Source organism: Anopheles marshallii, chromosome 3, assembly GCF_943734725.1.
Source record: "Anopheles marshallii chromosome 3, idAnoMarsDA_429_01, whole genome shotgun sequence".
Classification (NCBI taxonomy): Eukaryota; Metazoa; Arthropoda; class Insecta; order Diptera; family Culicidae; genus Anopheles; species Anopheles marshallii.
This window is the reverse complement of record NC_071327.1, coordinates 7210390-7279833: the sequence shown is the minus strand read 5'-3', so window position 1 is coordinate 7279833 and position 69444 is coordinate 7210390. Positions and strand designations below refer to the sequence as shown.

Sequence of the window (69444 nt, the reverse complement as noted above, 5' to 3'; positions counted from 1 at the left end):
TGCACAATAGCGAACTGCCATCAATTTAACCACCGAGCATCACATTTGTTTCGCTCGATCGATTGGCGATCATTAAATAAATAACGCTTCGAAATTTACGATCCGTCGGCTTCCATTCCGTCACGCCAAACCCAACCATCCTGGGAAGCTGTAACTCCCTCGTCGACATGACGGGAGATGTCACTACGGTTTAATCTACCGGGTTGATGGATCCATCTCGGTTGATAGTAAGTAAACAAACGTAGTAAATGTATTGTTTTTTTTTTGTTTCTCTTCCAATGTGTGTGTGTGTGTGTGGTTCAATTGAAGTTCAAGAATACTGCGCACCGCCTAATGTGTGGCTTTGCATCCGCTCAGGGTTATGTGGGTGAGCGAAAAATGAAACGCTAATCATAATTCTCCCTTTTTCGGTTTTGGTCTAAACCCTCGCAAAAGGGCAAAAGAGTAGTTTGCTTTGCGCGATGATGGAACGATCGTACGCTGATTTAGTTATGGAAATGAAGCCACGCAGCTGCATTGTGTCGTCGATATTGTTTCGAGTGCAGTGCGGTAACAATTCACCCCTTCGAGGACACGTTGATCCTTGGCGGGCGATAAGCAAAGATGATCGTTAGACATTTGCCAAGACCGTCAAGCGCATGGAAAAGGTATCAATGAAAGGGAAAGAAAAAGGGCATCTCGAATGCACCTGAGTGAGGAATTAAATGGCGATGGGAATTAAACAGAAGCTGAAGGAAAACCGTTTCTTTCTACCGTAGTGAATGTATTTTTTTAGCAAATTTATTTTTCTTTTCAAGAAAAAGAAAATGCATTAAAAGCACAATTTAAGTTCTGAAGAACGGTAAGTCACCCAACTGTAACGCTTCTTCTCAAGCAAAGAAACACACAATCATGTAATGCGCAACGACTCGCGATACGTACTGCCAGCAGATGCCATTGATCGTCTTGTCGATTTCCTGCCGATATTGGTTCAATTTTGGTGTTGAAATGTGTTCGCCTATGTTTGCTCCAATTTTCCATGCTACCCAACAGCAAGTGCCACTGGAGACGTCGCATCCTCTTCGGCAAACCCCACCATTGGGGCTCGATTCGAAACCGATATGCAAAACCGAATCGCAAAACCGCTTTTCCGACCCAAGTTGCCCAATCGTACACGTTTTCATTCTCGCGCGGTCGCAGCTTTTCGGTGCAAGCTTGTTGCAACCGGGGCCGCTTATTGGAACCAAATTGTGTGTGAAATGGAGCAGAGGGAGTGCGCGATCGAGCGTGCACTATGCAGTTCGCGCGGTGCATCACGAATCACGGCGCTGCCAGCAAGCCGATTGCGCAGCCTGTCCAAAATTTATCGCCCCCGGTTGTCGTATCAGGTGGCGCTACCTAATCCCGCCGCAGATCGTTATCAACCGCGATTATCGTCGATCTCTTGCCACCTTAGACTTTTCCAACCCGGGGAGGATTGCAACCGTGTCGCACCCACTGCTTGCTGGGGGGTTGTATTTTTTTTTCGCTGCTCAACTCTTCTTAAAGCCCCTCACTATTATCGATTCATCGACGCTTGATTCGCTGCACGTGATTTGAAGAACATTCGTGTACCGTCGCCTTTGTTCCGATTGATCCGCGCGGGCTCGCAATGTGTCGATGATGACCTACATTTTTTGTCGCTGGCGCACAGTCATCAGGCGCTGCATTCCGAAAACTGCAAACCAAGCAGCGTGCGGGCATGTGGATGCGAAAATTAGGAACCGTTTCAAGGAAGGTGCAAGCGCGCAGCCGGAGCGCACATGCCGAACAGCTTTTGACATTTGCACCCAGGCGCACGGAGCCGAGCTGCGAAAGGTTGCGATGGGTTGATGCAATAATTACTCCCCGGCTGTTGATGCCGTTGGGCCGAGGCGGTGGGCGATGGTTGGATTTGATAGGATAATGATTTAATTGATTTCCAATCAGGATCAGTGAGCGTCGCGAGCAAGTCAAGGAAGGCGGCCGCATTGCCAACGGGCTGATGGTACCGTCTGACATTCGAAGCTCTGTTTCCGTCAGGTTTGTGCACTAGCCATAACCATATTGGGCCGGTTCTTGTGTGAGTAGGGAAATAAATGAGCATGGATTGGACGGATATCCTTGTGCGTGTGGTCAAAGTTGATCCCTGATTGAAGCGCCCGTAGGGGATGTATTAGTGAGTACACAGAGCATCATTAGCCGCATGATCTAAAGTACCGGAAGAATATTTTATTACTGAAGGTAGCTTAGGCAAAGATCCTAAGAAAATTACTATTTTATCAAATGCAATTATGTTAGTATGTAATATCATGCAAAATTATATTATACATTATTTAAACTGTCTCAAAAAATGGAATTCCGAACTATGTTGCAATAAAAATCAAACAGTTTCCGCTACCTTATACAAATATGTTCTCAAATTCTAAAAACTTACTTGTAAACTCATCGGTTTAAAGCCAACAAACAGACCATCAAATTGAGTACATTAATGCGGGTTCATCACAACTTCACCACATGATTTAGAACTCGCCGTGAAGTTACTTCTTGAACACTTCATTTACATCGCCTCAAGAATGAAACCTAAACCCATTATTTCGCTTGCAGGAAGCAAGCATCAAACACACATTTAATGGTGCTCATTTTAAGAAACGATCATCGGACTAGGTGAAGGTCGTGGGTAAGGAAGTTCCGTTTTTGGTTTTGTATTTCTTTGCGTCACAATTTATGCACGACCGTACGTTCCGAGACGGTATGATTAAACAGCATATGTGTGAGCACCCCCACCAGCACATGCGGATATATTTGGGTAATATTTTCTCGAAAAACTCAAGCTCAAGCTTCTGATTCATGCATTCAGAATGCAAAACTGACCACTGCTGTGTGTGTTGGGCACTTGCCAGGAGCAAGCAAATCAATTCATCAACTCATCAAACTCATTTACTAATTAAAGTCACATCAAACAGACTATTAACTCTGTCCGCTGCGGTTGTGCGAGAGAATAAAAACATGCACAGAAATATAATTTCCACAATTAAAAGATTCCACCGTGAAGCGGTACGCATACGTGCGACGGTGCACGGTGTGTGGATGTGTTAAACAGCCAATGCCATCCGCACCAAGCACCGGACCCCGAACCGTACTGGCTGTTGGAATGAATGGCAGCGTAAAGTACCATCGAGCGATCATTAGATTTGACGTTACACGATCGCTACCGATCATGCGCATCATGATCATGATGACCGGTATCGTTTAGCTCGCTTAATCACGATCGCGATTCGCTCATCCGGTCCCGTTGGTTCGCAATAAGTGCACTGGATGCACTATCTCGTAGCGATCCCATCAAGGATGCGCTCGCGGAGTCGGCCCTTGCCATGGCGGGAAAGGATCATCCGATCGGTGGTTTAGTGACGGCACGATGATACAGACACCTCTCACCCGATCCCAAGGCTCGTACGCATGCAAACATGCCAATCTGCTTTGTGTGCCTTCGCACGTTTCAGCTACCTTGAGTTGCCGATCGGGTGTTTTAGCACTCACAGGAAGAGAGTGCTCATCCCTTTTACCGATAAATAAAGCGTGCAGAGCGTTAAACTGTCGACCAAGGCGGCTGGGTATTAGAACGGAAATTGCCGTACGCTACTAACTTGGACGGTTCGATTTCAGTAATCCGTTCGGTAAATGCGATCTTGCGAGCTCCCAAATGCGATGCCAAGTGACTGCCCTTGGAGATGCGTTCCGTTGGCAAACAAATCGAGCCGGTCGGTTCGCGGCCCGCCATTCTGCGGTCTAGCATTTTGCACAGCGTCAACATCCTCTTCCTCCAGTGCCCACAATCCTGGTAGTTGGTGGCTCTTCAAAGAGCATCTCCCCCTCCCCACACATACACACATCACTCACCTTGCGTTCCGTGCGTAGAAACCTTCACCCGCTAAGGGATGTTTTGTTTCGTGCGATTTTGTTCGACTAGCATTAATAAGATCACCTTGGCGATCTCGGTGTCAGCATGTGCGCACGTTATTATTACAAAATCCGGCCACCACTAGGGGGAGGGTTGCCCTAGTAAAATAGGGATCCGGCTCCAGGTGCACTACTGTCACTTTAGCACAACGGCATGGCCTACCCGGCGCAAGCTGGTAAGGTGCTTGAGTCCGGACGCAACAAAACATACGGCGCGTATGACCTTGGCTCTGAAAAACACAGCAAGACTAAAGGTTGGTGAGATTATAGGGTTGCCCCCGTTGGTACCGGAGGGTACGGACGGAGCTAAGGGGGTGTTTTGCTGCTGCTTCCAAACCTGCAGCATGCACTAATATAGCCGCGGTTAGGTTCACCCAAAGTTCAGTGCTAGAATCGACAAGGGAAAGGGAGCAATGAATGGATGCGCTAAACAGCGTCAACCGACAAACTGCAGCATGCGCAACGTTGCTCATCTGCTGTTCGGGCCGGAACTGGAGCACCGCGGCTGGAGATAGAACTAATTTTAGCAAATTGAAGCAAATCAGTTTCATGCTTTAGCGCATCATCAAAATGAATGATTTGACATTTGGGACTGGCTTTTCGAAGCATTTTTGTTTTTGGTTTTGGTTTTGTTTTTGCGAAAAGAGGCGATGGAGTCGGAGGTGACTCCTTTGGATTTGGCTGTCAGCGCGTATTACCGTAGTGTGTGTGTGTGTGATTGGATTGTTGGATGCTCAGCATAAAAGGTCGACATTTGATTGATCTGTAGCTGTCGTGGATGCGTTGCGTGGTATGCTGAATGCTCTCGCACGCTGTGATTTGTGGTATGCACTTGAGCAAACAGTTCAATCGCACACGATCTACCTTTTGGAATTGGATGTGCAAATCGATTATTTTTCCACTGTACGAGCAAAATACTGGTTAAGTACCCGTTACATATTTGTGATACATTCAATGCACTAAACTCCGTACATATTGTAAATTACTCTTTAAAAAATAATTTTAAAGATATTTTTAAAATTCAATAACCGTAATTCTACACACTATTTTACTAACAATTAAAGAAAACTTTTAAAAAATTACATTTCATAACTTGTCATAGAATTATCTGCTTTTTAGCCGTCGAAATATTTTTTATTTTTGTTTGGGTGCAAAGGTTCGTTGTCTCCATTAACGTTGAAGTCTTCAGTTTTGAACCAAATTTTGCTTATGGCATTTTAAAAATCGGTCAAAATATTGAGTTGGTTTGGGTTTAGAATATTATAATTATTTATTTAAGTTATTGATAATAATGTTTTGGATATTTTTTTTGGACCAAGTACACCCGGCATTCAATCCAATTTGACCTTTCACTGTTTGGAGAAGGAAATGTCTTCAAACGAATGTGAATTGAATCTTAGATTAAGTTACCTTTAGTTATAAGCAATACGGCCTGGCTGTTGTTCTTAAATAAACAAAAAATATATTTATGTTTTCGTGATAGATATGCCCTTCTTTCTGCTGACATATCCGTTTATTTTTTTAGATCTTTTACCATTCAAAATCATCTTGGGGTCCTAGAATAAGCTCATAATTGATAAATTTGATTTCAAAAGAATCATAAGAATGGTTAGAGAAAAGAGGACCAAAATTATGTTCTAAATTGCAGTTATTATTATTAGCTATACTTTAACTAGATTTAAATTTGTTGTAAGCTTATCAAATTCTACATCAGCAATCTCTTAACTAATTTCCATCTTCGTCATCTTCGTTTTGCATTCTCGAACCCGGTGACATGACGCGCTCCATTCATATTTCATCAAAATAATGCTCCCTTTCCAATAGAAAGATAAAATGTCAATTAAACCAACCCGAAACGCTTCCCAACCTGCATGCCCCCGCTAAATTTTGGGTGATTGAGCAACAAGAAGCGGGCGAAACACAAAGCTTTCGCCTTTGAGTTTTTTTTAAATACTATCTCTTTTTATTTCACAGCGCCGATTGATGCGTTGCCATTTGCCGGCTTGCGATTGTCGTTGGCGCATAAAGTGATTTCATAGCGGCGAAACAAATTAAGCAAGCACCTTCTTTGCGAGCACCGAACTGCGTTCACCACCGTCCGGCTGAAGCTATCTTCCCAGTAATTACTTCATCGCTGACTAAAATGGTTCGACGAATGAAAGCGAAAAATTCTTGACCAGACTTGACCGAAACCGTTGCCTCTCTCGTTTGCGTGTGGATATATTTAGCACTGCTCGTGTACCTCGCCCTGTAATAAAAGTGATGGTACTGCATCCCAGAGGTGACAGCATGTAACGTGAGCTGGCGTACGAATCATCTTTACGGATTGCCTTCGTCAACTGGGAGAAGTGATCATCTCGTTACCGTGCGCCCATGTGTGACAAAATGGCAATTTGCAACATCTGTTTTGGATGATCTGCCGTACCCGTGCCAGACTGGGACAACCTTGCGCATGTGCTTATCGTAAGTAGTGAAGGGATGCTGATAGCTAAACGATTACGATCGGAGCGCATCATGAGCACAAGAAAGGCTAATAAATGTTGACCAAAAGTGTCACGCCGTACAGCTAGCCTCAGACAATTCTTCTACCGTTGGCTCCACATTCTGCCAACCCGTCACTTGCATTGTAAATTTGTAATCTTCCAATCGAAATGACTACCAGAGATAAATCCAAATCCCATCCCTTTTCCAGCACCCAGCATCGGGAGGGAGCGATGATCGTGTTCTTGCACGGTTCTCTTGCAACGAGCCACTTTACTGAGCGAACGACACGATCTCCACCAGCTGTGGCACACTCGTGATGATGATTGTCCCGGCTCCGGTTGATTAGTGCCGATGCCGGTGCGCGAAACGATTTTTCCACATTACAACAATGTTTCCTCGCTAATGTGTGATGATGTGAGGTGAGGATGGGATTGCAAAGCGAATTAAAGTCGGAACGCGACATTAAGAATCGGATCTCGTGTTTGTCGCACGTTTTGTCCGCTGACTCATCGATTCCAGCTCGTTACGGTCCTGGGAAGCAGGTGCTTGAACCGTAAAGGGCAAACCGGAACTGTTTATGCTGCACAATTTATGGTTGCTTAAAACAGGGCTAGCGTAATTGAGCATCCGATGGCATAGGAATGGACGGGGGTTTGCAGGGGAACGTTCTTTACACGTGGCAAACGAGATGTATACGGGTCGTTACAGGCTTGTTTAAAATCGTGTCGATTATGGCACTTATTCCACATTAAACAGCATCTGATTGTGTTTCTTTGATAGGTTGAAGGAACCTAATTTTTTTCTCAATGTATCATCAAGTCGAATTTTTCTGCGTGATCGATACTTCTATAATAAAGAACATGAATAAAATTTTAGTTTTGTATTTCAGAAATCTAATTCTTCATCACGTTGTTTTAAATAACGCTGTTTCCCTTTGTTCGAAAGAAATGAAAATCTAAAGAATACATTGAAGGGTTAATATTACATGAAAGGATGTACAGCTGAGGGATATATTTTCATTTTAAAATTATATTAAGCAAAGTTGTGGTTGATAAATTTAATATCTGTGCGTTATTTTATTTAAGCATTCGAATACATGCACATATTTGAAAATCCATTTTAAATGAGATATTATTTATATAGCACAAGGTTTTGAGAAAACTAGAAAACTTTCCTAAAAATTAAGTAAATTTCTTTTGAAAGTTTGACTAATTCATGGATTCGTCGCACAGTGCATGATTGCGCCGGCAAGTATGCAATCCGCATACACAATCACAGTGGAAAAGCTGATGGCCATTTCTGTTTCACAAATGTAGTGCATAGTAATCTCGAACAGCAAACCGCTTTATTATATCAAATTGTTTTTTAGTATTTAAGGTATATTTGCGTAAGAAGTGCCATTTATACTACATCTAATATTTTTTTTTATTTAGGATACAGCATATGAAAAAAGTAAAATGAAATTTGAATGACTAAACTATTAATGTAACTATTAGTATAACAAATAAAATAACAATACAACTTAACTGAAATTTTGACTTTATCAGTTTAAAAATAATTTAATTTAAATTTATTGTATTCCATCTGTTGAACTATTAAAAGTTAGTTACATCCTTCATGTATGTGAGGACAAGGAGCATTCGCATGTCCAAAACCAAATTTAATAAGTCATTATGAAAAGAAATGATGTTTATGATTATGATGGTAAATAATTAATTGCATGTTTCGGGGTCTTCAAAAGGAAATTATTATTTATTTGTATTTCTTCTTGCACGCTTCTTGATTACGAAGCATTGAAATTCTTTGATTATTAGGGAAATATGGCAAAAAACGTACATGCACATAAGATTATACATATTTCATAAAATTATTTAATTACTTTACAAATTTTAATTAAATACATTAATTAACTATTTATAAAAATAAATGATCGAACCAACAAACAACATAATTGTAAGAAGCATTGTTCTTTATTTGCAATCGATACAACAATCTACAATCTATGTACAAACAAGATTTAAAAAAACGATGAGTTAGTTCCGGAAGGCTTAGCAGCAATCAAGCAGAATCACCGATGAAACTGGAAGATCGCTGAGCTAGTTGTACTAATTGTTATTTTCCCTGCGGCCATTCCCGTCCATTCAAGCTGATGAAAGGTTGATCCAAAATGCGTTTAATTTCTAAAAAGAAAAAAAAATGGAAAGAATGCAGCAAAAGTTATCGTTAGACACAAAAAAATGGCGATGAAGAGATCGATCAGTCAGCATCTGGCGACGTTGCACCATCGGATAGTAATGTGAGGAACGACAATTACAACGTGTCAAACATGCTTATCGTGCGGTATGGAAGTAACATAAGCCCGGGCGCATAAGCGCTCTCCGTTACGATCGCCATCAATTTATCTGTGCGCAAGCCGATGGCGACGATGAAAGGAGGGGAAGGTATGTTTGAGACAAACAAACAAACCATTTACATTGTTTCTTAATCAATCGACGCTGAGGAGGTTTATATTTCTGTTTGCAACGCCACATCGATGGGAGTACGCGCGGTGTGTTTTACTCTCTGTTTCGGAAACGAGCCCGAAATCAATTTGCATATTAATTGCGCATTTTAGCGAAACCGATGCCATTCGCAAACGTTCGCGCACGGCGAGATGCGGACGACAAGTGGAAAGAGATTTACAACCGTACGTACGGTTGGCGTATCGCATCGAATGCATCGTGTAGTTTACGACTGAATGGACAGATTGCATCCCTCCAGTCGTGAGGGATCGGTGGGACGATGCTCGGGAGGAGCGGTGCGTTGCGTTGTGGGAAGATGAGAACGGATGTGCAACTATGTGTTGTACGTGAGGTTTGTTGCGGTGCTGATCGGAACAAGCACGTCGCTATGCGTGGAATCTCCATTGTTGTGGCAATGACGCCACGAGGGGATCCAGCCGAACGTCTTCCGGTGGAAGGGGGGGTATGAATTTGATGGAGTCGAAGAGAGCATTTAACTTATGCTGCAACAGCACATATGTCGTACCTGTCCATGCTGAGTACGATCGACGGCCGCACCAAGGATACTGGGTCAGTCAGTGGGGAAAGTTGCGTTGCATTGCTTGTCGAATTCCGGCTCGGTACTTTTAACCGTACCGATTGTAGTTGTGTCCGCTCGCCGACGGCACGTGGCCGGTCTGGTGGAAACGGGGCTGGTTGTAGGCGGCGTTAAACTGTGCCGAAACCGGTTGCGTCTGCGCAATCAGGGCGAGCGATTTCTGGATCGCCTCCGGGATGGGGGGCGGTGTGGGAAGATGGGCACCCTCGGCACGGAAACCTAGCAGTGGCAGAAGAGGGACGGGAAGTGTTTCGTAGCATTAGCCATCAAATCGGGATGGGTATGGCCTTCGCGCAAGAGTGTGTGCACGCATTGCGTAATGATCGTACCGTTCTCATCCGCAATGTAGGTCACCGTAATCAGCTGGCCCTCGGGTGACGTGTACGAGTACGAACCCTGCACGGACTGGGCCTCGAGATCCTTCAGGCCGGCATTCTTCAGGTATCCCTGGGCCTGCTGCTGCTGTCCATCGCCAGTCGTGTACGCGTACGAATAGCTGCCATCGTACGAAACGTCATTACTGTACGAGGTGATCGGCACGAAAGGACGGTTCGGGAAGGGTTGCTACAGAAGGAAGATAATCGACGCATTTAAAGGTCAAATTATTAAATTAGACTAAGGTTTCTTTTGGACCAAAATTGCTCAATTTATTCCTTTTCAACTGGATTGAATTAGGATCCTCAGGGAGGGAGGATTAATGTCAGCATGTATGGAAAAATCGGAAGTTGTGTTCTATTTTGAATACTCTTTTATTTTTCCTCTCAATTTGAAATAAATTTCTAATAATTAATTCTTTAAAAAGAGTCTCACTCAACTTCCAAAATTTACATAAAATCAAAGAAAAATGTACATAAAATTACGCCAATTACATACCTGCAACCGTTGACTGAACTGAGCAGGATTGTGCGGTGGTAATAATGGCGCCCGCAAAGCTTGCGGCTGACGCTGGTGTGCAAAATGTTGCTGCGACTGATGTTGTTGCTGATGTTGGTGCTGCTGCTGCTGATGCTGCTGCTGCTGCTGTTGGTGCTGATGCTGGTAGTGCTGGTGCTGATTAGTCAGCCGGTGTCCTACCGATGTGTTGCGCACACCCGTATTCTTGTTGTAGCTATTGTGCGCATACTGATTCTGGGGTTTGGCCGTAGCACCACACGCCACGATCACAAGCACCAGTGCAAACTGCTAGAATGAAAGCGAATGACGAATGCGCTGATAAACACTTTCCTTTCCGATCCGCTTCTATCACATTTACCGTCAAACTGAAGCTAGTCATTTTGGAGTACAAATTTGTCAAACGCGACGTTTGTTCAATAATTAAACAACAGCTACCCTTTAGTCCCTAAATACCACTAAAACGCTCCAAACTACTTCTTCGACACCGTTTCCCACCATTCACCGGAACGAGCTAATCTGCACAGAGCGAACCGATCGATAATCTTCACTATCCAAACACCAACGACAAACTATCAACGGTGTTGCCGTTGGCAATTTTATTTATACAACCTATGCTGCCTCCCAGCTGCAAACCTTTTTTGTCCGAAGCTCGGAAAGGAAGGTGTGCGGTGACCACCCCAAAAAAAACCCCACGGAGTCAAATAAATAAAGAAGAAAAAATCGGCAACATTACACCGAAATGCGGTCCACTAATCACAATACCATCGCGAACGGAACGCACAGGTGCGCTGGAAGCCCAGTAGAACGGTCAATAGATGAGATGCACGGTCGGAGGAGAAGTGAGACCTTATAGCCCAACGAGAACAATCACAGAATGATAGCGTAAGATCGCGAGAGGGCGATAGTGGGCGATCGTGAAAGGAAAAGCGAGATCCCCAAAAATGGGGAGCAAAAAAGAAGAGATAGACAAACATCCATCCGTCCCTTCCAATCGGACATAGAACGCATTGCTGTTGGGCTGGCACCAGCGGCACCCATCGCTTTAGGACGGTAAGGGCGGTAAGTTTGAATGTCATTACGTTCGGTCCGTCACTTAGCAAAGCCTGTTCCATTCATGTTGAGATTAATGAATTTGCACCTCGCACAAACGGATGGGATGGGTAAGGTGCAGCAAAAACGAACCACACAAAACAAAACACAGTGTGGTACGAGATTGCCGAGCATTTCTTTTGTGTTTTTTATTCTAATCATTGCATAGTTATCCTACGTGACCCACAGTTCTAGAAATCGTAGCAATGTATGACGTAAATGTAATGACGCTATGTCTGATTATGTTAAATCTACATTATATTTAATTTATTTATTAAGTTGAAGAGTATAACAGTTTAAGGAAAACTAAGTATTTCTAACCCTAACCAATGAATACAAACAAACAAGCATACCTTCACAACAACGAACTGGATCATTGCTAAACGCCCAAAAGTATGCAAATAATGTTAAAGGACTACAATTCTTATTGTACTTAATGCATTTTTTACATTTTTTGCATAAATTTGTTAACAATTTCAGACCATTGTCATCTTGTTTCATTTCACGAAAGAAAGGCGAAAGACCTATTTGAATTATTATCCTAAAGTTGTTTGGTGGATAAACATGCAATACATGATTGCATACATTTAGGCGTGTGCTCTCATTAAGGCTGAAACAGAATTGATTATTAAATATTATTTTAAATCATTTAGTTCTATAAAAACTTTTAAAGGTTTACATATTAGAAAAAAAAGAACCAATAAACTTAAAACATTTTTAAAACCCAATTTCATACAACACATGCACATCTTGCAACCACCACTGTAACCCAAAGCATGAATGATGGCGTTACTATGTTGGAAGAGAAAAAAAATCACACTGGTGCAAAAAAAAATAATAAACCCTACTCCCAAGAGAGGAAAACATCAACCTCATCCCCCAAAACGATATGAAAAAAAAAACCCAACGGCAACGAACTGCAATGTTCTTGAGACGGATTTGAACGCACCCACACGACTGCAATAAAGCATGTTAACACATCTGCGTAGTGGCTCTGTGCACCGATCCGGCAAAGCGGGCAAGTCCACAGGGAATACCTTCCACGCCGAAAGGAATCACACAATAAACCAACAAAGCCCACACCGTTCGTCTTCACCGGTCGATTGCATTTGCATTTGTCCGCGGCCGAGTGGACCGGTGTGCCGCGCCGACCCAGTCCCAAGGTATAGAGGTTCGCACCAGTGGACGTCAAAAAAGACGGACTTCCATCACTCATCATCTCGATCCGTACCGTGGCATCAGTAGCATCATCAGATGCTGCACGGCGCCGGCGCTTGGTGGATTGCGTGATGAAGACGGTCTACGAGTCCCTCGTGGATATGGTATGCATTGTTTCAGCCACCCAGACCATACGAAAGGGATGCAGTGGGGCTCCGTTCTGTCAAAAGTGGCCCCACCAAAAACGCGAACCGTATTGATTTCAGGTGTTCAAAAAGGCCACACCGTGAACTGTATTTGGTGGACAGAGAAGATAGAAAAAAAAAACACTCCGACCCGAACGCTCACAAACCACAAACGACGGCCATAGATCGGGTTCGTGTCTTATGCGGCGTTGAAGTCACTTTGTTCTTTGACCGATAAAAACACCCAAGCAGCAACGCAAAAAGGTGCTAAGGGATGCACTGGCCTAGTTTCTTTTTTTGGGAGGTAAACCAAAGGGATTGGTTTAACATAAAACAAGCATGTTGCTACAAATTGTAGCCGCGTGCGAAAGGCTAAGGTGTGTTGAAAATTAGTTTGATTATGCCCTTTTTCGGTAAAGGTGAGCAATATCTTGAAAACTATTCACATCATCTCACATGACGGTAATGTTTAGCAACTATGAGCGAGTGTTTGTTTTTGATATTAGGATAAGATCTTTCAAAATGATGCTGATGATGCTGGGTTTTCCAACCAAAGACTCTTTTGTTCACCCATCTCCATCTCATTCCAGTCATTAATAATAATCTACAAATTGGGATAAATACACATCATCTTTCTTTCTCGACACAACTTTGTAAACCTCAACCGGCAATCGATGCTTGAACAACTGACAGCACGACGGAGCATGGTGGAAAATGTTAGAATTTTAAACAAACAATCAAAAAGGCAGCTTCTGAAGACAGCAAACGCGGCACAAAGCTATGCACCATAATGACCCTCTATTATATCTTCACCGCGCGCACGGTAATCAGCACCCTGATAGCGGGGGTACTGAGTTATTGCTCTTCAAAGCGATATGATTTAAAAGACACGAAACGCCGTTGGCCATTTCTTTGGCCATCGCGCAAGATCGTGTAGATCCCGCGCACTTGTGCGATCGATACGGCCAATGTGCACGGGGAAGCCTTTGGTTGGTGGCAGGGCCGGATTCGCGAACTGCGAACGTTTCGAAAGATACGAAGGTTCAATGTCAGGAAATGGTGACGGTATTACAACAGTTGTTCTTCTTCGATTCGTTTCGGCATGTGCAAGAAGCGAGTGAAAAAGGTCAGTGGCCCGCGGGCGACTGAAGTTTGTGTACCGATGTGGTTGAGGATGGGGACCTAAATTTGGTGTTGACCGATTGTCGCTTTATTAGAGTTGCACACATGTCAAATTCGGACACCGTAATGGAGCACATGGGAAGATGAACGATGGACAGCTTTATCAGGCAGGCTGAATGGTGTGAGAACACACGCTTGGAATCGTCGCAATAATGCTTCATTTTCTTGGACTCCTCTTGCTGGTTGTAGATAAGTTACTATGAATAATGTTTCTAATGAAGGCTAGTTTTTGAATACTATTTGAAAGGTTACATTTCAAAACGTTAAAGCGTTGCACAGTAAACATGCAAGAAACACATTTGTTTGCCAGACACTGTCTTGTCAACGTTATTATGATTGATTAATTCAATTTCTGACGGATCGGTGCGGAATGTTAAAATCGTCTAGCTACATCGCTTGACATTCCAATACGATTCAAGGCTATAACAAACAGGACATTGTATACGAGTTTAAATTATCCAGAAACTTTAAAAAATAGCTTCCTAATAACATAAAGAAACTCTTAATTAAATAAGTTGTCATTTTTTTTTATAAAAAATGGAAGACAATAGTTTAAGAAATTAGTAAAACAAAGGTATAATGTATAGAGCATTTGTAACATACGACGGTACAGTACGTACTACAGTATGACTATGATACGAAATTGAATCTGTTTATGACACCAACGACAATTGTGTAAACGTTTACATAAAAAGCATTAACTTCCTGAGCAGTTTACTCCCCAACCGGGTCTTGATTCCAAAACGCCTGAATGTATGCCACATTATTTTTATTTGATTTAATGGGAGTTAAACGTTTGAAGTCGGATAACTCTACTTGGACTCCAAAATACCATTTATCAACATATTTACATATACGAACTATCCTATAATAATAATATTTTTGCCAATCCTTCTGAAGAACTCACAAAATAAAATTCTATTTTTATCGATTCAAATAAAATCGGACTGAATTTAACCCTGGCTCTAATGCCATGACCATTCGATGCAATTTAACATAAGATTTTCTTTAGAAGGCACTCAGACGAAAAAACCGATAAATTTAATTGAAAACTAACTTTCATGAACATAAATTTCCAGAGGTCATTCAAAAGATTCTTCGGTCTTGTTCAGCCAAAGCTCTCACAGTCATAAACTGGTTGACATTTCAATTTCTGCATCTCGCGTGCTCGTTCAAACACTTGGATATTTATCCATATCAGGTGTTCTATTAATTATCCACATTTATACTTTTGCACTTAATTGGCTTCTAAATCGAAAGGAATAAATTATCCACATAAACATTATAAAATAGGATAATTAAGTAAACTTATTTTTCTAAGTTAACAATTTATTTTAGCATATTTACCCTCCATTGAGCTTTTCAAGGGTGATTTCCGCACTGAACAATGTTTGCATCATGTAAGACAGTTGAATGAATATATTTCCTACCAATCACGACCTAATGTGGGTTTGTGTGATCACACCCTTTTCGTATCGCGACACCGATGGCATTTGATCGATAAAGTGCGAAAATTAATTTGTCATCGAGCCGTACTTGAACCGATGCGGGGGTCGAACACCAGCCACACCAGTCCCTGAAGATCTTCCCTTCGCTCTTACACGTTGGCACATTAATAAAGAGCCGTGTCGTGTCTTAATATATCATCTTCAGCTTCGTGCCAGTTCGCGTGGAATGTACACAATTTTGTCGAAAAGCAATTATCCACCGCACACAATGAAACCACAACAAATTCGGCGTAATGTTTCATCGGTTTAATAGGTCAACCTTAAAGTACATTCTTGACATCGTTCGTGCCCATTCTGGGGGGTTAGAATATCACACTCAAATATCATGCCCCGAGGAAATGCAAAGATCCCGAAGATAGTGAACCACATAAATTTTCTCTCCCCATCGTCCGGGGAGTCTGGGGTGTGCGTTTTCATTGTGCCGCCGCCGTGTACCGACATTCGAAACATGATGTACAGGGCTACAAACGAAATAAAAAGTAATCGGCGCGTTTTATTTTTTCGCAAACACTAGCACCCCGCATTTTGCCCTCACGGTCTGTTTGGCAAATGGGGAAAAGAGTTTTTCATTTCTCACGCTTCTTCACGAATGTGACGGATATTTTTTTAGTTTGTTGTGTAGCTTTGTGGCGGGAATCGAAATGATAGGTAGGCGACTCTTCTTTCGTGGTTTGTGTCATAAGTAAGGGTGTGAATGGATGGTGCATGAAAGGGATGATTTGTTTGGCGGTTGTAAAAGGGCTAACAGGGATGCGCTAAATTATGTTTGTTCGAATGCGAACATTAATTTACCTCAAATTCTATTGCAAAATAGATGTGTAGAGAAACACTAAAAAAAGGCCAAATATTTCGTAAATCCATGCTTATATTTTATAGCGAATCATTTATTTCTACTCACCATTATCACACCAATCCGTTCGTAGTTATCGTGGGAGTAGAATCGTGCCACCAATTCTTAAGATTATTTGAAAAGCACAAAAATTCTCTCGCCAACCACCGTCGACGGGGCTTTTGAATAGCTCGCAATAGATGCTAATAACAAGCCGTAGCTAATGTTTCGATGCCCAGCACAGTGGCCATTTGCAAACGGTGCATCGTAATGCAACAGTATCACATTACAGTCTGCACCCTATCAAATCCGCACCGCTCGTTTGACACGCTTTAATGCAGCTAATGGCTGTACATTATCGTCTTTTGTGCAGTTAAACAGAGTTTTTTTTGTTGTGTTGGAAAATAATGCCCTAATGCTTCCACGATCTTTTACCGTGCGAACATTAGTGATAACATAGCTGCCCTACAATGTTGCCTTGATTATGGTCGCTAGTTTGTGCATTATTAAACGTCTCATTATCAACCAACCGATCGGTTTGGTTGCAACCGAAAAAAATGTTGTTTAAAGGAAACCTGAAGAGTATAAGTAAGTACTTCTTGAGGCAGTCATTTTTGACATACATCGTTTCGTACCGATTCAAAAAATTGCAATGAATGTTCAAAGGCACCAGCAGAGGCGGTCGTGCATCGTTTGCCTTTCGAAGTCACCGAGGTTAAGTGTTACGATCCAGTTGCGCGAGCAGATAAATGTTACGTAGAATCCCAGCCATTCGACCCTTTTTTTTGCCTTCCCAGTAAGCATCCTAACAGAGCCACGAGTGGACGACCGTCTTGGTGCCCTTTTTCAAACGAGATGTAGTGGTTCTCCACTGACCCACCCGCACGGGTGTGGGTACAAATGGGCCAGAAACCGCCGAAGTCCGTGCAGCTCGCGCCGAGCTGATAATCTTAGAAAGTCCCGGATAGACTTCTGGGATCATAAAATTACTCTATCGTTCGATGTAGGTGTAAATTATTCCACCACAAATCCAATCGCCTTGAGCCGTGAGGAAGTTAAGCCGTGATTCATCAATGGACTCCGTTTGGGGTGTACAATTTTTCTCAGCAGTTCAACTTTCAAGCAGCACCAAATAACAATATTGCGATTGTAAAGTATGCACCTGTAAGAATTCCTGTTGAAAACAAAAAGACGAGTACAGAGAACTCCAGTAAAAAGGTGTGATAAAGCTGTGGCCCATCATCAATCATCGCAGGGTGTATTGCTTCCAGCACTGTTCGTACCATTCACCCGTCCGGAGGTGAAGATATCTCACCACGGAGAGGAGCTGTAAAGGTAGCTCGAATGTTTTAATGATGGCAATTAATTTTCGATTACGGAGACACGCAAGTAGAATATTTATTTCCCAGGAAAAATCACCGCTGGTATGAAAGTGAAAAATGGCATAAAACCGAGAAGCCGAACGATCGTGACCTTGAAGGAAACACCCACGACAAAGTTCTTCTATTTGCCGTCTATTTATTTTGCTAGAGAACGGAAATAATAGCTTAGCTTTCGTACCGTCACCAATGGCTTTTAAATGATGTCACATTATAGTGCTATTGTGCGATGATCATTTAATGTATGAACTACATGTTGGTCTAATACGAATATAGGACATTTATAGGATATTCTATTACAAACTCTACAGAATTCAGTTAATTCTGAAACTTTTTTATTAAGCACTATGGAGAGATAATTGATTTTACTCAGATAAGCTAATGCCTATTAATTTGAACCTTGTCCCAACTGAGCATAGATATTCGAATGATGTTTTTTTTATAAAAATGAATTAAATTTAATTATTTAAGATGACCCAAAATCCAAATATTTTCAATTCTAAATTCCTACTAATTCTTATCTTAAAATATCTCAAGACTCTCGTATTATCAACAAAAACTCCAGAATCCACAAATAGGACATGAGCTCTCCACGATAGGTGAAATAAGGTCCTCGTGAAATAAAAATTACACCTGGAAACTGAAGCGCGCATGCATCAGTGGACATACCACACCAGCAATCCTAAACATCAACTTTTGCACAGCGGTAACTTCAAAGTATGATGCAAACGAACATTCCTTACGATCAAATAAATTTATATTAAGAATAGCAAGATTAATGATCTAACCATACACACATCAGTCCACTGTTCGAGAAAGTATAACAATAAACCTTTCCCGCTTTCTTTATGGGACGCTTTTGAAAATATTCACCACATTAGCTGTGCAGCGTGTGCAAATTGATTTCGATCGCCATGAGTATGGTTTCCCACCTTCCCAATAAAACCCCACGCACAAAACTTATGCAATACTGCACCAGTTTCTCCGAGCCGGCTGATGATTACTACTGCCGCAAATTGCATTGCTCCAAACCGTTCCAAACGGTTGATTTATGGGATCACACTGGCCATAACGGTAAGGCATTCAGGAATGATCCCAAAGCGATCGTAGCAGTGCTAGGCATAGAGAAAAACATCCTGCTCCCAAGAATTGCTGCTCCAGAATGGTTGGCACCGAGGAAACGCAGTGTGGTAAAGGCAAAGCTAGAAATTGAAGCATTACACTCCGGAGATTCTCACTGCCCCTTAACGTTGCGACAGTGACGGTCATAAATCATAGGTATTGTAATGACGTTTCTGAACTTTTTGAACAGGCTCGCTCGGACTCCTCGAAGCTCGCGGGAGTTTTGAGTGACAGATGCACACTCGGCTCGGGCTCGAGCACCAAACAAACATATGATATAATGGCTGGGTTTTGATTCGGCTTGGGTACAGTACTGTATCATTTCCCCGTTTGTCAAACAAGCGTCCCAGCGAGATCAAGTCTTTTCCGAGAAGTTGGTGAATTAAAATTCCCCAAAATAAATCATGCAAGCAGAGCTCCAACAAGGATGCGCTGGTATGCGGGGTAAAGATCACCGCGAGAAGAACAGTACACTTACTATTCTACTTCTGCAGGCAAAACACGTCAAACCCGGACAAGTTGCTTCACTTGACATTTCAATCGATGGAGACGATCTTCGAACGATGCGGACTGGTAAGCGCGAACAGATGGACAAATGGACCTGATGGGAAGCCACCCTTCCCGGCTACAATTAGTCACTACCATCCATCGCTGGGTGGTGGTGATGTCTTGCGGTGCACTTTGTTGAAGTTTATGGAAATTGTTGCTCTAATGTCGCCCGCTGCTCCTTACGGTGAAGGTGAGAAGGTTTCTTGCAAGGTCACTGTGTGGCCAAACCGGAGCTAGCGTTCGCTCTTTGGGTGATCTTTCGATGCGTTGTCCGGCGTTCGTGCGCTACGTTGCGCATCCGACAGTTGGCGATATGGTTCTAATGAGAATTTAATAGGTTCCTGAAATCTGAGGCGGTACGACTTGCCGATTTATCTCGGAGGATGTTCACCGTGTTTTTTTTCCCACCCCCCGAAGATAGGACCCCAAATTGGTGGAAGATTCACTTGCTGGTCAATCGGTTGTTAATTCGCCTCACCTTTGATATGGCCAGTAGCTAATTCGTCTTCATCCGAGGCACGATTTTACGACGCCGTGCTTATGGCTGACATTTGACGTGAACCCATCCGTCACCTCGGACAGACGCCGCTGGCTGGTGAAGATGTTGGGGCAACAAAACGATCCAATCGTCCATTAATCTTCACCCAACTACTACTCAAGCGCAAACGCCTTTAACCGCTCATACCGCCCGTAATATACGAGCTGCGAACTGCACGAAGGTGACGACGACCGGGCACGCTTAATTAAAACAGTTTTCAGGTAAATTTATTAACCAGACGCGGCACAGTTTTATGGCACTCGGTGTACTTACGCCACCGTACTGCACGAGAGCGGATAGGTGCTCTTTCGTGTTGCTTTCTCTTCCCACTTTGCTGCAGTCGGTAAAGTCAACCGGTCGGGTGTCGAAATTTCATGTTCACACGCTTAAACGTTGTGTCGGTCAGCATCGTTTATGTCAGCTACCGGATCGTAAAGATCTAGTGTCTAGCATGCAATTTGTCCAAACACAACAAGATCAAGTTCGATCGCTTCACCATGCGAGCGGCGCTGGCCGGTGCTTATCGATGAAGATCGCAGAATCATTACACCTGAAGGTATTGGTTCAGCCTAATCGTTGCACTTAATCCCGATCGTCTAGAATCGTGTAAAAATCGTTTAGAGCATTGCAACATGGCATGGGGTAAGGGGGGCGATTTTTATGCAAAATTGCTCTATCCAACCAAATCGGACGCACCGGTCCGGTCGGACTCCGGTCCGTAGACCGTATTTGCGCGAAGAAGCTCGGATGATGCGGCTGCTGTCGATGGTGATGCAATGTACAATATTTTCAGTACGGCTTGGGAGGATCCTCCTCCGTTCGCTGTAAAACCGGCGCCATTTGGAGCTTTGGCACGCGGCCGATCCTAGATTCGTATGGCCGGAGCGTGCAGCACACCACCTTGGATGCGAGTGCGGACGGGCGCGTAAAATTGACTGACATTTAACGGTTGGCAGCGGAATAATAAACTAATAATTTGTAATCTTACAAACCAGCGTCATTGTACCATTCATGAGGTACCGATCAGCGCAACGGTACGACATCATTAGCAACAGGCAAATTATTCTAAATGCGGTGCACAGCATGAGTAAAAGCCTAACCGTGTGTTGTGACCGCTATGCCGCTGTTAAAATCATCATTTAACAGTTTCATTTCATGCCCTGCAGACGGTGCTTTTATTCGCATCCACAAACAAAATAAAGAACACAAAACAATCTTTCCGCGAAACTGCTTCCAATCAGTGCAACTATGCACAATTAAAAGCATCGCGGTTTGTGGCCTTTCCATCAATCATATCGGATTGTGGGTTTGATCGGACTGCGAAAAATTAAAAAGTCAACGTTAAGTTTATTTTAAGCCAGTTGGTTTCACACCTGCCCGATAAGCCGTATGGCACGACTGGTTGTTATGCTACCAAGCACGGGTTGCACCACCATTAAGGGACGAGGGGCAACCTGCTTGCATTAGTTTGAGTGACCAGTGTAAGGGTTGTCACTTTACTTATACCAAATCATACCAGTTAAAAGCGGTTAATGATTTTTACACTGTTAATAATGCGATGATTTGATCCTCCTAGCGGTGAAAAAAAATTAGAAAAGAGACAAAAACGGCTTAATGTATGAGTCTCCTTAAGCCTAGTCTGGTTGTATTTATAATTGTTAGTATATAAAATTAGTAGTAGTATTAAAATGTAATAATAAGTTAGTAGTATATAAAATTACTACAATATTTTTGAAACATATGACGTAAGTTGCCAATTTTGAGCTCATTTGAGGTTTTGATGCGTAAGCCCAATACAGTGGATTAGTAGGGGAGGGTTCAAGAGACTGGATTACCCTACACCACTCTGAATGCCTAACAGACTGCAGAAGAAGAAAGTATTTATGTTTTAAACTAAATGAATTTATGCCGTTTGAAAAACCTAGAACCTTCAGTATAAAAAAAATATGGATTCAGGCGATCATCCAGATAATGAAGAAGTACTAGAAATACAAGATACTCTTCAGTTCGGATTCGTCAACGTCAAGATGACGAAGAGATACCAAATATTTGCGATAACTATTAATTTATTGCTATTTTATTACAATAAACGAAACGACATTGAAAATATATTTGAATAGTGTTCCTGGAATAGAATTGTATAACTATATAATTTAAAAGACTTTAGAAGGAAGTGAAAAGATTTCATTATTATGTGCGCCATTGACGAACTCCATTTTACGAATATTTTATTGGAGTTGCAAAATAAAAATGAATAAAATTTACGATTAAACAATAGTTTTCTTCAGCTCCCAACAAGGACAAAATTCCATCTAAACGTAATTGAGTGCCTTCTGCCTCGCTCAAATACACCGTTCGGTTTGCGATGAGGATGCACACACTTAAACCCCTTCCAGTGCCGAGTCGGCATCGGTGCGACCTAGAAGGGAAGCTTAACAGTTTACGCCCCCTTGAGTTTCGCTTGAATGTAACACGCCAAACCCATCCCAGCAAACCAGGGTCCTCCAGACGCCGTTAAGCCGTTCTAATAAAATGTAGAAAAATGTTTCACAAACGTGTCCTACCGATTGACCGAAACGATCAGCATCGCCGTTCGCGAACGCTTGCCCGTGTGGATATTAGCATACGGAGTCAATTAATTACGAGGATGAAGCTCACTTTTCTGCTGCGCTCAAAAGTGACTTGTGGGAAAATGCACCACCCCACGGTTGACGTAACGCCGCTTAAACGGAACTGCATCGCACGACAGTGATACGGCGCCTTGGGGCACATTGCAAACACATCCGGACCGTGGATGGGATGATGCTTGAAGGCGTTGGCTTTGATATCACGAACAGACGGATGGGCCTGTCAACGAATTCATCTAAATCGCGGCAAGGTAATGCGAAAGGCCACCCTGATTGGAAGCTGTGTTTTCTTATCGTAAAGCAGTCATCAGCAGTCAAGCGTCCATTAGGACAGGCGACACGGAGAAACACATTTTAGGAAGTCTGTTGCAAGCAACTGACATGATGAATGGGCAATTATTAGAATGCACACCCGACTCATTAATAACTTCCATCCAAACGTGCGGCCCACGATCATCGTGATCACAGCTTTATTCGATTTCGCCCTCATCGGGCGGGACGTGAAATACCCGAACCCGAACTATAGAACAATTCAATTTAATTAGTTCACTCACAGCAAACCAGCTTTCTTTCGTACAATTTTTTCACAGCATTAACGAGAGTGTCACGAGTTTACCATTCCAACCGGTGGCAGGCTCAACTCGATCCGCTTTTCGATGGGTTTTGCATTAAACGCTGCCGCGCGAAGATTAAACCGACCGGTCGCGAGTAACCTTTTCTCCTTCGACATTGATAGGGTTTTGGGCTATTAATTTAAATTACGATTGCTGCTGCATTCGGCTGACGGCACGCTTATTCCTCGCCGGTCGCGTATACCGCACTCGAACGATGCACTCAAGAATGACTTAAATGTCGAAAACAGAAGGATGAGTTACTACTTTGTAGCACACAAACCCGTGTACTGAGTGCGTGGGAAACGCTATCTGATCTAGAGTGGGATGACGCTTGTTCTACTGATGATGCGGGCTTATAGTTGCTGTAGTAGCAGTAGTAGTATTAGTGGTACGCATACTACTCATCATTTAAATTGGTTGCTTGCTCAAGTACTGCAAAAACCGTAGGCGGTCTGAAGATCAGGAATGCGGACGCTCGTAAACATCCGGTTTAATCGAGGCTAATTTAAAACGGTGTTTGCAGATAAGTAACACTACCCAACAGTGTAACACACTCCCTGTCCAAGGAGAACGCTTCGTAATTTAATTAAATAAATGATTGATGAAGGTAGAACTCAATGTTGCGTAGCAACGAAAAGGAAAGGATTCATGAAAATAAAAGTAGTCCGGATAAATTAAACGCTCAAGTGTCTGGATTATATCCAGATATCTTTCAGAGATGTGAAGCTTACGCAGAGATAGGTGATGACGTAAATCTTTTCTTATAGCTATAGCAAATGCTAATTTCGTATAGTTTATAATTCTACAATTGTATAATCCATTGGGAACATGGTTTAGACATCAAATCCTCAGCTTTATTATCTAGAACGTGCACTATTCTTCGTCTAGTAATACGACCTACTTCAATGCTGTATTACATCAATCTAAATATTTAAACGAGATTATACATTTACTGATATAAATACTATTTCAATATCAAATACCGATAAGTTTATCAGTTCTTTATTGTCATGAGTCTTGAGTCTTGTTACTCACCATTGTCAGGTATGGATACTTGGACAGGGAGATTGAATCACAAGCTTATCTAAGCTGTTTGGCGAAATAGATCACAAATATACCGGAAATGTGTTGGGAATTCCAGCGTAATTCTTGCTACATTTTTTTTGCATGCATTTGCGCTGGCTATATCAAATGGACCTAAACCTATGGGAAACCCGAAGTAGAAGATGAAGGCCTTGGGTCAGTGAAGGATTAGATGTTGGAATACGTAGAAGAAATGAGTAATCAGGCCTTATAACCATGGTCTTAGAATTAGGTCGTTCTGCTTCTTTGCCATGACGTGATTAACCCCAACAAATCATCCAGATGAATGCTCTACGTTTCAACAACGTCCTTTCATCATCGTTTCTTATACGAGAACTTATCTCCTGACTCTTATACGAGAGACTACCTTAACTAGGCTAGGTAGGAAATGATCAGAACACTGTATAGTTGTTGTAGATCAATAAGATAAGCAATGACAACTCTATCGTGTTCTAAGTATTTTAAAACGACACGGTCTATTAGCCTTTAATACGCTGGTGAGGTGGTCAGTTTAGGATGAAGTTTCTGAGATGTTGATTGTTATGAGACTTGTTGACCAATAATAACTCATAATTAATTATTTCACTCATCATCAATGTTCAAACTGCAAACAAACTCTTAGTTGGAGCTGATCTATTTGCTTCACATTACTAAACCTCCAAAAAGCATCAAGTTTCTCACAGTATTCTTTGTCGCATCTGGTCAACGAAAATATACCCTACTACCCTTTGTCGCAACAAAAGACAAACTCTCGCCCAGCACAAAGTAATTACAGTTTCGCGTGCTGTCCCAGCGGATGCGTCCAGCGTCGTGTTGCGCCAAAATGAAACCGAAAGCAAGAAGATCGTCGATCGCTGGAGCTTACCCGGGATTAAAATGCTACGCCAATACCGCGGGCGTTAGGTTCTCGGTTTACCGCCGCGCCACCTGCCAAATAATGGATGATTAATTGCGGTAGCATCGTTGCCTTCCTTGTTCGAGTATCGTGGGCCAGCTTCTGCACTGCTGTCACAACTGGCGGAGGTAATTAGAACGACATTTGCGGGTGGCATACGACATGAGTTTTGTTTGCTTTTCATGTGAGCGGCGGTGTGCTAGCGCTGGGGTGGTTACAACCGAAACTCCCATCGCTTCGCGTGGCCCAATGTCTGTCCGCCAACCGAACACGGGTATTTTGATCTAATCTACTGACCACCGTGGCGCAGAAACCTTGAAAACTGCCTCTGGCCACCATTCAGCTGATGATCATCGAGGCAAGCGGGAACGACGGAACGCCGTCACACTTTGCACCGAGTGACCTTTCAGCGGGGTGTTTCGCATTGCCATCCTTCCACCGGTTCCCTTAGTTCTTAGCCCAGCGTGGCTCGATCATTTTCCCGGCGACTGAACGACGCGATAGCGACTGTGTAAATAAAGAGCACCACCTCTTGGGAATCCAACCTGATGTCCAGCGTGTGACATGTGTTTTTTTTTGTTGCGAACTTAAAGCAATGGCAGGAAAATGTCCGAAATGATTTCGCGAGCAAGAAAACCCCCGCTTCGTTTAGCTGTGGCGGCGTGTGATTTCTCATTTATCGTAACACGTAGCTGGTTTTGCTTATGTAAGAAGACGCCAGCTTAGGAGCAAACCTGGTTCGGTATGGGTCATCTAATTAAAGTTCTTGTCCGGTTGGCTTTAACTGTACGGCACGGGCGTGTGGTACCGCCCCGAACTGGGAGGCTCCACAAGTGGTAAGCTAATGTTAACCCCGAAGGTTTAATCTTCAGATCGAGTGGGGAAGATCTCGTACCACTCGACACACCATGCGGAAACCTTTCGGCGATATATCCCTTCTCCGAAAAGTGCTTAGGGAACCCTTTTGGGCCGGCTAGGAATCTTCCAAACTACCCGCTCACGGATCTCTGCCATCACCATCAACCGGACCGGAGCGGCAGATGGGGCGGGAAGGAGCGCAAGAAATATTATGATCCCTCCGACACGGCCTTTTAGCTGCACTCCGGTATCGGGGACGAGTGTGATTGGTTGCCCGAGTAGGGGTGGGTATCGATGCTCCTTGCAGACGGGTGCATCTCAACGGGTGCAACCCGTGCACTGTTACAGTGTGTTTATGTGAGCGGGTTTACGGATTCGCACCCGCTGTGCACCTGAGTGGGGAGGACGTGCAACAGAACTCCGAAAGGGGGGACAGGAAGGTAAGAACACCGTGTGCGTGTGTGTATGGGTGTATTAGATGGACGGAGGGGTTACCCCAGCCGAGGCGCGTAGTCTAGTGCCGCATTTAATAATAATCATATACTTTTTTTTCTGTTGTATCTACATCCACTCTCGCTCTCGCACGTTCAAGCATCAGCTGTGCAGAGTCTTCAGGAGGGAGTTGGGAAATTGAAGTCAAAGATTCGAGTATAAATTCACATCGGGTGACCCATCATCGGTATCATACCTCAGCCAAGCATCCAGTGTGCAGCATCGCATCACAGTCCTCCTTCGCAGCATCCAAACCGGCCAGGATAATCGTTCTCGTGCGGCAGTGTTCGTCATTAGTGAACTATTTTTCTACTAAAACAATCATGAAATTCGTAAGTGTTTACGGGGTTGTAGTGATAAAAGTGTTTGACAGTGCAGTTGTGGTATTACATTAGAAAAAAAAATAACGAGCGTGTCTGTGCAAACGAATTCCTTAAGGACATTTCATCACTTTGGGCATGTGCAGTTTTATTTCTAAAAGAATTCTTGTGTGGAAAAGAACATACAGTTTTTGCCCATCTAAATCTAAACCGCGAATGTGTACAAATTATTGTTAGAGTGCAGTACAACAGATTGTACAAGCGGCCTGAGTAACGTAAATGTTGAGCATGAAGGCTGGAAAATAACTAATATTCCCTTCGGATAGTCACTCGAAAGAAGCGATTTGTGAACATAGAACCGTAAAATAGAAGAACATCTTAAATGAAAATCTTTTCTTTTAAATTTTATATAATTTTTTAAAGGATTCAGCTCTTAATTCTTTGATAGTCTATAAAACCACTTGTCAGTTTGTCATTATCAATGGTTGAAAAGCTGCTACTTGAATTGCCTGCAGCAGTTTGAACTAAGGCTTCTGTTGAGATTTGAACCAAGGCGGGGCTTGTCGTTGAGTTGCGCATTACCTACCACACCATTTGTCCGGCCGCATGGTGTTTAGTTAATTGTCTATGTCTTGCGAGAGCCAAAGTACTTATTGGACAGGATGCATAAGGTTCATATAGATTTCCGATAGAATCTTTGGGTGTTAACTTCACTTAAACTAAACGTCTCAATTTTATTAACAAATTAATTGGTGATTCTTTTAAAAAATATGAAAACATTTGCCAATATGAAGTACAAATGTATTTAACAAAAATAATAAATATTCCCACAAAGATTAACTCTAAATGAAAAGCTCTGAAATTAATTGAGTTCTAACTCGATGAGATTACGGCGTAAATATGAAAATAATCTTTAAATTGCTCACTAAATAATAGGAAAAAGCTTACCTTGAAGTTTTATGGTGCTTGAATAGAATCACTGTCCTAACGATACACACGGTCGATCATTGGACAATAAAAAATAATTGCACATTGCACACACATTTATTGAGGTCATAATGATAGCTCAGCACCAGCACCACGGACAATACCTGACTGTTGGGCGCGTTCCCCTGCTAAATGGAACGTAACCGTGCAAATTAACTGCAATCTAACGAGGGCCCGTATTTACGAAGCACACAGCCAGCCCAGGGAATCAATCTTCCAGCGATCCGATTGTCCTGATCGGCACATTTGCATCCGCGTACCGCGTGTTTGCTGCTACTAATCGTTCAATTACTGCCAACTTCACTCATCTTACGCTCGCTCGTAAACCATCGGAACCCGGATCGATCCGATCCGATCGGTTGGTACGATTCGGCCGGTTTGAGTTTGGTTTGCGTAGCAGCTGATCCCGTTTGAGTAGTGGCAGAAGCTACGTTGCGTTACTCCAACTCCCCCGATGCCGATTGACATTCGCGGATACCTCTAACTCAGCGCACACTATCTGACACATAAGATCTGTCAATTTATTGTGTATGGAAATTGCGCAAAGCAGCCCCAGCACGGGCGGTTCGGAATGGGTTCCGTTGCCAACTGAGCGTGTGCAGCATGCAACAATGAAATGGTCACATTCCCGCGCGAGTGCCATAAAGCTTAACATCCATCAAATTATAGTTCACACTAATCACCGTTTTACATTGGCATGTCTTATGTTGCGCTTGTATTCCACAGGTCGTACTACTTGTTGCCGCACTCGTTGCCGCTTGCACGGCCCAGATTCGGCCACTGCCCATCCCGCTCGCGAGAAATCCGGCCGTTTACGGTGGTCCCGAGGCGAGCGCCGTCATCCTGAACCAGGTGTACGAACCCAACCCGGACGGTTCGTACATCTACAGCTACGAAACGAGCAACGGCATCCGGGCCGAGCAGCGTGGCTTCCTGAAGAACCCCGGAACGCCCGGCGAGGCGCAGGTCATGCAGGGTTCGTACTCGTACACCGGTCCGGACGGTGTAGTCTACACGATCAACTACATCGCCGACGAGAACGGATACCGTGCCGAGGGGGCCCACATCCCGTCCGCGCCTCGGTACAACCCACGCTATCCTGGCCAGTTCCAGTAGGTCGGAGCTCAGGAGATCGCGGAAAGACGGTTGGTGGTCGCAAACCGCAAAGACTGAGGGGATATTGATATTTATTAGCTAAAAGATCGAGCTGCTAAAGATCACTCCTACCCTTCGGTTCCAATGCCGTAATGATACGATGCCCATCCTCAATTCTTCATCCCATCCTCCGCCGCATGCACGCTGCGGAGGACAGCAAATTTCTCGCGCTAAAACCATTTCCATACTGATCGGTCACTCCATCGGCCGGACTCACCAACAGCCATTAGCAGCGGGATCCGTGCGCGTACTGTGATTCGTACTGCGTCTATTACACGCGGTTCTGCCACCGTCTTCACCCAGTCCTGCCCATTGAACGGTGTGACATCGAAGACATTTAGCCCTGCCGGACGGACGGACGGACGGACGGATCGGTGGCTAATGATGGCCGTTCGCATCCAAGCACTTTTGTAAAATAACTTTATACCCATCCCGCTTGACCGGCCGCCCGCTGGCCAGTATACTCACTTGTTTATGCATCCATTTGTTTGCTCATGCAGTTGCATATTGTATTACGTACCGATTTTAATAAATCACGCAACAGCCTTCACAAAACAGGCCACACCGAACCGTTTGTCTGACCCATTCGGGTGCGTTGGTGGTTAATTTTTCGAAGAAAGAACACTGTGCTTTGTTGTCTGCCGATGATAGGTTCAACCCAGAATTGTATGTCTTGCCTTTTCTAAAATGTATTTGCTATTTCTTTGTGAACGAATGATATTTGTGTGCAATAACTCTTCGCTAGTGCGTGTATTATTAACGAAACGGAATTAAAAACGTAGATACAAAAGTTTTCAATGTTTCTAAAATATTGGCTTCATTATTATTTTTGAGTCTTCGTACGCTTCAGTTTAATGCGTTCTATACAGTTAAAAATATACATAAATCAGTTATATGGTTATTATTATACGAAGAACTACAGTACTGTAACATGTTATCTTGTCCCACATTGTCTAAATGTGTTAGTTTAAACTTGCATTAAAACATAAATTCAATATCATTTGATGATTTGACCAGATCGCAACAATCCATATAAGCTCTTGCGCCTAAATGTAGATATGTACACGTTTTCGTAACACATCGTAATTCGAACAGTTTTTGACACGAATTTGGAGATGTGTAAGAAACAACAGTAAGTTAAATAATAAACATTGAATTTAAAATCTTTTAAGTGTGAAAAAAGGCACTCGCTTTCATACAATAATTCCACTAGATCATCAAACGAACGCCCAAATGTATGCAATCACTAGCACAATTATTATTGTGTAAGCTTCTGATGAACGTGTGTAAACATATATAAGTTATTATAACAATTCTATCTTTAGACTGAGTTTTCTGCAAACGGATTGGGGACCTTGCATTAGCGGCACGACGTGCTCAACTGTAAACTGGTCAAGCAGATGTGCTATAATTATATTACTATTACTAACAACTATTACTTTCCATTGAAAAGGCAATGCATGTATGTATTACCACAAACAAATGATTCATAATATGGTAAGTCAATGGTCTGTATTAAGTTCTATTTGCTAGTAGAAAATGAACAACAAAAGGTGTGTCAATCAAACGATGCTCAGACAAGCGTATGCCATCTGTGAAGATCACTTAGCTAATATTTTGTTACCCAGATTCGCTCACATCATTTCATCACCCAATGGCTAAATTAAGCTACCACCTCGCATGAATCATTCATTAAACCAACTTCAACGCAACTGTTCTGGTTCCGGTTCTGGTTCCGCTATAGTGAACATACTGTAGCAGCTGCAGGCGTAAAATTAACGTTGTATCCGTTTTATGTAAAAAATCACTGAGCTATATCATTGCTTCATTGTTAAGATAAACAACAGATCTAAAAAAAAAATCTTCGAATCTGTGCTGATATTGCTGGATCTCGCCATTTCAGGTGGTGTTTTATTTCCGACCCGATTTTCAGTAACGCGCAATGTCGAGGAAGCGATCAACAGCGTTCGATACACTAAGCGTTAATTGGCACGGTACATAAACCATTAACGAAGCAATGTAAACCGGACTTCCACCAGATGGGGACAGGTATGGAGTCGATGCACATATTACAAGAATTTGTTAGACTAATATCTGTTTAGTTGGCACTTTCTGCCAGCTTTCAAGAGATAAGCAAGGTATGAATATTCTGTCTGAGATATTGAAGAATTTACGTGATTCCATAATCAACCTCCTATCAGTCGTTAGGAAACAGCAATATCCCGCTCAAGGAAAGTTGTTTTTCAGTGCTTCCTTTCCTTGTGCTGCATGTCGATAACAAACAACCTTGCAGGAGGAGCTGGCGAAGAGGAAAAATATTTACTCGTTAACCTGAATCACTTATTTTGCTCCTATCGTACCGGCACGTTCATAAAAATCTCGTGCCCACACCCAACATCCCATGTCCACTAACCATTTACAGGAAATACACCACGCTAATCAGCACGGAACACTTCGTGTGTACACTAACTATCAGCAGAAGTCAGTGAAAATGCGCTCCACAATGGTGAACGTACTCTGGAAGGCTGTCGTAAACTGTTTCGGCACCTTCAAGACACTCTGTTGTGGGTGTGCAGCCAGTAGTACGTACTACTATTTTCTGTAGCCGTTACTATTGCACGCCACCAACAACATAGTATGGATAGTGGTCGGTGCTAATTAGAGCATACTCTTTAATTTGCACTATGCGCAACGGTTCCATTCCTCCAGGTGGGGTATCCGATTTTGTATATATACATGAAAGAAATACACGGAATGGCATCTTATCCCGAGCAGTTGTCTAACAAGTGATACCAGCTGTGGCCTATCGTAAATCGCGAACCAGTGACGAAAACATGGAAATAGTGCGCCAATTACTGACGATTCTGTGCATAGTGTCGTTGATGGTATTGCTGTTTCCTGCAGCAGTAGTACTATCTCCTGTACCTCAAAATGCAATTAGACCGATCGATGCCATCGATCAAGGGCAATTTTTTCCGGCCCATAGAATACGCCAGCGAGGACATCACAAAAAGTTTTTCCCGGCACCACCGGCTATTACTGGAAAATGAATAGCCCGTACAGTGTAGCTCAATTTAAGTACAAAAATTGAAAAGAACGAAACAATAACAGCCAGTGAAACTACCAGTCCACGACACTTGTTTGGTGCACATTGGAAAAATTCGTCAAATAATTCGGACCGTGCGGCTTGTATCAGCCGAACCATGCACACTGCAAATTTGATTAGCACCATCTTCTACGCGCGGAATGGAAACCGTCGCTCTATAAAAGCTCGATCACAACAGCAAGATTAGATCCATTCATTGCAACCGTTTGCTTACCAACAGTCCAGTCTAGACTCAAACCTTCACCAGATCCACGTGTTCCACGATGAAGTTGAGCATTTTCGTTCTCGTTGTCGTCCTGCTGTGCAGTACACTGTTCGATGCCGTCGCAGGTCAGCGATCGAACGGTTTCCCAACGTACGACGATCATCCCTCTCCGTTCCGGTTTAACAGACCAATCGTAACGCGAAAACCACGGCGCAAGTTCTTTCCAGCACCACCGGCCATAGTGGGATGAACTTGGTGGAACAAACGAACAAACAGTGCCTGCCAAAATGTGTACAAACATCCCCAGTGATCCAAAGCAACCAGTTTCAACTCAAGCAAAGTATGTTAGAAAGTTCAGGAAGTCCACACATTAATGATAATGGACAAAGTGACATTAACGAGTCTTCGAAGAAGGACATACGGTGGAGTACTGTGTAAATATAGGACATATCATTGGAAGACTCTAGACAGAGCCAAACACGCCTATGTACAGTTTTGCTGGTGAAAAATGTTGCCTGCGCAAGTTATCGAGTAAAGCGACATTAGCTAGTATGAAAGTGTACAATTATTTATATCATTATAAGATAGCTGTAATAAGTGGCCTTTTTTAACAAAAATATAATAAACAATGTCTAATTGTGATACTCATAAGGCGTTCGTAATTTCTTCACATATTTCTTTTGAATTTGAAAAGAATTCAGTTGATGTTGATATAACTTTACTTCATTCTTCCTAACACTAAAAATAACAGAGCGAACAGCCACATTAGGCACTCTTTGGGAATTCTTCCCATGTTTACTTGTTGGAATGATCAAGAGCAATTTAATATTTCAGATGAAGGTAAATGTAACAATGTCACGAGACCTGTTGGGATGCTTTCGGTATACGCGAAAGTTACATTTCAAACTACAATACCCGGGAGTATACAGTATCCATTTTTCAAGAGTTCTGGCGACGTATAATACGTAAACTTCTGAATGTTGAATGCCGAATCGGGTTTTTCGTCTTCAGAGTTGGAGTGGATTCATTAATTTACTCAGGAGTTGCCATAACTAGTCTGGATGGGAATTCCGTTGTTCAAATCTATGTCAGGGATTGCAGACATCGTCATTATAATATCTTATTGCTGTTCTTTTCAATATATTGAAAATAAAAGCAAAAAATGATCCATTTGAAATGATATCCGAATGCTGCGGTCGAATTATATTGATAATGAATTAACTGATCTCCATCCAAATCGTTCGAAATGATTTTATTTTACTGCAACAACTGTCAACCGTGTCCGACGGGCGAGATAACATCGTGCGCTGTCACCTTTGTATTCATAAACAGCTGCTTGTCAATTCGGCAAAAGACCGCGCCATAACCAAGGTATATGCATAATAGAAGCGGGAAATAAAGAAGAAACGAGTTGACATAACAATACTTCGTTATCAAGGAAGAGAGTGATAAAGGGAGCTAAAAAATATTGGCGAAGGTTCAAAGACTATCATGCCGATTCGAGTTTAAAATTAAAGGGGCAAAAGATTTAAACTATACATTTTTTTTTAATCCAAAGCATCATTTCTAATGCGGAACGACAAATCTAAAAAAGTAACCGTAATTTCGAAGCCGTATACCATTTTGCGTTCTTAAATACATTTTCCAGATTTGGAACTAAATTTTAACTTGATTGAGTAGCACTTTGTTGGTAGCGGTATTTACCCGCGCTTCCTTTTGTAATTCACAAAAATTTGTTTTTGACAAAAGCCTACTGCGCGATGGCGCCCAAGGAGATTAAAAAAAATCACCTGCTAAATAAATACATCTTGGCCATAACAACACCATCGAAAGCTCCTATGGTACAATCCTTGCAACAACCCGGCTTTGTCGTTAAACAATAGTAGTTTAAAATATGGATATGGACGTAATTGTGATAAAGCAAGACGTACGCAATTCGATTGCCGAGTGTGAAAAACGGTGTTTGATGCAATGCACCAAGTGGCTCGCAGAATTGAATCACGGCCTGTCGCAAACAACGGTTGAGCTAGGTGGAAACCCGGTCGTGCAAAATATGCATGATGGGATCGATGACGCCGAGTACGACATCTATGTGCTGGCAAAATGCTATTTCCATGTACGCGAGTATGACCGGTCGGCTTACTTTACGCGGAACTGTGTTTCGCCGGTGCCAAAGTTTCTGCACCTGTACGCAACATACATGTCGAAGGAGAAGAAACGGTTGGACAACATGACCGACAGTTCGGTCGTTAGCTCGGTGAGCCATGCGAAGGATTTTTCCGAACTATTAACCATCCTGCGGACGGAGCACAGTCAGCAGTCGCTGGATGGTTACTGCCTGTATCTGTACGGTGTTATACTGAAGAAGCTGAACCTCACAGACATAGCTGTGGGTGTGCTAGTCGAAGCAATCAACGCCGAACCGATGCTTTGGTGCGCCTGGTTAGAGCTGGCACCGCTCGTGAACGATAAACGAATGCTGGAAAGTCTGAAGCTGCCGAATCATTGGATGAAAAGCATATTTGAAGGCTATACGTACATTGAGCTGTTCCAAAACGATGAAGGCATTAAGATATTTGAACATCTTCAAAAGAATGGATTTAGCAAGTGTATCTTCATACCCACCTTACTAGCAATCGCTTACTCCAACAAACGAGATGTAGATCGTTCGATCGACATATTCCAACATTTGCAGAGCGTCGATCCGTACCGGTTAGACAATCTCGACTCGTACTCAAATCTGCTGTTCGTGAAGGATATGAAAACGGAAATGTCCCATCTTGCGCACAAGGTGGTCGAGATCAACAAGTACAGCCCGGAAACGTGCTGCGTTGTGGGGAATTATTACAGCATACGATCGGATCACTATAAAGCGGTCATGTATTTCCAGCGTGCGCTCAAACTGAATCCTCAGTATCTTTCGGCCTGGACGTTGATGGGGCACGAGTTTATGGAGATGAAAAATACCAATGCCGCGATCCAAAGTTACCGGCAAGCGGTCGGTAAGTTATATAAATGATATGAATGCGAAGGATTTGCATGTATTCAATGCCTTTTCATTTTTAGAGGTTAACAAACGAGATTTTCGAGCGTGGTACGGACTTGGGCAGGCATACGAAATTCTCAAAATGACGTTTTACAGTTTGTACTACTACAAAGCGGCCCAACAGTTACGCCCGTACGATAGCCGCATGCTGGTCGCGCTTGGTGAAACGTACGAAAAGCTTAACAAGGTGGCCGATGCGCTCAAATGTTACCAGAAAGCGTACAATGTGGGAGACATTGAGGGTGTAGCACTGTACAGCATGGCAAAGCTGTACGAAAAGCAAGGTGAAACAGAAAAAGCTATCCCGGCGTTTATTAAGTTCTGTTCCGACGACAAACTGATTGCCGATAAGGCATCCCTATGCCACGCGTACATGACGCTTGGGAACTACTACGAAAAGATTGAAGATCTCGACAAAGCGTCGTACTTTGCGTACAAATGCTTAGACTACGAGGAAATGAAACGGGAAGCGGAATCCTTGCTAAAAAGCATTGCCAACAAGCGAGCCCATAAGCCCACTACGTCCGGGGCACAAGGCTCGTCCGGAGCAACCAAATCGACCGAAGATGAAAAGCCGGATACGTATGGTGCCGAAGATATGGAGATGGATGAAACGAATCTTTCCAAACGGATCGACAATGCGATCAGGGAGGAAGAAGCGGGAAACAATGAGCTGGTAGAAAGTTCCGGCATTCACGAGTTCCACATGGAAGATACGTACGATGTAAACGAATGAAGGAATAAATATCTAACATTCTTTGTTTCTGGCTACTACAGCTATTATTAGATTAAATAAATTACTTGTTTTTTAAATAACAGTATGAAGAGAAAAAAAATTGAATACTTTCACTACAACAATGCGTTTGACAGTGACAGTATTGTCTATCACGCAGCAATCTATGCCCGGTTGCCAAGGCAACGGAAATTTCGCAACAAATCGTCGCCTTACAAAGCAAAACGTGTTGCGAAAGCTGTGTTTGCAATACCAAGACTCGTCCCCAACTATAATTGCGAAGCGCTTTACTGAAAAATGCTTCGCAGCGGCAATACAACAACGATACTTTGCGAGGAGCAAACTAAATTCATCCTCGACCGCATCAGCACGGTGGAGAAACATTTCGGCGAGCTGTGCGGTGCCCTGGCAGAGTACACACGCAAGATAGCCCGGATGCGTGACAAAACGGACGAACTGGCGCACACGACACAGGATTACTGCGATGCAGAAAAGTTAAACCCGACGCTTGGCGGGGCACTTTCCAGCATGGCTAAAGCGATAACGCTGATGGGCGATTTTCATGATACGCGTGTCAAGCGATTGGAAACGAAAATTGTGGCCGAACTGTCCCAGTACGAAGCGGTCTGCAAGCACTGCAAGGAGGACGTGAAGGAAGCGCTACTGGTGCGGGAGAAAGATTTGGCCAGGAGGAAGCAACTTGAACAGAGTAAAAGTCGCAACGGACGGTTGAAGCGAAATACGAATGATACGGAACTCATCAAATCGAATCTGGAGGTGGAAAAGTCGCTGAAAGAGATCGAACATCAGGTCGAACGGTTCGAGAAGCAGAAGTTGCACGACTTGAAGGAATTACTGCAGAGCTTTGTGTTGATCGAGCTGAAGATGCACACGCAAGCGGTGGAAGTCCTTTCCGCTACGTACCAGGACATTAGCGAAATAGACGAGGCGAAAGATCTACAGGTAAGGATGTTTTGGTTCGCAGGGATGGCTTGGAAAATACATGTTCAATTTTAAATATTTCTATGCTTCTCACCAACAAAAACGGGATAAATAAGACTGTACGCAAGGAATTAAAGAGACAAAATCGGGTAATTGATTGTGCCCTCTTATAAACCACTTAAAAAGGTACGTTTGAATGCAACGTTTAATTTTCTTATTGCAGCAATTCAAGAAAATTCTCCAACAAGACACCGTCCCAGATCGTTACTTTCTTCAGCGCATCAAGAGCCAATCCATGGGTGCGCTTAATGCAACGCTGGCCGGATTTAATGCCAGTCGTAAGAATAAAAGCTTAAGCTCGAACTCACTCAATTCGTCCCAGGAACAGGAGCAAGAAATAGGTGCGGAATCAATCGAACAGCAGCACACACAACGGAAGGTTATAACTGCAAGACGCTCCAACAAAACTTCGGTACAATCGGTCGAATCGTTGGTAAGATGTGTTTGTAGTTAAGCCGTTAGTACTTCGCTAACCGTTTGGGATGTTGTCCTTGCAGGATTCTTTAAAGCGTGACCTATCGTCGGCGTCGAGCACCACATCCGAAGACGACGACAGCGAGGACAGTGAAACGCTAACGGATGAACAGTCGGACCCTTTGGTAAAACCGTCTAAAGTGAACATTTTGAGTGACCACACGAAGAAGAGTCAGGTGGACTCAACGTTTAAAATTATCAAACTTAAAGACTATAATCCTTAGAATAAGACTGCTGTCAGCAAGACAGGGTACATCCCATTAACTTAAAGCCATAATTTTACCCTTTGTTACAGAGCAACAATATTCTGGGGTCTTTACGGAAGTATCGAACGATAGATACGATCAAAGTGAATCAATACTACGTAGAAAAGTTACAGAAACGTTCCCTAGCGACCAGTCCTGTTGAATCGAACCAAACTCTGTTAGGTACGGTGACCGTTACTAGCAAGCTGTATTCCATTTGCTGCTGGTTACAAGCAATAACTTGCGGAATTATACGGTTACTATGGTTAAATGGTAACAGTTCCCTGGTTACTACTTACGTGCCTTTTAAACATTGAGCAATAAATCTTCCCCATCGATTCCATACATGTTTATATTGTTCTTTCTTGTTGCACTTTTCACGCAATACATTTTACTGCTTTATATTATAGATTCATTATCAGTGCTTAAGTGTACAATCGAACGTATTCCTACCGATAGTCCTAATATTTGCATGGTCTGTGCAATGTAATTTCCATCGATATATCCATACCCTTGAAGACGAATGTTACCTCGCGTTTGATGGATAAGCAAATTGGCAAACTTCTTATCGTTTTACCAGCCAATAGTGCACAATTGCTATGGTTCACTTTAAGCCTAATTTCCCCGTTCCACCTGATAAAAATGTGAACTTTCCGTTTAATTCAAAGATAAATGCATGCGTGTGTTTTAATGCTTGTTTGTGTGTGTGTTTTAGAAGGATGATTATCAATGGAAAATGAGTGTTACATCCAAATTAGCCATAATGTATGGCCAGTGGTCGATCCATTAAGGGAACACGTTGCATTACTTCTACTTATCCTGCCCTTCGACACCAGCCTGCTGCATCAGATCGGCAATACTTTTCTCAAGGTCATCTATCCTGGTACCCATGTCGTCGATGCGTGAAATGATTTGATCCGACATCGTCTGGAACTTGTCCTGGACGTTCTGCAGCAAATTTTGCACCTAACAATTAGTAGAAATCATTAGCATTTGCCCGCCCATTTGTTACGCGTCCTGCAACTTACGTATATTGTTAGCTCCTGCATGTTCTTCGGATCGACATTGCTGTTCAGCGAATAGTTCTGTTCCGCATCACTGTCGATTTCGGATTTAGCATCAGCCATTGTCGCTATCGTTCGATTTTCTAGCAGCAGAATAAACTCTTCGATTCAACAACCACTCACTGCTGGGTATGCTATCGTTATGGGCTGTGTGGAGAAAACTTTTTGTGCTTAAAGTTGGGCACGCACGCACGCAATCACCATCCGCCTACTTTGCAATCGAATAAACAAACCACAAAAGGGGGAAATTTTGTCTTTTGTCTTATTCACGCAGCTGTCAAAAATTCCAATGACAGCGGCCGGCATCGGTGCGGTTCCAGCGTTTCTTAACTGTCGGTAAATTGAAATTAAAACGAAATCACGGGCAAATAAAGGTATTGTTCAAGCACAACTAGTGGTCATTTTACATCATACTGCAACATAATATTACTATTTTCATCATTAATCGTTAATCGTCGTTAATCGTTTGCACGTGATATCCTGGAAGCCGAACTCAACGAAACAAGAATGTACACGGGTTGTCTCATAAGAACGAACAACTAAAATCAGCACATCAAATTTATTTACATTTATTTTTAAGTTAAAGAGGTCCCCTCTGAACCGTTTAATAGATGATAAATTTCATAGAAAACAGCTCATTGTTCATTTCGAGTCCTGTAATTTGGAGAATTGTAACTTATGAATAACATTGCGCTGCAGATAAAACCTACAATGCAGCTACATATCCAATGCAGGCTGCATCTTCTCGCATTGCCTTGCCTTTGTTACGGATGCTTCATACTAATCAAATTTTACTGATCTCTGTGAAAAAGCAAACATTTATGATTCGTAAACTGGACTCGAAAGTTAAGAATCTACTACTAAAAACTATAGGTAAGATAGAATCGTACAACATATAAGCGTATCCACTACTTAAACAGACTGAATACAAATTTACTTGCGACGACTGCCACCGCCACCGGCCAAAATAGTGACGATTCGGATGAAAATGTTCAAGGTATCCATATAGATTGAAATCGCTCTGCAAAAAAGCATAATATTATGATTGAGGTTAAATACTTCAGGACAATGTCCTTCTCTCTCCTGGCTGTATACTTACGAATTTACAGGATCGAATGGGCGGGGAGCGTACAATGGGTACATTTCAGCTCGTTTCACAATTTTTTGCGTGTCGTATAGTAAGAATCCACTGAAAAGCAAAAGACCGCCGTACAGCGAAAGGGACGCAATGCCGGCTCCAAGTGCTGTCGTCGGTGGAAGCCACATCGATGCAAGAGAAGAAGCAAATACTACCCCAAGACCGATGGCCAATGGGCCTCCCATATACAGGAATTTGTCACTCGGTGCACAAACGGCCACCGTCGAAAGTCCGCCGACAACGCCAGCCGTGTACCAGGCCGCGCGTGTTAGGATTGCACCACCGACGAAGCACATCGGTGCGATGACCGCTCCCAAAATGGCCGAATGTGTCGCCCATGCTAGTTGTTTCGCACCCAGACCCGGACTGTAAGGAATAGATTGTGCCACCATTCCAGAACCAATCATCAGTGCGAAAGTGCCGAGAATCGACTAAAAGAAGGAAATGAAATGTTGGATGGCATCACGGCATAGGAAACGTTGTTCATCTCAACTTACCATCCATCCGTTTCTCGAAACCAAACTTAACAAGCGAGGCGACCGAAACACGGCCATAGCACTAGCTGCCGAAATGGCGAGCGAACCACCGAAGTACAAGTAAGTGTCCTGTATGCGCTGCTTTACAAACTCCGGCCAAAGGTGGGAATTTTCCAGCGTGCTCGTCCCGCTTCCCAAACCGAGACCATAAAAGCATAACGCTCCGAGTCCTAGGGCCGCACCGCCAGCCACTGCTCCTTTACCGATCGCGTAAGCATTTGGACCGGGTGGGGCCATTGCCCGTTCCCGCAACGTTGTACGTTCTGCGCGAGTTGTCCATCCTGTACCGCTTCCTTTCACATCACGTCCATACTGCCGGAACACTTGCAGTGGTTGCCGTTTCGGAATCGTTTGCAGCGTTGATTTGAGCAAAGATGACGAGACGAAAGTTCTCGCACAAACCAGTCGGTATGACATCTTCGGAAATGGCTGTGAAAATTCGTTCAATAAATCGAATGTAGTTCGAATAACAAAACTCTGTTGCGTGACGTTGCGTAAACTTGCAAGTCCGTTACTTATATTTTACAAAATCGTTCAATTGCATGACGAAATCCGGTCCAATCATAACAGCATTGGAATGCTCCCGATACCCCAACAAACTTACCTTTTATCAAACCGAGCACCTTATGAATGGATATTTTTTGTCAAATTTCACAACTCCAAGCTAAGTTTATCAATGTCGCCGTACAGCGAAACAGCACTGACCAAACAAACAAGAATTCGACTGACTAAATACGGGGATTCACGCAGCTGATGTTGATGCCAAGTTGTTTTTCAAAGAAATTTCTCGGCACTTGATGACGTATGATGCATTCGCCGTTCGGCGAACAATGGTCGGTCCTATTGGACAATATCAGAGCAAAAGTAATTTATAAACAGTAGTAATTCCTTCACAAAGCTCAGAGCCTACGGTGTTGCTTGCAGAAACTGATTTGTTATTAGTTGTGACCCTATATTTTGTATAATACATGCAATAATATAGACTCTTCGCATTGATTGTTCCACTAATCCTTCTGGTGGATCAAAGCATGCAAGCAGAGGCATCCAACGGTGTAGTGCGAGAAAAGTTCAAACTTAAAGATTGATAAACGGATGACAAAGTTGTATTAGTACATATGCAACGAATATTGCAAAATCATAGCACCATGATCGGTTTGCGGCCATGGGAGTTCAAAAAGAAAACAATACCCTATACTTCTACAATGAACGGGGGTAAGCAATGTCGAGATTCCATTAGAATGGTTGGCTGCGATCTTCATCTCGTTTCCATAGCAACCAGTTCTGGTCGTTCGGTTGTGTGGGCACGCCGAACTGGAGAATCAATGCGGGTATCAGTTGCAAATCTGCCAACGGCAAATACTGTTGTTTCGTGTAGTGTTCGGGACAAAGGCAATTCAATTCGTTGTATCGAAGCTAAAATCAAGTGTGTATCACAATGAAACCGAAAATATCGCAGGAAGCTATAGATAACAAGCTCAAAAAACTAACCAATATTGAGTTAATTGAAGTACAGCTGGAGGAAACACGCAAGTTTCTTTCGCATTTCATCGACTTGCTTAAAGATGGCGATAAGAACGAAGAGAACTATTTTTCAACGTTGATGCTTTGCGAGGTGAGACGTGGTGTGGCAAATTCTTGTTCTGGTTTTAGTTACATTCGTCCATTTTTCATTACAGCAAATATTTTCACGAAGTAGTCATACAGATCGAAATATAATTGTAGTAACCAAATTATTGAACACGATATTGGAAATCATCAACCGGGATTATGTGAGTAAGCGAGTGGTTATCGTGTCGCTTGTAACAATTCATCAAATCATGGGCCACCTGCACCTTTCGGAGGTAGTACCGCTGCGTAAAATGTTGCGGGAGAAACTGTAAGTACCGGGTACCAGGCAAAGCAGGCTATGATATTTCTGCCTTTCACTTATATCCTCATGTAACGTGTTCTATCTTTTAATACTTTCGTTTTATGTTTGTTTTTCTCTTTTCTTAGCCCAATTGTTAATAAATACTTCAATGAAATGGACAATTTTAGCATTATGTTCTCCATTGTCGGTTTTATTTACAAGTATGTGTGTAAATACGACCCTACCGACAGAGAAAATATGTTTTGGGATGTATTGACCGATTTTGACGATGGGACAGGCAAACTGACCGAAATGTTATCGTGGCCACTAGAATCGTTCAATTCGGTATGTTACTTGAATGCCCACTCTTATCTCCGCTTTACTCTGTTTTATTTAAAAATTTTAACCAACATTTTCTTGTTTGTAGAAATGCCGAAAGTTTCTGAACAACATTCCGGGTCGAAAGTATTTTTCACTGTCAGCCCGATTAGCAACATTCGGTGGCAGAACAATTTTACCGCGTACGGTAATGTTTAAACATATCGGGTAAACGTATTACAGCGCTCTCACAAACATCCTTTTTTTCAGGGCTATGATTGTATTTCGTTCGAATGGAATTCGCAACCACAGGAACTTTCTTTTGGCACGTTTTGTTTTGAAGGAGAAAGGAACAAAGTGTCTGAAGTAAGTGTCGAATATAAAGATATCACCACGTTGGACATCTTTTCGTAAGTAATAGGAAAATCTAGTACGGCTAACCACCAGTGATTAAGTTGCATTTCCATTCTCTTATTCCCGCCGTCAGGGACAACGAGGACCCGCGTGTTGTATGCGAATATGGAAAAATGATTACATTAGGTGTTGAAGACGATTCATACCAGCTAAAGATTGCTTGTTCGGACTATAGTGAGCTATACAAACTAGCTATCTATATAAAACCGCTCATCCACTCGGTTCAATATATATCACCTAAACTTCCACATATTAAACCTTTGAACGAAGAATTCATAATTGGGCAGCAAAAGCTGTATGACAGTTTGGATTTTACCAACCCTTCGTTGGTCAATGGAAATAACCAAACCATAAGCAGAATTCCAAGAGATTCAACGCCTCAACAAGCTTCGCGCCCAATGGCGTTGGATGAACATATTAACGAGGAAAGTATGGATGTGCCAGAGCAGGACACGAATTTCAAACCTTTCGACAACCTGTGGAAATTTAACTTACTGAACAGCTCCACCAATAATAAGCGCCTAATATGCGACCCATATGATATAGCGCACATGCGAGAGGAAGAAAAAGAACAACGGGAAGAAATGACTCCATATAAAGGGGTTGAAAAAAGGGGAAGAGTCAAAAAAGGTTCGAGTGTTGCTAGCAGACAGCGTTCAAAACCTCAAATGAACATCTCAACGCCACTGAGGCAATATACCTCAAAAGTAGTGGACCTACCGAACCTGAGGGACCAGGATGAATTATCTTCGATTGATGAAAATATGGACGATGAGAAGATGGATACTGAGGGAAGCGATGACACGTACCTACCGTACGCACTGTTATCTAAGACAGTGACACATGGCCGTGGAAACCAAAAAGGAAGGATTCGCCAAAGCAATGCATCAACACGTGTACCACTCAAAAGATTAAACATGAAGAAGAATGTAGCAAACAAGAGCGGTCCGGGTCGGTGTAAACATCATTGATTCTTGTTGGGTAATTTTTAATCATTATTGACTAACTATTTCGCATAGGAACCGGAAGAAGACCAGCTGCAAAGGACAGAAAAGCACAGCAAAGGGGTGTTCGGTCAGGAACATCAGAAACTGCTGTTTACGATGATTCGTGTCATACAATGGACACAACGCTACCACAAAACCGTGGTCAAAGCAACGCAGGAAAAACCAACTTCCTATGCGAAAGATTAAACGCAAAGAAAACAACCACACAAACTACTACCAAAGTGACGACCACCAAAACAACAGAGGGTGAGTATTAGCGCCATTATTCACATCGTACCATTTTAATTAAACCTTGTCATTATCAATGCAGTAGGTATTGGTGAATGTACGGAAGTAGGTAACGGGCCATCGACAGAAACAGCGACACTGGAGGATGTAAATACGGCGCCACCGTCCGAAACCGTGCCTGTTCATGCAACAAAAAAGGTTTACACGAGCCTTTACAAAGTCGAAAAACGTCAAGAGTACAGAGTGCAGCATGAAGTAAATCAGCTCGATTGTTGTATTATGACCGATGCACTATCGCAAGGAGATCGTGCGCACATATTAGCACACACAAACAAAATTATAGAAATTTTGTCTAAAGCCAGGTAGGTACATCTCTAAACGATGATTCCTTACTAGTGTTAGGTGAATCTTAATGTTTATTTAAACTTAATGAAAGACGATGAATCACGATTCAGAAGAATCAGGAAGAGATTTAGAGATTAAAAATTCCTCAGACTCACTTAGCCTAAAAAATTGCAGTATCTTTAAGGATTTATAAATCTTTGAATTTCCCTTTTTAGATTCATGAATAGTTAAGAGTAGACTCATGGTTTGAATGACTGTTCACCGAATTCGGTATGCTAAGATTCAAGCTCAAGATTCATTAAGCATAACAATACACATATTCAACGCTTACATATTGTGGCATATTTGGAAACTCATGATGTTTTCTTTACATTTAATTCATTTAGCAACAACGCTGGAACTCACTGACTTGAAGCAAAGAGAAGCGGAATTGGTTGCGAAGACGTGTTTTAACAAATTAATAGAGAGACACGTACGTACTCTGACGTATAATCGACATCAATATTGATTGTTTATACCGTTCTAATGAATCAAATCCAAACCCAATCGAATCGTACATAATTTATTATAATATTAAGCTATTAGAGCTTAGTTACTTTCTGCTCCACGTGTGTTGAACTTAGTAAACATACAAAAAGCTTCCATTATTCTTTCAAAACTTTAATTCTCGTCCTAGTATAAACATTATATAGCTTGCTTCAGAGGCCGCATCAATGATTTCATCCATTCAATACATGTAACTCTACAATAATGTAGAACGATCGGTTGTGTTTTCATGGATACAATAAAATTTATATATGAAAAATTAATAAAAGAAAACTCTATTCTTATACAAAATGATCAAGTGCTGCAGAAGAACCATACACGCGCAGCTTCATTACATGCCCAGCAGCACGCTGGTACCAGTAGGTGCCACAATTGTTGGGTTTGGTGAGCAAGCTTGCCGGACTGACATTTCCCACGTGTCCAGCAGATGCGATAGTGTGAACAAACCCGGCAACTTACAAATTCGCGCCATCAGAGACTTTTGCACCAGTATCAAGAACGGTGTTGCATTATACTCCTGTTCGATCAGCGAACAGCTCGGTGCAGTAAACGGATAGTCTTCCGGTATGGTAACCGCGACCGGCGGTACACAGGGTAGATTTTTATCGTCTAGCCAACAAATTAGCTTGATCGTACGTGTGCCACTAATAGCGCACTGGTCTAGTGATACCTTGAACTTTTGGTCGAGTTTAGCAATTTCACCCTGCAGGATGTGTGGAATCTCCTGTGGTGCTGTGCTGGTAACGGTGTTGGTAGCGACAGCACTACCGCTACCAGTCAACGTGACTGCAGTCGTTGTGCTGGTAGTAGTGGTCGCTCCTACACTAGTGACACCGCCCGTTGTACCTCCATTAGCGGTAATGGAATCATCCTGTGCCAGACGCAGCTGCTTGGCCGGAGGTGGCAAATTTTTAATATCGGGCCCGAACAGTGCCTCCAAGCAGGGACGGAAAGTTCGCTGCAGGGTGTGATTTCCCGAGGCACCTTGCAGGCTACTGGAAACGGCCTCGACTAGCGGGTTATTAGTCGGGGTTTCACGGATCGAACCAAGTTGGCTCGTAAGTGCCGCTTCACATTTGTGCAGTGTTTCCAGTGGTATGCGAACGCTGGGATTGCTCAGGATCTCTAGCAGCCGCTTCATTTTAGCAATCTTGTCAATATCATCATTTTCCATCTTGGCTATCATTCGTTTCAGTGGTTCAATGTACTTTGTGAGGGCACGGTACTTCTCCCGGTAGAGTTGTTCGTCTTGCGGATTAAGCGGACTCGGTACGGCACCCCCTGGTTGACCGGGTGTATTTATTGAGCCACCGGGTGACTGTCCAATGTTGGAGCGTTGCGCAACGCCGCTCATGTGCGGATTCGGCGATGGAATAAGAGCCGGGGAAGGTATCATTTGTCCCGGGTGGGATGGTGGGCCGTGCGCTCCAGGCCCTACTGGAGACGGGACAGATGGGGAAGGGGATTGGCGCAGAAAGTTATTTGGCGTTACGCTACGAACGGCACCACCACCACCAGGGTACACGTTGCCACCAGGCATCATGTCCGGTGGTTTACGTACCATGGTATTCGCACCCATGCCCACAAAGTTGCCCTGCTGTCCTGCTGCACCACCTGCCCCTGTACCGAGCATTTGGTTTGGACCGGGACCCATGACGCTTCCTCCACCGGGGCCGATTGCTACACCGGCATTCATTTGAGCTTGACCAGTTTGACCCATTGCGCTGGCTTGTTGTTGATGTTGCTGCTGTTGTTGCTGTTGCTGCATCGCCTGTTGTTGCATTGGAACACCCGGTCCACCTGGTCCACCGATTGATCCAACAGGTCCCTGACCCATTGCATTCAGTAGAACTTGCTGTTGTTGATGTTGTTGCTGTTGATGTTGCTGCTGCTGCATCTGTGGATGTTGTCCGTGTTGTTGAAGCTGTTGGAGCTGCTGTTGCTGAGGATGTTGCTGTGGATGCTGTGCATGCTGCTGAGCAAGCTGTTGCTGTTGCTGATGTTGTTGATGCTGTTGCATCTGTTGGTGCTGCTGATGCTGTTGCATCTGTGCCTGCTGCTGCAGTTGGGGTTGGTGTTGTTGTTGCTGCTGCTGCTGCTGCTGCTGCTGCTGCTGCTGTTGTTGTTGCTGCTGTTGCATTTGTTGTTGATGTTGTTGAATCTGCTGATGTTGCTGCGGATGCTGTTGCAAATGTTGTTGTAACTGTTGATGCTGTTGTTGCTGCTGCTGCTGTACGACAACTTGCTGTTGTACTTGACCCATGTTATTGCCAGGACCTCCATGTCCAACGCCACTCTGCACACCAGCATTCAGCTGACCCATCTGACCGGGCCCAAGACCCATCTGGACTTGCTGCATTCCCTGTTGTTGCTGTTGTTGCTGCTGCCGCAGGACCTGATTCGGGGCCATTCCCATCGCTTGCGGATTCATACCAGCGTTCGCTCCCACCATCGAACCCATCTGGTTCCCTGCGTTCATTGTGCCGCCGACCGTTCCCATCTGCTGGCCACCCATCGCGTTTTGGTTTTGCAGCTGAGCCTGAATCTGTCCCATCACCATCGGATTCATCTGATTCGGTCCACCTGGTCCGACGCCCATCTGCTGCACTGCACCACTTTGCCCTTGAACGAGCCCTGCCTGCTGTTGCTGTTGGGATTGCGGCATACCGCTTTGTTGTTGTTGGGCCTGCTGCTGCATTTGATTTACCTGCATTGCATTGAGCTGCGCCATCTGCTGCTGCTGTCCACCCATGCCCACGATTTTGCCTCCGCTCATCCCACCCGGTCCCATACCGACACCCATCTGGCCCGGCATTCCACCGACCATCCCCGCGCCGGGTCCTTGCATTTGGTTTGGTCCCATCATTCCACCCATTTGATTACCCGGTCCCGGCCCCATGCCTACACGATTTCCCTGCATTTGACCACCCATTCCTCCCATCGGCATTTGCGGTCTTAGGGAGTGCAGCAGATTGGAAGCATTACCTGCTCCGCCCATTTGTCCTCCCATGGGAACACCTGGCCCAACGCCCATTTGTCCCATCATCTGCGGCCGGGTGCCTTGCGATGCAAGGTTCTGCAGAGCATTAATTGGATCCGGCATACCGCTACCACCACCACCACCGCCACCGCCCTGCTGATTGGAATTGCCACTACCATCCTGCTGCGCCTGCTGTGCCGCTGCAGCTGCTGCATTTTGCTGATTCTTGTGTTTGGTATCTGAACGAGCCACACAAAGGATAGCAAAAATTAAACAAACTCGTTAGCAAACACCGGGCTTACATCCCAGCTTCTCCGGTCGCCTGCTCGCATACTTACTCATCTCTCGTACGTGCAGAATCAACCGGGCCACGAAGCCAAGATACTCATCCTTGTTGCGAGCTTTGTGAAATACATGATTTTCCATTTCGATGCCATTTTTCGATGAAGTCATGCCCGTCTGCTGGATGGCTTCATTACTGCAAAGAAAGCAAGTTTAAGCGAAAGCGTTCCGTCTGCAAACCACACTCACCACGCTCTCTTTAACCATGGCGTACATTTTGTTCACGACGCTTTGCCTAAAATTGCTGGTCTTCCAAGAGATGTCCTCGGCCATGATGTGGTTGGAAAAAGCACTTTCCACACGCAGGAATCAACAATTAGTTGCACACTTTTTAGATAACACAGAAGGCGAGCTAATAAAAAAAACACTACCACAGAAGATCTAGATCTCCCGTATTATAAATCGTCACCAGTGCAAAGAACGAGACGGACCACATTAGAAAGAGATGCGGAATCTATTTGGTCGTGCCGAAGATTGCCGAAGTTTGAGTGATTTCGAAGATTCGAACATGAAGCTCCAGCTGCGAAAAATGTTCAGCACTTTTCGAAAACACAACAAACAAATGTCAAATTTGCCCATCGGTAAACAAATTGTACACTCGAGTGGTAAGAGCGATAATTTCAGAACGAAAAGTGAAAAATGTCTACCAAACTATCGACACGGAGTAAGAAAATATGCGCCAAATAAAGTCGCAAGACTCAAAGTGTTTATAAACCAACCTAAAGTATCCAAAGTGTGCGGAAAAATAATGCGCTGAAAGCAATTTGCGGAAGGGTGGTGGCAGATCGATACTTTAGTGACCATTGCTTATCCTTTCCATGCTGGACTGTTGGAAGTAAAGTTTCAACTAATGATTGCGAAACAATCCTTTTTTGCAGGTTCCTAAGCGGTACCTTTGATGGAATGGCACAGAAAGGAGCAGAAATGGACAGTTCAAATACTACGCTGCATCCTGTGAAACAGGAAGTTTCTGATAATCAAGATGACTATTCCTTCCCGAGTAGTTCAAAGATCGATCAGGCATTGGCGGCTCCTGCAACTTATTTTCATAGTCCCAAAATGGAATACTCTTCTCATGGAACCATAGATGTGGAAGCGAGCAGGAGATCACCTGCGGTTTGTGATAACTATAATACCTCTACCACTATACAGATGAAGGTCGAACCGCAGGAATCTGGTACCGAGATGCTTCATGAACCAGTGCACTATAATTCTACAGAAAGTAGCGTTCTAAACGATCAAGAATTTGCCGACCACGGGACGTATTTAACGGAAGCCAAAATCGAGTATCCTATTGTTGAAGATGTAGATCTGGAAGCCACAAAAATCACGCATGTGACACCATGTGGCACCGAGCATTCCGCTGTGCAGATTAAGGTCGAAGCCCAAGATCCAGTTTCGGATCAAGAGCCAGAAATGCTCTACAATGCTGTTGTAGACCAGTATGAGGCCTGTTTACCAGAGAAGATGGTAAAAACTGAGCATATTCCAATTAGCAGGGAGCTGCAATCGCCAACATCAGTAGAAACCTCAGATGGGCCCATTGTGGACTCTCACAGCGAATCACGTGATTATAGTTCCGCAACTCAAAACACACGCGTGTACGCCGATGGGGCAGTATACGAAATACGTGTAGTAGAAGATGCCTGTCGTACAGAGGTCAACGGTATTCCAGCAGAACAGCCATGCAACAGCAAACCAGCAACAGGCAACGAATTGCATCGTCAAACAGCGCAAATGAATGTTATGAATTCTATTAAAACATTGGGTGAAAATAAGCAATACAAATGCGACCGTTGCGACAAATCGTTTTGTGACAAAATGGAACTAAAAATTCATAAACGGAACCATCAATTTACGGTATGCCCAGTGTGTAAGAGAACCATGCGTACCGATTTCGTGAAAAGACACATTGCACGGGTACATCCGGATGATGGGATTTTACCCAGAAACCGATCATTCCCTTGCGATGAATGTGAACGAGTGTTTTCCAACGATGTGCAACTGAAGAATCATCAGCTGTCGCACAAGAAACAGGGATGTCCGATTTGTGGCAAAATAGTACGGTCCGATTATTTGAAGAGACATATGGATTTGAATCATCCGAAAGAGGTGAACTCATCTGACGGTAGTACGTACCCGTGTGATCAATGCGAAACAGTGTTAAGCAACAGGTATCTACTGTTTTTTCACAAACGCACCCACCAAACAGAAGAATGTCCGGTATGCAAGGAAACTCTAAGGGCCGGATACATGAAAATTCACATCGACATGAAACATCCAGACCACAGTACCTTGCCGGAAAATCCCGCCTTCAAATGTGACCAGTGTGAAAAGTCGTTTGGATACAAAGCGGCACTAACGCTTCACAAGCGCAAACATCGGTTGACGGAGTGTCCGGTGTGTAAAAAAACGGTCCGAGCAGATTGTTTGAAGCGACATATGGACTTTAATCATCCCAACGATGCCAGTTTGCCCGAGAATGCAACACGGATGGAAGGTTATACTGCGAACGGCGGGCACCCACTATCATATGATAGACGAACGCAGCAGACGGAAGACTGTCCCGAGTGTAAGGAAACGTTCCGTAGCGACTACCTGAAGATTCATATAGCCATGAAACATCCGAACGATAGAGCCCTGCCCGAGGAACGACCATTCCAATGCGATCAATGTGACAAATCGTTTTGCTACAAAACACAACTCAGGCTCCACAAGCGTAACCATCGTTTGACGGAATGTACAGTGTGCCAGAAGTCGATGAGATTGGATTGTCTTAAGCTGCACATGACCAGGATGCATCCTAACAACGTAAGCAGTGGTAGTGCGAAAAACTAAAGGAACCATGTTTGAGCCCTTTCAGATGCATTTAATTTCTGTTTGTAATATTTCCCACTTCATGGAGTGTTTAAAGGATCACGGGACATTACAAAACATACCTGAAAGATAGTACAGCTGGTGCATTATTTTGGGGAACCATGCATAATATTAGTTCCACCAACTCCTAACATCCAGAATACTCCATATGGTTCACAGATTCTTTTTAGGTCATATCTATTAAACTTTAATGAATAAATGTGTGATAGTAATATGGAATTACATTGTGACCCAAGAGAAAAACGACAAAAAATGGTTAATGGTAGAATATTTGAGATAATTTAGCTAGATTTTACTCGTATTTCAGTAGTACTAAATTTCTGCAACATAACATTGGAAACGTTTGTTCAATTTTCGGATAAGTTTCGAACATACTTTGAGCTAATTCACGTCATTTTCCTCTGGTGTGTGGAAAACATCCCATTAGCACGTGCGTAAGTCGATTTAAAAATTAAATCGATTTAAAACGAAAATGATTGTTCGGCATTTTCAATAGCACCAAAGTAATAGACTACGTAATGTAAACGGAATGCACACGGTCGAGTGTAAACATAAGCTGTCTGTTTGATGAAATCAACTCAGGACAACATAATTGCACACACGTAGAGAATGAGTCACAGCTAGTGAGTGATTTTCGGTTTGAAGAACAAAGTACCACGAAATAAGTTCTTAAATCATGTCCAAAGCGGAAATATTGAAGGGCAAAATGCCCGTCACTTTGTTGCAAGAGATGTGTGCGAAAAATAAAAGCTCTCTGCCACTGTACCAGTATATTGACGAAGAAATTTCCCTACACGCTCCAAATGTGAAAATATTCACCTACAAGGTGTCGGCGTTGGGTAAGCAGGCCAATGGTGTCGGTAGATCAAAGCAAGAAGCAAAGCACGAGGCGGCCTGGCAACTGATACGCTTGGCGCTGGATCTTCCGGCTTGTGCAGATGATGAGATTGTAGCCGCAGCCGGAGAACGTGGTTCGCTGGCGGCCCTAGAGCTGGGTGTGGATCGTGTCTGTCAGGTGCGCGACATTTGCATCCAACGTAACTTCCCACTGCCCGAGATTGAGCTGGTGCGCAACTACGGTCCCTCTCATGCACCGGTGTTCGAGTACGAGTGTCGGATCCAGGAGATAGTACGGCGCGGTGTGCATGCCACCAAGAAGGGCGCAAAGCAGATAGCCTGCCAGGAGATGATTAAAACTCTGCAATCGGTAAGTGTTGATAGGGTTACATGGCGACCACTCTCAAAACTTCTATGCAAATAAAGTTTAACATATGAATGCTAACATAGATGCCGGTCGAGGAAGAAAGCTTGCAACTCCTACCACTAGATATGGCAATCGAAGAGGCGGACGATACGAACGAGAACATTATAAAAACGTATCGCGAATATACAACATCCGATATTAAGAAGAAACTTGGTGTGTCTATAGCGGATAGGCATACGTTTTTTCTCGAATTGCCCCAGGAACGGATTGACGAGGCACGCCGACTTTTGATGGATCCGAATGAATCGGAGCGGGAGAAATGTTTCCGGATAGCGACAACGCTTGGATTGAAGTCCAAGATTTTGACGTCCAACCCCAATTTACCCACGATCAAGGGCAACCACATGAGCACATTTGAGCTGCTGAATCCCGATTTCGACTGTTTAATTATCGGTGAAGGTGAAGCATTCTACACCAAAGTATGCGAATATTTTGTCCGAATGCTAAACATAAAGGTAGTTATTTAACTATGGATGGAGATGCAAAACATGAACTGATCTATCAGTGGCCTATCCATCAAACAACATGACCAATTCAGTGGTATGCTAAATTTCGTACGCTGCGATTGCTCAGCGATGCTTTATGCATTTATTGATTTTGTCTTCTAAGGATACGCGATACGCTTCTAAGCATGGTCGCGATGATGATATGTTATCGACATCCGTTGTTTAGACAGTTGAAATATTCAAAAACATATTTAACTTAAAAAAAACATGGCAATGAAAAAATAAGGCATAAATAAATTTAGGAACATAAATTAGAATTTTATAATTGTTATTTTAGTGTGGGTTAGACCCAAACCGTTGTAATACATCCATTTCTAAGTGAGCAACGTATTTCCCTGCGAAGTTCAGCATTCCACTGATTTTTCTGATTACACTTAATAAAAATAACCATATTCAAAATTTAATCACTATTCTCATCCTTATATATTATAGATATTGTAGCAAATGCTTTCCTATTAAAGTTCTTGGCCCAGTTTTGAACTAAGAGCAACCCACAAAGGACCCCACAAAGGACGATAATCTGATAATTTGACTATGCTCATGTCGCGTATGTAATGCATTGAAAAACCAACCCTAAATTGTCCAAGCAAAACAAACCGACTATAGTAAAAGTTAAAATCATGATTAAATAGTGCGTGTGTGGATGCTGAGGTCACTGAGTAGGCAACGGTATTGCTCCGCTCCTGTTTATACAATACGGTCATGTACCTCACCTGAGACCGGTGTGGAAATCAGCGAAGATCATTTAGGATGTCTTTGGTGAGGCGGGCAGCGATGAGATGTCCACTCTCTAAGCCCGTGTGTTTAGCGCACTGTAAAACACCATCCCGCTAGAAAATGTCTTCAAAAGCTGTTCCACACAAAACGCAGTCTCTCTGCTAGGGCTGAGAGATGGAAAGACAGTCTTGAGCGTGTTGCCTGCTTGAATAGAACTGTGAAAGTTAATGTATTTTTTAAACATGATATTATACATTATTTTCTAACAATTTCATCCTCTACGACGAAAACAATCTTCTCTTTACAATCTAGGTGGTAGGCGAACACAATCTAGATGGTGGGCGAAAAGATTCGTTCAGTTTAATCGATGTCGATATGACGGATGGAACTACGGACGAAAAAAGTTCCGATTATAAACCATCGGAGAAAATTCCACGATTGAAATAATAAAGCAATATCTCAAAGATATGTGTTGTTAAATAGCTTCCATTTGGTTAAGCGTGAATAAATATATGTACCGTCGTATAAACCTCGTCGTACCCAAAAAATCATGGACCTGGTTATCTGGACCTTCACGGCATAGAAGCCATGACATGAAGGAACCATGAGAATTTGTTATGTAGTCTAATTATCGTCCATCTCATTTTGAAAAATATGGAAATTCTTGTGCGATCTTGTATGATTGACCTGTTTCTGGAATATTAGTCGGTTTTTATATTTCCACACTTAAATTTTGGACAACTAGTTTTTCAACCGTCAAATTAAAAACTGATCGATTTGACATATGCCACTCGAATCCCTTTTTTTTCTTTTTGTTGACAACTAATTTCACAGCTCGCTTTGTTTACAAACGGGCTATAGCTGCGATTGGGATTTTTCAACTGTTAAAATAACTAAAAGCGGGCACAATTATGAATTCTGCCACAAAGGTGAGGCTTCGAATGGTTGGTGCGAGAAGAAGAATCCAACATGCTAAACATAAGATTTGTTCCATCCACTAGGTCGGTGAAATTTTTACCGCTGCCGGTGCCGCATTCAATAGCTTAGGAGAACTAACGATGCAGCTTCATCCATCGTCAGATTCTCCAACCGGGTAAGAATTTGCTGTTATTTGCTCTCCACTGTTTGACCCTTTAAAAATGTATCACTTTACACCCATACATTCATAAGGAGCAAATGGACAGATGAAGAAATAGAAATGCTTCGATCCGCAGTCACACGATTCAGTGAAGATTTGAGCAAAATCAGTCAACGCATCAAGGGACGCACGGTGTAAGTGTTCTGTTCGTGCCCAGAAAGCACAGCTCGTTCATTGATCCTGTTTCTTCATCTGATCTTACCGGAATGGTTGGGATGAAAAAAACAAACGTATTTATGATGTGTGTGTGTATGCATTTTTTTTTAGCTCACAAATTCGGCATACGCTCAAGAAGAAAGCGTTCGAAGATGCCGGCCTACCGATGAGACAACTCTCCCAAGCAATCCCCGCACAGCCACATCATCAGCAGCAACATGTACCACCACCGCAACAGCAACAGCAGCAAATAATCGTTACGTCCTCCACAGTGACACACTATGAAGAGACAGTACCGCCGTCGACCATCATAGCCCATCCGATGGTGATTGAGTCGGTCATAAAGGACGAAAATACGGATTCCAGCGGGCTTCTATGCCAAACGACTGATATTTCGATGACGTTGAATCGTCTCAATACACAGGAACACGAAGCAGACGTAGAAGGTATGGGTTCGAGCGAAATGAAGCTCGAGTTCGAACCCGGCACGGAAGAGGTGGCCGGGTGAAACGAGGATGATTTTTACTATAGTGAACCGAAAGATTAATACTTGCAACTAACTGCTGTATTTCTACACGGTATTTTTCTGGCGATTGGTAAAGATGTAAAGCATTATGATAAACTGCACTGTGTAAATGAAACCCTTGTTGCAAATAGATTCCTCTGAGGCCAATTTTGTGACTGCTAAGCGATCTCTAACAGAAATATTAGTCGTACATGTTGGTTGTGCTAGTGATTCGAAAAGAAGTTACGCATACGTGTATAGAGGGGTTTTTTACATGTCCACCCTACCATCGGAGATCGATAATGCTTTCAATGCGGTGGGGTTATTTTGTAATGAATAAATATGTGCATCCTGTCATGGATTTTTCACTCACTGTGCGATTTTTAGTATTTTTTTGTGTTTGTTGTAAAGAAGTGGTTCAAAGTGAGCGTCAGTTTTAGGATTTTTTAAATAGAAAAACTACCTCATATATTGGATCGGTCATACTTCCACTGCAAATTATTCGCATTCAAAAGTACTTATCCAATAAAGTAGAGTAACATGCACAAATTGGGAAATTTCACAAAGAAGATACTTTCATCTCTAGTACTTGTCTACAACCGGTTATTAAAATTGTCAAACGATAGCGAAGGTCGGAAAATACGATGGTTGGTGCGAGTTATAAGGATGCCGGGATCATATCCTACCAGGAAAGTGCTCATCAGCGGCCCAATCGGCACGAAGCGTAGAAGACCAAATGCTAGCTCGTTGGTTGGATAAAGTGGAGCTTAACCTGGCGGAGCGTAGGTACCACCGAGGTGGATGGGAGCAGTGCTAGACCGAGTTCCCTGGAAATGGATTTTTGATCTGGTCAAAACCTTTCAAAATACAAAAAAATAGAACTTATCCACAATGCTTGCTTGCATAAAACAATAATTGATTTAATTTTGAAGAATATTTCACTATTTAGAGAAGGTAAATAGTTGAGTTCATGCACCATGCGTCTCCATGTGGTAGCCATATTGGTAGGTTAATGTTCCAAGTCCTAAAACAGAGAACGTATTATTTCAACGCGTAACTTGCAAATCCTTTCATAACGTCTCAAAACAAGCTTCTGCTACGCAAATACTAATCGCTTCGAGTCTCTTTCCCTTGAACAGATTCACCCGCAAACAAAACAAAAAAGAAAAGAAAACACACAATGTGCAAACACAAACCAATACGTAATGTGTACTGCTGGACCACAACAGCGCAAGAAGCAAAGAAAAAAAGAATACAACAAATATCATACCGCGCCACAGAGGAAGTGGGCTAACCGCCAAACGAAGACGATTTAAAAACAGCGAATCGGTTTAAACCGGTTCGCGTAACCGGCTACTCCCCGGTATCCCCGGGCTATGGAGAGAGAGAACACGACCAGTCGTTTATTTTCGTTCCGTGCTATCAATTCCGACGCCGACCCCACTCAAACCGGCTGCTAGTGCCTCTGCTCCACCACCACACCCCCAACACCACATGTCCGACCCACTTCAGATTAATTCGATTTTCTTCAGGGTCTCATGTTTGGTTTTTACGCGCCGCCCGGCTTTTGAGGCACTAGGCAGTGGGGCGGGTGGTTTTGTTTTCGTAAACAGTACGTTCGCGAACAGAGTGCGTGGGGTAGAAAGAGTGGGAGGCAAGTGGTCCAACAGGGGGGCATGTATTTGGTTGGCAGCATGTAGCCTCTACCGCGTGCCCCTTGGTTGTGGAGGGTTAGTAAGCAACGATGTAACCGGTTCCGACCAGTTATCGCTTGGAGCGCCCTCGGCCATTATGTAGATCAACGGGCGGGGTGGCATCGTCATCTTTGGAACCGGTTGCGTCGCGATAGTCGCAACCGGTGTCGTCGCTTGGCGTTGTTTTGGTGTGTGTTGTCGCCTAGCGGAAGTAGTGTCACCGCAGTCTCTGTTCCATTCTTCGCATCTCCCTTTCGGTGTGGCTCTTTCTTCTTTGTTTTTGGTGCCGGTGGGTGCTGTGAGCGTGTGCGCGGATGAACGAACTGTGGGTAGCGCGCGTGGAGTAGCGCACGTCGCACAGCGCGGCGCACTAACTGCGGGCAAGGTCTTTGCAGGCGAAGGTCGAACGATCGCCACATTTGTGGACAGAATCGATTTTTTTTTTCTTGTGCGTTGGACGGGACGGTTTTTTCAATCGTTTACAATTCTGGGGATTTCAGGTGCTCAGAATTTATAGCAGAAAGGGAAAGTGTCCAGAGGGAGTTAAATATTAATGGAGGTTTTCAATTGCAATGTGTAATTCTAACCCAAGCAGAGACGAGTTTAATTTTTTCGACTGAGCCCATGTGAGCCAATCATTGCTTGTATTGACAGGGGCGTTGATCTAAAAATAGAATCCACCAGTTACTTGGATCGTGCTTATCACCCTTAGCACTACCAACTACTACTACGCCTCGCAGGGCGGGATGGGTTCCAGGGATGTTCCACATTTATAGAAGAACTCTTTATTTTTCTCCAGATATGTAGACAAACGCCCAACAACTCTTGACTAGGATTATCCCAAGGTTTAGTAAACGTCTCAGAACTAAGAATTGTTCCACAAGGCAAAGCAATGGCCATGCACGTGCCCTGCAACTAGCTACCCCCAACTAACCGGTAACGAGGTAATCCCCAATTCTCGAAAACCCCTCCTGGAATAGGCAGGCGGGTTTCACAGTCGTTACCATAACCGACAAGTTGCTGATAAGAACATGTCTTCCCGCTGGTGGACCATTGGCCGCACCAATACCACCAGCCATTCTCGGACGCTTATCTGCACGTAGCACACCGTGATAGTGAGGATTTTGACGTTGTTTGTTGTGCTTTTAATAATTGGGAATCAAGCTATCGCTACGCCCAATGCGCCCAGTCACCTTGTGCACGAGACGGGAAGCTAAGTCATCGGACAAGTTCACCCAAATTCACGGCCTGGCGTGATATCGGCACTGGGGTTGTCAGTTGTTGGCCTTCTCCCTTTTTTTTTTGTTGTGGTGCGTCCGTGTAGGGGAGATTGACTTGCGAAAGAGTCACTCGCGGTTATCTGCACGAGGTGTGTTGCGTTGCCCGTTTTCTAGGTCGTTCACGTACGCTGAAATCAATCGTACAGCAGCACACAGGCAGAAGAAGCAGTCACCGCGATTCGCCATCTTTCAAATGCAAACCGTCAGGCATTGGTGCATTGTGACGCCCGAAGGTTAGGTTCCGGTTTGTGTGCCGGTCCGGCGTTCGGTGAGGGTATGTACGCGGCTCGATTCCATCGCACTAGGTGTCCGATGACAGTGCGGAACGGGGTGTAATGAACGACGCCAAGGTAACAAGTGGGTTGCCGAATGTGCGAAGACACACATCTCTCCGTATCTTCCGGTCTGGCAGGGTGTGCGAAATGAGCGAAACAAAGTCCTTGAGCGGCACGGCGTGCCATTGCAAACGGTCGTCGATCTGGCCGGGGGTTTTTTTTGTGCTGTGCTAGAGCGCTAGAGACCGTGTTTCTTCTTCCCTTTCGTCAGGTGAAGTCAGTCAGTCAGTCGGTCGGTCGGTCGATGAACGTAATGGAACACTCAGCATTGGACGAGTTCACTGTGTCAGTGCGTCCAATTCACAGCGAGCACCCTGTAGGAAGAATGGATAATCAAGAAGTGGAGAATGTCCCTTATTGCAGCACAATGCTACTTGAAGCAAACGCAATGGGCGCTCTCCACAATCCGGAAGACCCGGTAGTATGTGTCCATGAACGCGGGCATTTCCTTCAGATAGCAGGGTCACACCCTCTGTTGAAGTTAGACATCCAATAATTACCAGATTGAACTCTAGAGATCTTCGAAATGAAGAATCAAGATTCTCATCTACTAAGTTAAGGCAGATTTTCGAGCCAAAACTATCTGCTTAAAAACGGCGTACGAACGGCGAGACACTAGACTACATGACCACGCACTAAGCATTCACCTTCAGTAATCCCCAATTTTATTGGGATGACTAAGAATTTTTAACGAAAGTATGTCAAATAACCGGTTTATTATCACAACAAGCGTTATCTTATGCTAATAAAAACTGCAAAAAATGCCTTCCGCTATCTGCATACGGTGTTGTATTATTGATAACACTTGCAAGTACTGATAAGTATCTACCAAACTACTAAGTTATTTTCTCTCACAATCTCTCTCTCTCTCTCCCGAATTGGCATCTATATTCGATCTCACAAATGTCAAACGAACCTGCCAACGCCTACTGAACGACGCGTTTGTCTGCGAAAAAAATAAGTAACTAGCACAGCACCGCTCCATATCGCTTAAACCTAGCCCACAAAATTTGGAGCATCGCGTGTCCGGGTCAAGTACAATGTCTACAATTCGGTAGTAAGATTCGCAATCAGCCCCTTGCTGTCGCTAGCGGCTACTCCCGGTTGGGGGCTGTTCCAGTGATTGCTCAGCACCACCGGTTCAGTGTCAGCGTGCACGCTCAGGGAACGTGCCGAACGCGTGATCATCATCGGCCAAGGATCTTCACCCGTCCCCCGTTGGTCGAGTGGGGCATGCAGGGCTATCATGCCGCTATCTCCTGCATACAAAACCCGACTCTACCACCAGCGTCGACGTCTCGTGCCGTTGGCGTATCTCGTTTTATTTTTTCCAACGCTGCCCGGTACTAGCCGGACATACGCGAAGGGACGCAAGCAGTCCCTATCGCTGACTCCTTACGATCCCGAACCGATGACCTCACCGAGGCCATCGTTGGAATGTGAACCCGGGCAGCTCGGTGCGAGAGAGGATCGTTCCGAGACCTGTTTGCGTACAGCGTGTGATTGTGCAGCACACGTACAAACCTCGTTCGCGTTGGAAAACCGGAGCAGTTCGGTGGTTTGGCGAATGGTTCGGGATCAAGCAACAAATAAAATACTTCCTCCCACTACTCACCATCACCCTATCACCTGGTACGAGCGGCAAATCGCGCTTATCAGCCGCTTAGCGTAATGCTTAACACGACTTATTGCGTTGCCAGTTTTAGCCACGGATCGCTCTGCTGTCTGCTGTCCATCGCCACAATCAGCTTATTATTTCGACCCGAACGAACCCGACACGCCGTTCCCCTCCGAGGATCCTTCCCGAGAACTGATCGAGGCTGATCTTGGTTTGCTTGCTGCTTTTTTCCCACGCGTTCACCTAGTGTGGCCACCCCCGTGTGTCTCCTCATCACCGATGCGGGCTCTAGCGGACCCAGTAGAGTTTGTTATTTTGTAGCGGACTTTGCGGGAGCCCGCCCCCATTTCCGTCGCTTTCTTTGGACCGGGGCCGCCGATTAAACTGGCTGCTACACTATCACTGAACCCGGGGGCTTCATTGACGTCAGTCGGCGGGCACTGGTTTTGTGCCTTCACGGGGGCGAAAGAGGATGCTGACCGGATGGCTGTGGTGTTGTTTATTCTATTTGTGCACGTCCAGGCCCTCGGTGGCCATTCGCTGATTGCAGTTACGACTGGTTTTCGTGATCGTACCAGCGTGAGCCGTGAGTGTGTGCTCCGTTGCAACATTGCCGGATGACTTTTACCCGCGCCTCTTATCAGTTTGCTTTCATGTCTAACTCTCACTTAATAGGGGTTTTTTTGCCTTCGTTCTGTAGACAATTGCACTTGTCTGTTACTGTTATTTGTAACGTGAGCCGGTTGGCTTTATTGTTCGTTGTACAATTTGCGTTGTAGTTGGTAGAGCTCAACATTGCACGAAACAATGTTGGCTTTGCAGCTGTGAGCGTTGTGGACAATGTCTTATGCATCTCAATATTTATAGCAAAATATGTTCGGTAAAGCAACTTAATTTGGTTTTAAAATTCTTGCATTGTAGAAAATTTCATAATGATGTACCTCAATATTCCGGTTAATATACAGAAGGTCGTGAGGCGGCTGGTGGTGTATTAGTAGTGGCACCTATCTACACACGACAGGACCGGTCCAAAATCCCATCTGGACCAATTCCCCGTAGCAAGGACTGGCTATCTATCCGGCTATGTGGCAAACTTAAGTCCAGTAAGCCAGAAATGTCAGACATTACCTTAGAAGGTCGTTACGCCAAGAAGTGGGAAAGAGATACAGAAGGCCGTTTGCGGATTCTCGTCAGGGTTGACTTTTTCGCTAGCTAGAACTTGAGCAAGAAGTTGAGTTGTAAAAATAAATCTACTAGATAATAAACTAGAATACGCTGGAATGGATGTTGGATGTAGTTCGAAAGGAAGCGAATTCTGTAAAAAGCTTTCCCGGTTGCTACGTTGGATGTTCAGTCCTCAGAAACGTGCGAAGGATTTCAGATATACCTCAGCACCAATTCTATGTCCTCAATACAGGGCTTTCAAGTTTAAGGCAAGAATCATTTCTGGATTCTTGTCTGGATCTTGGACCTGGATTTCTGGAAGTTGTCTGGAGATCAAAAATCCTTCCTTGTTTTGGAATTTTTGTTTTGGAACCTAAGTTCTCAGTGTGTCACACGAGAAAGCTTTGATTAGAATCGATTTCAGGTTGCTAGAGTTCCGCAAAGTGCATCAGAGTTTAGATGCACGTCAAAAACATCTAACTTAACTGGAAATGAATCGTGAAATATTTCTTGCTCTACCATTTAAGCCCGGAGAATTCTAAAGCTGAGAAGAAAGAACTCAAAAGTTAAAGAATTGCTAAAATGTCTGATGATTCCTACAAAAAAAGGGAAAATTACGCATGGATATCTGTCAAGTCTACTATCAACAGAACTTCCTAGTGAACGATTAATGGTAGTTCCCGTATGCTAACACGCAGCTCCATCTGATAAAGCCCGCACAATCACTCTTTGATAGCAAATACATCCGACGACAAAGCAAAAGGCTCGAACTTCAAATATCTTCTATGTTGAAGCGTTCAAATCTTCTCGAAGCAAGGAAACAAGTCTGTTCCCAGTTGATTGTATTTTTGTACAAATTGCATCAGGGATATACACATATCGGATCCAGGCGCCAGGCATTAGTATGGCCTTTGAAAAGGTCACCATACTTTATCTTGGTTACTTGGTCATAATGCGACGCCACGAAGTTATCACCCGTACAGTGCGTGATCGGGGTACGGTTATCATACCGACCGCACATCGGTGTATGTGTTCCATGTCCGCCCTCTTTTATCTACACTCACGGTGGATGCTCTGTGTGGCGTGGAGGTCGCACGTTCGTTCATAGAACCTACTCGGTCGGTAAGCGGGCTCCCCCTCCGGGCTAAATGGGGGACTGCGCTGACGCGAGTCGCATACGAATCCCACCATCAACACACGCCCTCGAGAACACTCGGAGGTGTGAAGGGAACGCGCGCGCGCTCCCAGGAAGATCCCTCGAAAAAGGTAAACAATGTAACGACAGGTAGCGACCAGGCTATTGCTTCTAATCAGCTGACGGGTGGTTGGAGTGGACCGACATGACTTGCGGTGGCCGAGCGCCATGATGAGGCAAGTTCGGGACGGAAAAAAACCAGATCGAGTTGTTGATAAAAAAAAGAAACCGGAATGTACAAAACGCAACAGCTTGTTGTCGTTGGTCATCTGATATGGTTGTGATTCTTGATTTGTGTGGCATCCATTCTTCACGCCACTCCGCGCCCGTACTTCGAGAACCAAAAGCTTTTAACCCTTACAAGAACTGGTAAACAATTGTCTATGCTTTGTCCGCATGGAGTATACCTCAATATTCGCAAAGACGACGCACTAAACGAGTTCAAAGTCTCGAAACACGGCGTGTGTCTCTTGCTCCCTCTGAAGGGCCCTTCTCTCGTTTGCCCTTCTTGTGAACAATTTGTATTTTGAACCGACTGTTCCGTTTCCGCCCTATTCACACACGAACCCGAAGCGTGATCGCGCTCTCCCTTTGCTGATTGTCCGAAGATGGAGGCTGGAGCTCCGTGACGTACGCGTAGGACCGGCATTCAAGAGCGGCTGATGATGGGATTTGTTTTCAAGAATTGTTTCGTGGCCTTCCCCGCTCACTAGGGAGGGCCGAAAGTCGATAGACGGGGTGTTTGTTTGCCATCAAGGCCTTTGGGGATGTTTTTGGGAAGTGAGCAACAGTCGGAGAAGTAGGAAGTAAACATGTTTACCATAAGCACGATGTTACTCAACCTGCGGCGAGGTCAAAATACTTAGTATGCTTGGACAATAACAGACACAGCTGGGATGGTTAATTGTAGTGGGAAGATATTTTAAAGACTACCCTTTAAAATTATTCGTTTAAAGATCATCTTACAATGCATTAAGTCTTTGTAATGGAGTTTAATGGCCAGATGAGAATAGATCAACAACCTCCGGTGTGATAGGCTGAGTGCTGATCCACAAGCCTATGAAACCGATTCAGGAGGATCTCGTTCAATTGCAATAAAACCCCTCCGCTTAAAATATTCTTCGAATATAGCTGCAGAATATTTGACTTTGTGAATAAAACATGTATTCATCTGACTTCCATTAAAAAAAACGGAAACATCCCAGACAGTAAAACAACAATGCGCAATCTTGTGCCAATATTTTCAAACCCCGCTTTGTCCACCCCGTCCAACAGTTGTAAACCATTGAAATTTACAAGTTCCCGGAAAAGGGTTCTGTACTACACACCGAAAGTTTTATCTGCTAGCACAAACAAAAGCGAAACATTTTCGTAGAATTGCGCGGCATAAATCTCTTCTTCGTCTGGCAAAAAATCGCTAATTGACCAACATGAATAACATGTTCCTAGAAACCAGAGATCGTCGTTCGCGGCCCAGTCGCGTCATCGCGACTTTCCAACCCAGACGAGTTGTATATCTTGCTGATTCGGTCGCCTTATGCCGGGGGATTTTTGATAGCAAAGAATGTGGGCCATTCCCAAATGGACGATTGTACACACGCATACACACACGAGTACTGCTGCTGGGCCAGCTGAGGGTAACGAATCCGCGATTGCACATAACCAAACCAGTTTCCGAACCACGGATGGGATGGACAAGCGTACTCGGGAAAATCCCATCCCGTGAGCTGGTTTCGATGAAACATGCTGTGTGATCGTGCTGAAGAACTTTCCCACCCCAGTTGATTTGCGGGTGTAGAACTGGCCTGCAATTGTTTTAGGGGGGAACGTTTGCCTTTACGCTCGCAAAACTAAACGATCACTTGAAGACTCCACGCAGTTTGGTTTAGAGCAAACAACACGAGCGTCGAAGAAAACGACCAGCAAAAGCCGATCATAATTTATACTGATTTTACGACAGATATTTTCCATTCCACACAACACCGCGTTAGACGTGAGACACGTGCGCTCCCGCGGCTTTGCGGCCGTAGTGCACAATTTGTTAGCGCATGCCCTTGTGTGCTCTCCGTACGAAGTGTGTTTCATTTATCGATCCGGAGGTGTGGTTCGATGAAGGGTAGCAGTTTACAACTGTATTTTCCAACTTCCAGGCGAAAGGCGATAAGTACGAATGCAAATATAATTTCTTTCCATTCTTATCATAATCAATCAAATAAAAACACAAACACACAGCTAAACATTCGTTTAAGATCGATCGAGAGAAGAATGTATATATTACTGGGATTTCTTTGTTTTGCGTTGGTTATTGCTGTTGCAATTTGCTTTGATTTTGTTCCATTTTCCAACAGTCCCTATTTTGGCATTATTGTATAGTGATACAGGTAAATAGTACTTTGCGTTAACACGTGATGATTTGTTGCTGTTACATTTCTCCCCTTGATCGTGTAATTTACTTTCTCACTCTGCTCTTCGTTTTCACTTATCTAGCAGCTTTCCCTTCTCATGCTAATGTGCATACAACTTAAACTGTCTTACTGTGGCATTTTTAACGGCTATATCGATTTAAGGGCTAAAATAAATTAACGAAACCATTACGAACCAAACAAGCTGCTACAGAACAGTGGCCAACCCACACAAACACAACTAAGGATAATGCATGGGGCTTTCCCTTTTGCTACTACTGATCATCGAGACGTCACAATGTTTCACACATTTCTCGCGGCGCCATTTGTACCACTGTAAGTCCTAAAGGAAAAGTGACCCATTTCTGTAACTGGTGCGTATAGTAATCACAAAACAAAAAAATAAACAATGAACGAAAAACGAAACATTCATTCTAACAGTATCTTACAACACAGACAGTAGAACCAAACTGTGAGTCTTCTTTTCTGTTCTCCTTGAATAGTTTTCCCTTCCACCCTCGCTCTACACTCTCCTGAGACTTTCTATCTCCCACACCACCTACCCCAACGAGAAGGGGAGGGTGGGGGAGTGTTTTCCACCCAACATTCTAATTTCTAGATACTAGACAGTAGTGATTGTGATAAGATAAGAGAGTTTTTAAAACGCTAAGCCGGCTACTAGAAGTTTCGTGATTAGGTGTGGCTTAGGTTTTTGGGATTTCCTTCCCGTTTTGTTTTTTTTTTTTAATTTGCTTGCTTCCTTGCTTGTTTAGCGTAGCAGAGTTTTCCGTTTTGTAAGAAAAAACGATCACAGATAGGTGGGTGGGCGCACGGGGAAGGACGCTTCGCGACGCCCACACACGCAGAATTGTTTAAACCTAACTGGAGAAAGAGGAAAAATCACGAACGAGTTAGGATAAGTTGATCCTTTTTTGTTGTTGCGAGGAGTTCCCTTCCCATAGATAGCTTCCTACCTCTTCCTTCCCACACTTTCTCCACCTCACTCTCTTTCTTCCATTCTTAGCGCGCAATCAAGCCCCAGTTACAACTAGTAACAGCCTGGGGGGGATAAGGTTAGAGCGAAGCGTTTAGACGCCCGGTTTGGAATGATTGCTACCATATCACACCCCCTCGGATGGGCCACCCGGTAGCATTATGACACACAAAGTTAGATGAGCATTGAGTTAGCGATCGCGCTTTAGTACACCGAGGCTTGCTGCACGGATGCGAACGGATGTGGCGACGGTTGATGAAATACGGCCGCCAGCTGATGATGGTGATGGTGGTACAATGCGGCCGCCGAACGCATACTGACGTCGGCCGGCAGGATCGTCGCCGATGGGGACGCAGTACTGGCGGCTACCGTTCTCCGTCCCGCAGTTGATTGGCCAGCCGGGGTGCTGGTGGTGGATGAACCGGCCGTCTTGCTCGTGTCCTTGTTGTGACGTTTGACATGCTTGGACAGATGGTCGCTACGCATGAACCGCCGTTCGCAGACGTGACAGACGAACTTCTTCTCACCGGTGTGCGTACGCTTGTGGCGGGACAGCTCGTCCGAGCGGGAAAACCGACGTCCACAGTCGGGCCACTTGCAGTTAAACGGCCGCTCACCGGTGTGGATGCGCTGGTGTGCCTTCAGGTGACTCGATTTGAAGTAATTCTTCCCGCAGTTGGGATGATCACACTCGTAGATGCGGCGCCGTTCGGGTTTCGGACCGGTGCCGGTTGCCAGTTGGTTTCGCTGTTCCGCTCCGCCTTTGCTATCATCTTTCACCGTCGTCGGTACTGGAGCGGGTTGAGATTTGGGGCGCGATTCGGGGACGACTGCCGGTGTCGGACCGGTAGCAACCAGCAGATTGTGTGACATTGGCTGTGGCAAGAGAATGTACCCACCGTTCTGGGTGGCCAGGATGAATGGGGTCGCAGTTGCCGGGCCGACGGTGACTTTGGGCGCTATCACAGGAAGGGTAGATGAAGTTGAGGAGGCTGATGTCACCTTCGGTAGGATAGGTTGGCTGAAGAGGTTCGAGCTGAACGAAGCAGGAGATGAATTCGTCGTGTCCTTCTTCTTACGCTTGCCAGCACCACCATTGGTGCTGGTGCTGAATACTGCTGACGATGTCTTACTGGCAGCTGGACTTTCAACCGTTAAACCTTCCGCACCACTGCCTTTGCTCGATTGCTCTGGAACGGATGATGAACTCGCCGAAGCTACCGTGGTCGGTGGCGGTGGTGACATCCGTGGGCCCATCTTAAACTTGTAGCTGCGGAATATGTTCAGTCCTCCGGCGGTACCATCCGCCCCGGATGCACCCGCCGCCTCCTCCGATGCGGGTGTCTTCGTGCACGAACCATCCTTGTTGATGCGCATGATCACACTTTCCCGCTGGGGTGCTTCGTTTGTGGCGCCACCCTGGAAGTAGCAGCGCTCCTCGTCCGAACCGGACTTGGTAGTTTCATCTTCCGAGCCGGAAAACTCCGACGGCGGCGGTGTTGGTGCACCACCGGTACCGTTTAGCTGCCGCTGCTGATGTAGTTGATGCAGATGCTTCTGCAGGGCGGCATGCGACTCCAACTGGTCCGGGTTGCGCACATACTGACGCTTGCGCGGTGGCAGATCCGACTCATCCTCGGACGCATCCGAATGGTTCGGTGTGACGAAGCTGCCGCTCGATGATGCAGATGACGTTGTTTTAGCAGCTGCATTTTCCAGCTTTCGCTTCAGTGCCTGACGAATCGCATTGTTGTTCTATGGTAGAGTGATGGTAGGAGGTAACAAAAAAAGGGATTATTAGAAATTGAACATCTTCAATGAATGATTACGTTGCTAATAATTCTCGTTCGTTTTCGGGTGTAGTGAACCAGTTTTGCCTTCAACCGATGATAAGACCCGCGCTGCCGCTTATCAACCCGATCACGAGCAAGCACGAGACGTTGCAATGGCCATCGGGAGATTAGGGCCCGGATCGAACGATTGAGGAAGTTCGCTTCGTGTGAGTGTGTATGTGCATGTGTCTGCCAAATGAAAAAAATATTTTCCCACCGAAAAAGGAGTGTCCACTTACCCACCTTTTTGGAGCGGGTTGTTGACAGGGAAAGGGGAGGTCATAAACCACGCAATCTCGCATTGACACACTAATTGCTTTACAACGCCCAATTCTTCAACTAACTCATCCTCTGCGCATACAGTTCTATTATTCATCACCAATCACGCGGGTGCGAGCGAGATAGCATCGCGCGGTATCTCATCGTAACCAGCGGATGCGTGTGCGCGCCAAAAGCGAAAAAATCCGGTTCAGTTCGGACCTCGCGAAGATCGCGGCAAAAAGGGTGCGAACGAGGGCACACCTTACGCACGGTCTGTGGCTGTCTCTGTGTGTGTGTATGTTTGTGCTTGATGTCTCGCCAACCCCGCAGACGTCATCGAGCGCAACGGATGATGATGATGATGTTTTGGATGAGACGCAGGTGGTAGTGGGGGGTGGAAGTGGCGCAGGTTGTTTTTTTTCTCTTCATTCTACGAACAATCCCCCCTGGTCAATGTGGTGCAAGCGAACGCGATGGAGAGGTAGAGAGAGAGAGAGAGAGCGTGTACGCGCGCGCCAAAGCACGCAGAGCCCGAGAGTCCAAAGTTCGATTCGGTTGTGCAGTGTGTTCACGTGAACACCAGCTGATTGTGGCCGGGTCGCTGCGTGATCCGAGCGTGATCGAGCGTGTACGGTGATGGTGCGACCGCGACGGTACGATGTTTGTGTTCAAACTCGTTGGTCGCGGGAGCGGGATGGCCTCGAACACCATCGTCGACGTCGCCGCCGCCGCCGCCGTTTGGGGCTTGGCGTTTGCGCGCGCGTTTGGGGCGCGTCACGCTCGATGCGGGAGGCTTGGAATTTGCTGACGTACACGCTGCGCCGCACCACTGTGTGCGTGTCGCGCAATCACCTCACCACTTTTGGAAACGGTATTGCAGCCCAGTAGGACAAGAGAATTTTGCATTTTGCACCCAAAAATGTT

At 44.2% G+C, this 69444-nt stretch overlaps 12 protein-coding genes across 12 annotated transcripts in view; 7 read left to right on the top strand and 5 right to left on the bottom strand.

Moving 5' to 3' along the window:
* Positions 1-9568: 9568 nt before the first annotated feature.
* Positions 9569-10813, bottom strand: LOC128715677 (probable serine/threonine-protein kinase yakA). Its single transcript, XM_053810588.1, has 4 exons — positions 10793-10813; positions 10414-10722; positions 9870-10104; positions 9569-9759 (listed from the first exon to the last, which is right to left on the bottom strand). Exons 1-4 carry the CDS (start codon positions 10811-10813, stop codon positions 9569-9571), a joined length of 756 nt encoding a protein of 251 aa, XP_053666563.1.
* A 16052-nt stretch (positions 10814-26865) lies between these two features.
* Positions 26866-28965, top strand: LOC128715681 (cuticle protein CP14.6-like). The gene is made up of 2 exons (XM_053810592.1): positions 26866-26874; positions 28576-28965. The coding sequence occupies exons 1-2, from the start codon at positions 26866-26868 to the stop codon at positions 28963-28965; spliced, it is 399 nt and encodes a 132-aa protein (XP_053666567.1).
* Positions 28966-34209: 5244 nt separating this feature from the next.
* Positions 34210-36097, top strand: LOC128713557 (cell division cycle protein 23 homolog). The gene is made up of 2 exons (XM_053808418.1): positions 34210-35317; positions 35382-36097. Exons 1-2 carry the CDS (start codon positions 34210-34212, stop codon positions 36095-36097), a joined length of 1824 nt encoding a protein of 607 aa, XP_053664393.1.
* Positions 36098-36391: 294 nt separating this feature from the next.
* LOC128714134 (CBY1-interacting BAR domain-containing protein 1) lies at positions 36392-38132 on the top strand. Its single transcript, XM_053809008.1, has 5 exons — positions 36392-37057; positions 37153-37185; positions 37260-37529; positions 37594-37746; positions 37866-38132. The coding sequence occupies exons 1-5, from the start codon at positions 36392-36394 to the stop codon at positions 38130-38132; spliced, it is 1389 nt and encodes a 462-aa protein (XP_053664983.1).
* A 493-nt stretch (positions 38133-38625) lies between these two features.
* Positions 38626-38942, bottom strand: LOC128716347 (heat shock factor-binding protein 1). The gene is made up of 2 exons (XM_053811267.1): positions 38844-38942; positions 38626-38763 (listed from the first exon to the last, which is right to left on the bottom strand). The coding sequence occupies exons 1-2, from the start codon at positions 38940-38942 to the stop codon at positions 38626-38628; spliced, it is 237 nt and encodes a 78-aa protein (XP_053667242.1).
* Positions 38943-39812: 870 nt separating this feature from the next.
* Positions 39813-40970, bottom strand: LOC128711734 (growth hormone-inducible transmembrane protein-like). Its single transcript, XM_053806618.1, has 3 exons — positions 40515-40970; positions 39979-40448; positions 39813-39900 (listed from the first exon to the last, which is right to left on the bottom strand). Exons 1-3 carry the CDS (start codon positions 40968-40970, stop codon positions 39813-39815), a joined length of 1014 nt encoding a protein of 337 aa, XP_053662593.1.
* Positions 40971-41988: 1018 nt separating this feature from the next.
* LOC128716341 (uncharacterized) lies at positions 41989-44945 on the top strand. The gene is made up of 9 exons (XM_053811260.1): positions 41989-42165; positions 42230-42429; positions 42549-42747; positions 42830-42928; positions 42991-43130; positions 43208-44085; positions 44154-44387; positions 44452-44731; positions 44930-44945. The coding sequence occupies exons 1-9, from the start codon at positions 41989-41991 to the stop codon at positions 44943-44945; spliced, it is 2223 nt and encodes a 740-aa protein (XP_053667235.1).
* A 646-nt stretch (positions 44946-45591) lies between these two features.
* Positions 45592-48861, bottom strand: LOC128713800 (mediator of RNA polymerase II transcription subunit 15). Its single transcript, XM_053808669.1, has 3 exons — positions 48797-48861; positions 48579-48718; positions 45592-48479 (listed from the first exon to the last, which is right to left on the bottom strand). Exons 1-3 carry the CDS (start codon positions 48853-48855, stop codon positions 45592-45594), a joined length of 3087 nt encoding a protein of 1028 aa, XP_053664644.1. The 5' UTR covers positions 48856-48861.
* A 645-nt stretch (positions 48862-49506) lies between these two features.
* LOC128716338 (zinc finger protein 425-like) lies at positions 49507-51420 on the top strand. The gene has a single exon (XM_053811258.1). The coding sequence runs from the start codon at positions 49507-49509 to the stop codon at positions 51418-51420; it is 1914 nt and encodes a 637-aa protein (XP_053667233.1).
* Positions 51421-52135: 715 nt separating this feature from the next.
* LOC128716335 (uncharacterized) lies at positions 52136-54393 on the top strand. Its single transcript, XM_053811255.1, has 4 exons — positions 52136-52417; positions 52451-52666; positions 52747-53142; positions 54259-54393. Exons 1-4 carry the CDS (start codon positions 52136-52138, stop codon positions 54391-54393), a joined length of 1029 nt encoding a protein of 342 aa, XP_053667230.1.
* A 464-nt stretch (positions 54394-54857) lies between these two features.
* On the top strand, positions 54858-55748 carry LOC128710868 (chromatin complexes subunit BAP18). Its single transcript, XM_053805722.1, has 4 exons — positions 54858-54875; positions 54948-55039; positions 55117-55218; positions 55352-55748. Exons 1-4 carry the CDS (start codon positions 54858-54860, stop codon positions 55746-55748), a joined length of 609 nt encoding a protein of 202 aa, XP_053661697.1.
* A 10883-nt stretch (positions 55749-66631) lies between these two features.
* Positions 66632-69444, bottom strand: part of LOC128711294 (Krueppel-like factor 1) — a 4216-nt gene continuing 1403 nt past the window's right edge. Inside the window, exon 2 of the mRNA XM_053806161.1 lies at positions 66632-68182. Coding sequence (XP_053662136.1) covers positions 66632-68182 — 1551 coding nt within the window. The remainder of the gene's footprint in view (positions 68183-69444) is intronic.

Bases quoted from the DNA above. Each gene is read 5' to 3' on its own strand.
- LOC128716341 (XM_053811260.1), top strand. From the start codon at position 41,989: ATGAAACCGAAAATATCGCAGGAAGCTATAGATAACAAGCTCAAAAAA. The intron at 42,430-42,548 runs GTAAGTACCGGG...CTCTTTTCTTAG, and splicing joins AAAATGTTGCGGGAGAAACT to CCCAATTGTTAATAAATACT. The intron at 43,131-43,207 runs GTAAGTAATAGG...TCCCGCCGTCAG, and splicing joins ACCACGTTGGACATCTTTTC to GGACAACGAGGACCCGCGTG.
- LOC128715677 (XM_053810588.1), bottom strand. From the start codon at position 10,813: ATGACTAGCTTCAGTTTGACG. The intron at 10,105-10,413 runs GTATGTAATTGG...TTCCTTCTGTAG, and splicing joins AGTTCAGTCAACGGTTGCAG to CAACCCTTCCCGAACCGTCC. The intron at 9,760-9,869 runs GTACGATCATTA...TGCCACTGCTAG, and splicing joins CTACATTGCGGATGAGAACG to GTTTCCGTGCCGAGGGTGCC.
- LOC128713800 (XM_053808669.1), bottom strand. From the start codon at position 48,855: ATGGCCGAGGACATCTCTTGGAAGACCAGCAATTTTAGGCAAAGCGTC. The intron at 48,719-48,796 runs GTACGCCATGGT...CTTTCTTTGCAG, and splicing joins CAAAGCGTCGTGAACAAAAT to TAATGAAGCCATCCAGCAGA. The intron at 48,480-48,578 runs GTAAGTATGCGA...TGGCTCGTTCAG, and splicing joins TCTGCACGTACGAGAGATGA to ATACCAAACACAAGAATCAG.
- LOC128714134 (XM_053809008.1), top strand. From the start codon at position 36,392: ATGCTTCGCAGCGGCAATACAACAACGATACTTTGCGAGGAGCAAACT. The intron at 37,530-37,593 runs GTAAGATGTGTT...TTGTCCTTGCAG, and splicing joins TACAATCGGTCGAATCGTTG to GATTCTTTAAAGCGTGACCT. The intron at 37,747-37,865 runs GTGGACTCAACG...CCTTTGTTACAG, and splicing joins ACCACACGAAGAAGAGTCAG to AGCAACAATATTCTGGGGTC.
- LOC128711734 (XM_053806618.1), bottom strand. From the start codon at position 40,970: ATGTCATACCGACTGGTTTGTGCGAGAACTTTCGTCTCGTCATCTTTG. The intron at 40,449-40,514 runs GTAAGTTGAGAT...TCCTTCTTTTAG, and splicing joins TTTCGAGAAACGGATGGATG to TCGATTCTCGGCACTTTCGC. The intron at 39,901-39,978 runs GTAAGTATACAG...GCTTTTTTGCAG, and splicing joins CCATTCGATCCTGTAAATTC to AGCGATTTCAATCTATATGG.
- LOC128716338 (XM_053811258.1), top strand. From the start codon at position 49,507: ATGGACAGTTCAAATACTACGCTGCATCCTGTGAAACAGGAAGTTTCT.
- LOC128710868 (XM_053805722.1), top strand. The intron at 55,040-55,116 runs GTAAGAATTTGC...TACATTCATAAG, and splicing joins TCGTCAGATTCTCCAACCGG to GAGCAAATGGACAGATGAAG. The intron at 55,219-55,351 runs GTAAGTGTTCTG...ATTTTTTTTTAG, and splicing joins CGCATCAAGGGACGCACGGT to CTCACAAATTCGGCATACGC.
- LOC128716335 (XM_053811255.1), top strand. From the start codon at position 52,136: ATGTCCAAAGCGGAAATATTGAAGGGCAAAATGCCCGTCACTTTGTTG. The intron at 52,667-52,746 runs GTAAGTGTTGAT...ATGCTAACATAG, and splicing joins TGATTAAAACTCTGCAATCG to ATGCCGGTCGAGGAAGAAAG. The intron at 53,143-54,258 runs GTATGCGAATAT...TTTACAATCTAG, and splicing joins GTGAAGCATTCTACACCAAA to GTGGTAGGCGAACACAATCT.
- LOC128713557 (XM_053808418.1), top strand. From the start codon at position 34,210: ATGGATATGGACGTAATTGTGATAAAGCAAGACGTACGCAATTCGATT. The intron at 35,318-35,381 runs GTAAGTTATATA...TTTCATTTTTAG, and splicing joins AAGTTACCGGCAAGCGGTCG to AGGTTAACAAACGAGATTTT.
- LOC128716347 (XM_053811267.1), bottom strand. From the start codon at position 38,942: ATGGCTGATGCTAAATCCGAAATCGACAGTGATGCGGAACAGAACTAT. The intron at 38,764-38,843 runs GTAAGTTGCAGG...AATTTGCTGCAG, and splicing joins TGCAGGAGCTAACAATATAC to AACGTCCAGGACAAGTTCCA.